The sequence below is a fragment of the Epargyreus clarus genome, unplaced genomic scaffold (genome assembly GCF_041222505.1).
Source record: "Epargyreus clarus isolate Ecla_fem2 unplaced genomic scaffold, WU_Ecla_fem_2.2 ptg000007l, whole genome shotgun sequence".
NCBI classification, from domain to species: Eukaryota; Metazoa; Arthropoda; class Insecta; order Lepidoptera; family Hesperiidae; genus Epargyreus; species Epargyreus clarus.
Window position 1 is genome coordinate 7,401,854 of NW_027332215.1, and position 72,089 is coordinate 7,473,942.

Sequence of the window (72,089 nt, forward strand, 5' to 3'; positions counted from 1 at the left end):
TTGAAGGGTGTCGTAAGAAAAACATACTTAGTCGAGGCGTTCTAAATTAGTCGTCGGAGGTAGCAATTAATCTGTGGCCATCTTTAGATAGAATTCCTATCCTCAAAAAAAAAAAACAAAAATCAAAATCGTCCAAAGTCTCAAATCTGTGGCTGAATTTGATTTTTTTTGTAATTAATTTTCCTTATCTATTACTAACATTTTTTGGGTTTTATTTAAAATATTTCTTATATTTTTGCTCGTCAGTTTCTAGTTAGTGATTATCTTTTATTGGCAATATAGATTTTCAATCTCGGAATCTACATTATTCTCGAATACTGAAATAAGTTATAGGCGGGTTTGCGGACGGGTTTTAAACTTATTCCATACGTTTAATTCTATAAGGTGGAAAATGTGGTAATTTTCGCAGTCGAACCCAATATGCGTAAATAGTTCATACTTTCAAATTATTGACTAATTGTAGCTCTTAAAACATGCATACCCCCGGGATGCTCATTCTTAAAAGTCTTTACATTAGTACAGGCGATGTTATCGACATGAATGTGTTTTTCATGATATTTATAACATGTAAGTACTTCATTGTCGCGCTAGCGAGTAATTGGTAATAAAATGGATGTTGTAATTGCAAAACAGTTTGTGAAATTTTATGATTGTAAAAATTGGTTTTATAATTTATCTCAAAACATCCATGTTTGAATTTATTACTCGTAAGTAGTTGTAAGTCTCTTTGTATTTAAGTATATTTCGAAATTTAAAAATGACCGACAAATAACCTTGTGGTAGTGTGTGTAGCGGTCTTAAGACTTTTTAACTTTTATGAAAATATCAGATTTTTCGGAACCATATGCAATTTAAAATTGTATGTACAGTCAACGACAAAAGTAGACGATCAAAATCGGACATTCAATACTAATGATCGTAGTTTGCGCCAAAATAGTGTGGCATTGAAGTGTTTCTAAAGTAATTGCGTCAGAACTAAGAAATGACAGATTGTTTCAAAACGTGATGAATGTTAGATGATAGATGACATCCACCACCATTACACAATATACAAATAAATAAATACGAGTGCTTACCGTGACATCTACTCTCCTCCATAGATATAGAATTTGTAAGATACACAATGTCAGATTGAAATCGTGACCAAAATTGATATGCGTATGTGTGTAATAATAATAAAACTGTTATTTATTGTAATCTGGTAATTTTACACCTGACTATGAAATATATGTATTTAAAGCAAGAAAAATTAAAATATAATTGTAAAAAATTTGTATGGTGCAATAAAATCAATATTTTGAGCAAATATTACACTGATACTGACGCTAATAATAATGATAAGTATAGAATTTTGGGTATATGAATGATCGATATTAAGCGGCAGTACTATTAGCTAGTATTTGCTACACTTAACAATCTCGTACTTTAGAAACACTTCACCGCCACATTATTTTGACGCAAATTACGATCATTACTATTGAGTGTCCGATTTTGATCATCTACTTTTGCCGTTGACCGTACTTATATTATTATGCTTGTAACCATGTACTTTTAAACTTGTATTTTTAATGTTTGGAATACTGTATTATTCAATAGACTTATTTTTTGTATAACTAAACTACAGAAAAAAATAAAAATAATATGTACCTATTTTTATTTTCTCCATAACTATTGTAACTTGCTAATAAGTTAAAATTGTAGTATTTTTCCAAAACTTAAAATGTATTTTGCAACTATCATATTCTATTTAGTTTAAGAATTCTTATTGTGTAGAATAAATGTATTAAATAATTTATTAATAATATGTATTATATACTTTCAAAACCTGTGTCTAAAATTAAAGGCTCACCTAATTGGCGACTATCGCAAGAGAAATAGACATAGATACTATCTCACTGTCTATGTCCTGAAAAGTTACTTAAGCCGCCAACACTTGGGCGTGTTGTACGAGTGACGGAGGGACACAAGTTATTCCAAAAAAATCCCAACAGTCGTTGTCTCCCGTCTGTACAGTATAAGCTACCAATTACTAGCCTGGAAACTTAATACTCGCTCAAGCAATAGTAGTCAATGGGTGGTCGGACTTAGTTAGCATGACTAAATTAGATTGCACTGGTATTCAAATTTGACACTTTCATACCTACAAGTGTCGTAAGAAAATATAATAACATTGATTGTATCGAGAAACTATCCAGTCATTTGGAAAAAATATTCATGATAACGATTTTTCTGTAAATATTATCGATACCAGTATGGCACAACTAAGAAATTACATAATAAATATTTAAAAAATGAGTTGTATTAAAATTTTTCGGGTCTAAAAACAATCAAATTTTGGAAGCAATTAGTTTTATGCTCTAGTTTTATACATTTAAGCTCTTTGTACTCTTTTTCAACATGTTATATACGGTTAAAATTTTATAGTTTAGAATTTCGGCTTTTTGTAAAATTTTAAAGTGTACTACGAGTATTTGTATGTGTGAAATAAATGTCTATCAATATTCAAAAGCTGTTTTTACTTACATCTATTACATATTATTAAAAAACCTCACAAACCACCTTGATACAACTATAATTACGATACCTTTATGTAGTGAGTCTGATCTTTGAGAGCAGATGAGAAAACCAACTAATGACTACATGGTTACATTTCATTTGATGTTCTTTATAAAATAAAACCTAATTAAAATTCTAAGTTTTTTAAAATAATTTAAATTCCTGATTAAAAAGTCTGATACATATTTAACCTGTACCTGTATAATAAAAACTGAAGAGTCAATATACATAATTCTGGATTCTGCAAACATGAATTATGGTTAGTTAGAATACCTGTGTTACAAAGACTAATGAAGAATCCTTGCTTTATGATTATATTGCTGTTGTAAGATGAACAGAGAACACTATTTTGACTCCGGTAATCAACACCTCTGTAAAATTGAAGTCAAAATTCCGATATACTTATAAAATTAAATTAAATTAAAAGAAAATAAAGATTATTAAAAGAAATAAAGGAAATTGCAGCTTACTTAATGACAATTACTCCTATTTTAAACAGCTGTAAGAATTCGGAGATGCATTGCCTGTGTGAACTAACTTGGGAAATTTACATTTTTTGGTGATATTTCGCTGTTCATTATTACTGTTCCTTAACTTAATTTCAAACATTTATTTACTTTATATTTTATATTGGGCCAATACAATCACGACGTTTTGATTTGCTTACAATAACCCATTACCAGCGACTTGACATTTGTTAGGATTTAATCAGTAAATCCTCATATTTCCACAAGTTTCTTGTTTTGACTTCCGAATGTTTTCTTTGTGGCAAAAGCAATTGTTATACCATATTTGTTGTTAATACTATATTAGAACCATACTGAGAACTTGATGATCGGCAGCTACCAACTATATAGGGACATCCAACTACATTTGCGTGTCATCTGGAGAGCTCTACCTAACTTTGAAGTTTTATAAATTTTACATTTTTACAGACACGCAACAAACATCTATCAACCGTACAAAATTTAGTTTATAATGAATGACAATAACATAAAATAAAAAAGTATTTTCTATCCAGAAATTGTGCTTGATTTTACAACATACCTACTAATAATAAAGCCATTTCTATAAGTATATATTTATAAGCTATATTTACATTTTAGGAGGCCTCTGTTATCAAATTTTACATTTATTTCTCTTCACGTGTCCTCATTTTAAATATGTTAAAGAACCGACGTTTATATAACATGAAGCTCCACACAATATTTTGGTATAAACTCTAGCAAAAAACTTTACTTATTGCGGTTTATATATCCTAGGTTTAGTGCAACTTTAAGCTTATCTAGTCTTTATTATTCTTTGCTATACCAGTAATCAAAAGTAGTCGCTTTTATCAAACAACATAGTGAAAAGCATATTTACTTCGCATACAAATAAAAATATTTCTTTCTACAATAGAATCGACGATAGAACTCAGATTTTTGAGTTAAAATCAAGAGTAGGCCCGGTGAAATCTTATATGGTTGCACATTAGGTTCAAGAAAATATTCCACATGTATTTGAAAACAATCACATAGCACGTTGCGAATAGTAAATAGTGTCTTTTACTGCGGTGGCTTATAATTTGCCTGACTTGACGAAAACTGTAGTTAATGAAGATATAAAGATGACAATTATCTTTGTAAAACATATCCATTTGAATCAACTGGACGCTGTACTCTAGACCTGGATAAATGCCCCACTCGAGATGGCTACTTCTGTTTACATAATAGCAATTCATCACTAATGCCATACTAAGATTTTACATTGACTATTTATTATATTATACGTCGTTAAAATATACGCCCGATTTTATTTCTTATCAAGAGAAAGACTTCTTCTTTTAACTTTGGATTTTTACTGAAAAAGCTGAGTTCTGTTATTGATTATTTTATCGAAAGAAATTCTTTTTCTGTGCATTGTTTGTACATTTTCTAGGAGCCGAAGTAGAACCATATTACATTGTATATACTCTCGATTTTACACAGAAATCTGAGTTCTCTCGTGGATTCAATGGACAAAAGGAATAATTTTGTGACAACATTTTTGTCAGTACATTGTATGATGATAATGACTACATTGGGGAGTGAGTATTGCGAAGAATAATAAAACCGGGATAAAATTAAAGTGGTACTAAGCTCAGTATATTAAAATCGCAAAGAATCAACTTCTCTGCTAGATAATATTACATCGAAATAATTGTATGTCTCGAGCGCTAGGTCAAAAAATGGCCGGTTCTTCAACATATTTTTAATAAGGATCTTCAACTCATGTCATGGCTTAAGAGCTCTGATTTGTTTATATGATATTTTCCCTATCACATGCAATCTACATAAAGATATAACAGGTAACAGCAGCCACACAAAGTGTAACTACGACGAAGTTACAATATCGAGCAAAAATACCAAACCTTGGACACAAAAATAAATTTCAATATAAAGTATGTGTTATTGATTATAAGCTCTATATTGTTTTTATCGTTTTATCGTCTTTTTTATTAATTTTATTACAAAAAATCTCCTTAAACGTGATTGTTTTTATTATTCTAGGTGTCTGTTAAAATGGGAAATTTATAAAACTTTAAGGCTCGGTAGAGCCCTGAAGATGACATGCAATTGTATTTTTTACTTTATCCGGAATCTGTGTAATATTACGCAACTTTTGACACTTCTACTCATAGTCTAGCTCAAAAATTTCTTTTTTCATACAAGGACGGGACACCCTAACGTACATACCTGATGACGAATCACTTTACCTTGTGCTTGTTAAGAAACAAAGCCTCTTGATCGAGGGGCCCAAGGTCCAAATTCCAGGCACGCATCTCTGATTTATCAAAGTTATGTGGGTATTAGAAATTAATTATCACTTGCTTAAATGGCGAAGGAAAACATCGTGAGGACAATATCTTCAGTTGCAGTCACAAACACAGTCTCCGATAATCAACACCTCTGTATATTGAAGTTAAAATTTCGATATACTTATAGAATTAAAGAAATAAAGGAAATTGCAGCTTACTTAACCTTTAACTAGTGACGTGACAAATTTATAACACTATAAGGGACATGACGTCTCACAGGCTACTACTTTCAAAGTTTAATTAAAAATAACAATGCATTTGGATGATTTAAAATTGGGTTGTTATTTAATAATTGGAATATAATAAAACAAATGTAAACGAATTCAATCAGTTTTTGTTATCATTAATAAAAATAAACTACAAATCACAATTACTGGTATCTTTCAGCCTTAATTGACATGAGATCCTTTTGTTGGCATTTTAATACACCTTCCATAAATAATATGAAAAATTTAACACTTTTTACTTAAAATCTAATCAATAAAAAAACAATAAAACATAAAAGCTACATCTGAAAACCAAAAATATAAATTCTGACATCTACTCAATTTGGCATAAATCATTGACAATTTTTGCACAAGGGGCGAGAACATTGCAAACATACGGGATTATAACATCCGACACACGTGTACGCTGTCATTCTGGGTAGTTTAGCTGGACAAATACTGCATGCCTTCGCTTGCCTTGGCCAGGTTCAGGAGTTTGGACATCTTCTTCAACCATATCCTCACCCATAATTCGGTCTATCACTAGTCATAACTCTCTGGTAATTGATTGCACACAACACGTCTTTGCATATGGGGTAAGACTAGCGACCGGGCTAATAACTTTATGAAATCTCCTCTGTCGCTAATCTTGGACTGATGCATATCATAAAGTATATAAGCATTCATGCCGCTCAAGTCAACAACACGGTAGAATACTACCATTGGCCATCTTCTCGATCTGGATCACCACACTGTGTCTATCCTCTTCTAAAATATTCACCTCTAGATGTTTATCTTGATCACTTTCACGAAGCAGTAAAAGTTCACGATCGGAAACCAAGAACTCGTCAATATCACCTTCATTGTCAGATTGGTCGGAAGCCAGCATAAGGGTATTGAATTCCTCCTCAAAAGATGGACTGTCTACTCGTAATATTTTTCTTTTTAACGAACTCGGGGGTTGGAGTCGACATTTCCTCGCGTTTTCTACCATTTTCCACTAAAACTGAAAAAGTAGTTCGAAAAAAATAGTGTATGACAACTAGGGACATGTAGCCTCACAGGCTACACCCAATTTTCAAATTAATATTACTTACGTGTTAAACAACCGATGACACAACTACATTCTTCCGCGGTGGTTTTAGCACTAAAACAAAAGCTACTGAGACGCAGAGATGCGTTGAGCGGGGGGAAGTAGTCAATTCCAGGAATTTGCAAAACGCGCGACGCCTGGGAGACTACACGTCACTAGTTAAAGGTTAATGACAATTACTCCTATTTTAAACAGCTGTAAGAATTCGGAGATGCATTGCCTGTGTGAACTAACTTGGGACTCCTCGTCTCTTTTAGTTGTGCCATTGACCTAGTTGTGTCATTGGGTCAATGCCCTGAACAGCTTACAAGAGGAGCAACGCCACGTACTACATACCTGATGACGAATCACTTTACCTTGTGCTTGTTAAGAAACAAAGCCGCTTGATCGAGGGGCCCAAGGTCCAAATTCCAGGCACGCATCTCTGATTTATCAAAATTATGTGCGTATTAGAAATTAATTATCACTTGCTTAAATGACGAAGGAAAACATCGTGAGGACAATATCTTCAGTTGCAGTCACAAACACAGTCTCCGATAATCAACACTTCTGTATATTGAAGTTAAACTTCCGATATACTTATAAAATTAAAGAAATAACAATAGCAATAACAATAACAATACCCTCTTGATCGAGGGGTCCAAGGTTCTAATCCTAGGCACGCAAATCTGATTTATCAGAGTTAAGCGTATCAGAAATTAATTATAACTTGCTTAAATGACGAAGGAAAAAATTGTGACGACAACATCTTCAGATGCAGGCACAAACATAGTTATAACTTCAAATATACAAAATATTTATACTATACTACTACTATTACTTTACAACCAAAGCATTTGAGTAGCGAGTTCAAGATAGTGACCACACGCTTCAAAGAACACCAAAAAGATAATGATTCTTTCACATCAGTTCCTATCAGTGTTATAACTATATCTTAAAAATAAATGGAAATCCGTAATAAACCCCAGATAGGATAAGATTAGGATTAGATATATAGGATTTCTACCTGAGGTCAAACACAGATGCGCCGCTACCCCCGGGGACTAAGCTAGAACGCCTCGAAAAAGTATGCTCCCTTAACACACCCTTCAAACCAGAACACAGCAGCGCTTAACACCACTGTTACTGGGCAGAAATAGGTGCGGCGGTGGTGCCGACGGAGTCGAAAGGATTCTACCACCTTCTATTTCTTCATGAAAAGGGCATAAGATTTAAGTTTCTCATATAATGTTGGACTCAATATAAGAATAAAGCCTAAATTAAGTCAACACAATCACCACTTTGCTCACTCCAACACAGTCGAGCTCCTCTAGAGTCACAACGCGAACGCCACCAAAGGCGCCGGCAGAATGTTCATCATTGAACACATGCGACCAACGCTTATAAAGTGTTCATACACCAGTACCTCAATTGTAATAAACTTGAAAGAACTCTCATGTCACTCATCACTCATCGATTATCAATTCAAATACTTAGGTTATATTAGGTTTAGGTTTATCACGTTCAATGCCAATAACACTCGCAAGGCGAGTCGTTGGCACTGAACGTGTTAAAGAACTTATTCTCAAATAAGACTAATACGACACTTGTAAGAAAACATGTAAGCCACACTTGTAAAAGACCTTAAATTAATTTAAAGTATCATCAATTCACACAGTTAGACACATAGTATATCAGATACCCATTTAACCTAATATTTAAATGATTGTATTATTTCATAATATATTCAGCTACTTTGCTATTGAAAGCGTTGAAAGGGTGTACATTTTAACGTTGACTGGTATCTTATTATATAGATGTGCTCCTTCAAAAGTAACTGGCTTTTTTCAATATTTTGTTCTTGCTTTTGGGACAAGGGTCCTTACCGCTTTCTTACCGAAAACCAGTTTTAACCGTTTATTGGTCGGCTCATACAAAGTGGCCAGTAAACTGGACAGTCACATTTAGGTCGTTATTTTATATATTTTTATGCGAATGTTGAGTTGAATGTTCACTGATTCGCACAATACAATAAGATTATAAATCACAATAAACCTAATTACTACTTAACAAACTTTACAATAAATTATATCGTCTAGCTTAATAATAGCAGTGAAACATTGAATGTTAGTATGTCAATTTCAGTTTTTAAATATAGCCATTAAGTATAAGATTCGATACTCCATGTTGCGTAGTATGAATGTATGCCAGTATTCTCCCCTCCGATTAATATTATATATTAGTATACGTGTTTGTGATTCTATAATAATAAAATACTTGAGATTTTTGGACTTCTTTATCCAATTGAACATTTATACAAATATTTATTAAGAGATAAGAAAAATATTATAATATAGAGAAAAATGTGCTTGAATCTTTGATAGTATTGCCACTGTAACTTTCAGGCGCGAGGTCAGTTTGGTTTGAATGGCGTGATCAACCTCCGCTTCTTGAAAAGTTGATATTTCCCTGATAGATCCGGGTATATCCATGAGGGGACAAATGTTGTTAACAGTGCGTCTTAGAATGCCCTTGCTAGTTTGTATGTCCGCTACTCTGCAAGCGCCATCCGACCCAGGATAAGCAATGGTGATTCTTCCAAGTGGCCACTTCAGTGGGGGCATGTCTCAACTTTAATCAGAAGCAGTTGATTAGGTTTAATGTTGGGCCACTTCTTGTGCCACTTAGTTCTCTGCTGTAAATGACACATAGGCTCCATCTACACCAGTGTTGTTGAGCTTGAGCTTTCAATTCGCGGGTATCTGTGAAGTCTGTCTGCTTTAACTTCTTGTCAATCAAGGGAAGGTAGTGAAATCAATAGTCTTCCTATGAGAAAATGTCCGGGGGTTAATGGACAAAGGTTGTTTGCATCAAAAGACAGCCTCGTTAGCAGCCTCGAGTTTAAAATGACCTCTATTTGACAAAACATTTACGCACAACTCATTTACTTCATGAACGCACAAACGCACTTAACTTATGTGGAGGAGGATTTAACCAACCGAGTACAAAATTAAAGTCGCACCAAAGAGTTTTCTTATTAATAGGACAACGTAATGATTCTGTTACATTCTTATATAACCGGGCCGCTAACACCGCTCCACACAATTCAAGTCTTGGTATAATTGTCGTTTTATAATGTGCTTGAACTTGGCACACAAAAGATTTATCGTGACATGCCCTACGGCCTATCGCATAACCTAAGCGCACGTACAGTCAGCTTCAACAGATGAAGATTTCAATAGCTATAAATACACCCAAGTGTTCATAAGTTGAATTTTCCATCATATAATGTCAATCTAGATACTCTATGTTCATTTTAACTTTCATGATAATTGGGTGGGCACAAGGTAAGTTATCGTAAAATATGGAAAAACAGAGGTAGTGACGATGAATTCCACCCCGTAAGTCAAAGTTCTAATCATCAGATCCTCATCATGTTAAGGTATCCTAATCATGTAAAAGTACCGCAATGAAACACCATTTCAAATGAAAACACAAATTTTAAGTTGGTTAAGAAATACTCAAGTTATTCAAGTTTATAAGACATCAGGCTTTTTCTTAAATTCTAAGTAGTAAGTGTGCTATCTTTCTGAAATCTTTATTACTAGTCATATTTTTGAGCAATGTGCACTTATAGATCAGTAGGTTACTTTTTTTTCATCGCGAATAGTCAAAGTTGGGGAAAAAATTTTAAATATTAAAATAGCACAACTTTGTCATGGTTCAGGATACTATTTTACAGAAAAAAAATTTTCACTGCTAATATCACTCAGTCAACGAAAGGTGTTGAAGAGGGAATTATTTAAAATTTATAAAACAATCAATAGTTCAAAAACGGTGACACTTTTACCACAAAATAAAAACTTTATTTTATGCTTTTACTAAGGTATTTTCTCTAGAGGCCAGCTTCTAACCTACATACATTCCCAAGTTTGTCGTGGTACTTACGGGACACTGTTTATTAAGGTTAGTAAACAGACGCATATAATGAAAATTTTGACCTTGAAGTCCTTAACCTTGATGATGCAAAGATACTGCCAGCCCTAACCACAGCAATTTGACGTTTTTATTTTAAATCGACTTCTGTTTAAATATTTGAATTGTTTTGCTAGTTCTGTAATTGTTCTGAATGATGATTTAATAGACGTAGGTATACGAGAGCTAATACGTATTTTTCGCGCTAATAGCGGCGCAATTGTTATAGGACGGTCGACTGTAGCTAAACAGTGAGGTGCTTTACTTTGGTAAAGCAGTGAGGCGACAAAAGGATGAGACGAAGTGAAGCGAGGGGAGGAGTGATGATTCGGCGGAGCTATCATTATTGCATAGATTAGTAAAGATTACTCGCTCCTAACAAGAAAATGTACCCAGTTTTGAGAATTGAAATAGTTGCGTAAAAAAAGTTTTGCCACGTCTCCGTGCTAAAATGTCCCTAAAATATTTGAAATAATTATTTATTTACTATGTAAATTGTACATTGTAATTGTAAATTACGCAGTATTAGTTATTTATTCGTAAATTTTCTCTAAAAATGTTTTTATTTGTCAAGAATTCAAAAAAAGAACTTACTAAAATAAGCCGTTTGTGGGAGTGAGTAATCTTTACTAATCTATGTCTGTAGCCTAAAAACTCCATTCACTCTGAGAGGGACATGGGCCCAGCAATGAGTTGACAACGAATTACACGTACCAACTTGTGTTTAATGATATGTTCACTTAACGACGAGAACGTAACTTTGTTTTTTTACTTAGATAAACTACACTCATTATAAGCGCATCTTTTCACTAAGACATCATAAGGCTGAAGAGATGTAATAGCAATATTTGTCTACAATCTCGCCCCGCCCACAGCACTATAAAATTTGATAAAGTTGGAGCATTCGTGTCTGGTAGGTACAATTAAGCAACTTATCTCTCATTGATATAAAATACAACATTGTAATTCATACGTCATTCAACAATATTGTATTAACCTCAAAAATTGAATTTCAATAATGATTCAAATATAAATAATAAATATTTACGGTTTCGAGGCTACTGTAGGATATAACAAAAAAATAGAACGATGCAGTACAATGATTCGACGCTTTGTATAGTTTCGTACGAAAAAACAAAAACTGAACTCTTATAGAACTACTTGTGTTTGTTCGTCCAAGCCAATTATCTCCAAAACTACAACAAAAAAATAAATTAAAAATGTTACTCTCATACGTTTCCTTGGCCCAAAGACATAAGCAAAACGTAAACATCTGAACTTTGTAATGCGGGAGGGGGTTTTCTTTAGGGGTACACAATACAGGGTTACTGAAAATTCGATACATTCCCTTGGAGGGGTACAAGTAGAGCTCATTTGCAATAGGTTTTGTCATTAAGTACCCTAGCCGATAGTGATTTGTTTTTGAGATATTCAAGTTTTTGTGTTTTTATTTCTAAATACCGATTTCAGGCAAAAAATAAAATGCTCCCAAGTGAATGTCCTATTTTGATCCTATTTTTGTGCATAATCTTATACCTAACATCACGATGTTTACCTTCGCCATTTAAGCAAGTGTTAATTAATTTCTTATACGCTCATAACTTTGAAAAATTAGAGGTGCGTGCCTGGTATTTGAACTTCGAACCCCTCGATCGAGGAGTCGAGTTTCTTAACCACTAGGCCATCACTGGTATCACTAGGCTATCACTGCTATAAGTAAATATTTAACAAAACAACATAAACCCATTGAGATTGGGCTCGTCTGATTCGTTTGAGCAGGGACTCTATCCTAGATGATGTCGAGGGTCTGATATTGGAGCTGGATAGTGGTCAGGAAAATTTTGTATATAGGTAACGAATCAATCCTTTGTTAATATATTATATTTAAATACTAAAAAGTTAAGAATAAATTTATATTAAAACCGTTTTAAAAACAAACTTTTATTTGTACTAAAATGTAAATAATATTTTTTGCATTTAATAATACTACACATACAACAACAACTAGTACAATAACTTAAGCGCTACACAAATACAAGTGCTTAGTACTGCTGCCCGTGTATACATTTCATTGCACGTGACGTCGTTTACATATTATTGTAATTCATAATGGATACATATTTTTGCATGCGATTATGTATACAAATATCTGAAAATAATTTGTGTCCATATTTAAAAAAAAAGGATACATTATTTGTGAGAAACTCTGGTGATTATATAGAAAGAATTGTTAAGTGGCTATTTGTTTTTAAAATTTTCAGAGTGAACAATCATTTGAAAATCTGCCCGTGTATACTTTTCATTGCACGTAACTGTACAAACAAATGCTTGTTTTTGAAACGTTTTTTAATATATTTTTTTACTACCCAACAGCGGGCAATGTAGGTTCTCTATATCTCATTCTTTAGCACGCCCTGAAATCCCAAACTCCTTGACTGACTTTAATATATGAGGTATTGTTAGATTCGCTAAATTACTTTAAAAGAATTTAATATTTTATCCTATTCAAGACACCAAACATCATCAGCATGTTTTTAATAATCTGATTCTAATTTTATACATACGCAGAGTGACGGGAGCTATTGCTTTTCTTTATTGATATGAAAAAAATGATAGATGGATTGATTGTACGTTAGGGTGTACCGTATTTTTTTTCGATTGTCCTAACAGCAGACCCCTCGAAAGTTGCGTAATTGAGCGTATATTACTTAACTAATAATAATAAAAATATATCTTTAGGGCTCTACCGAACTTCAAAGTTTTGAAAAAAAATTTAACAAAAAAATACAACCGACTTCTATGTCACTACAAAGTAAAAAATAATTGAAATAAATGTTGGTTTAGTACATATTTCTGAAGTCGGCGCTCAATATATTTCGTTGGATAACGATGTAAACAGCGTGTCTAATAGTAGCTCAATATATTTCGATATATATTGATTGGAACCGCCCGTTAGATATAAAGATATGTTCCAACCTAACCTAACTAAATAGTCAATGATGAACTGGCTTTGCAATTGCATTAGAACCTACACCAAATATTTTCAAACACAACTCAATTATTCCCATCGGTTGAGGAGTTACATATTTTGTCTCCGAGGCATATTATCAGACCCTTAAATAGTCAATGATGAACTGGCTTTGTAATTTCATTAGAACCTACACCAAATGTCTTCAAACATAACTCAATTATTCCCATCGGCTGAGGAGTTACATATTTTGACTCCGAGCCACATTATCAGACCCTTAAATAGTCAATGATAAACTGGTTTTGCAATTTCATTAGAACCTACACCAAATATCTTCAAACAAAACTCCATTATACCCATCGGTTGAGGAGTTACATATTTTGTCTCCAGAACCCACTCTCATCCTCATCATATTTAAATGGGACCAACTTGTAGCAATTGTACACACACGAAATTAAAGGCATTAAAATAGGTTCATAAACGGCGAAGTTATGGCTGTTATATTTACATGGGTGGAGGAGTTCCCCTCATTTTCTCCAGAACCCATTGATGGATGGATATTTAAATGGGACCAACTTCCAGCTCGTCTCTATACAATAAAAAAAGAATTATTAAAATCGGTCCACTAACGGAGGAGTAATTCGTGTACATACATAAAAAAAAGCCGGCCGAATTGATAACCACCTTTCTTTTTGAAGTCGGTTAAAAATAGACATTTTTGGTGATATTTCGCTGTTCATTATTATAGTTCCTTAACTTAATTTCAAATATTTATTTACTTTATTTTCTATATTGGAGCAATACAAACACGACGTTTTGATTTGCTTACAATAACCCATTACCAGCGACTTCGCATTTGTTAGGATTCAATCAGCAAATCTCCATATTTTGACAAATTTCTTGTAGTAATAATAAGTAATTCTTATACCATATTTGCTGTTTATGCTATGTTATGACCATATAAAGAACTTGATGGTCAGTAGCTTTTTTATATTATAGGAGTAGCAGACGAGCATGCAGTCCACCTGATGGTAAGTGGATACAGCCGCCCATGGACATCTGCAATCAACCCCAGATAGGATTAGATATTCCTACCTGAGGTCAGCCACATATGCGTTGCTACCCCTGAGGACTAAGCTGTAACGCCTCGGAAAAGTCTGTCTCCCTTACCGCATCTTTCAAACCGGAACACAACAGCGCCTAACACTGCTGTTATTAGGTAGAAATAGGTGTGGCGGTGGTGCCGCCGGAGTCGTAACACAAAGGGTTCTACCACTGCATATTACAACTAAAACTAAAACTAAAGCTACAAACTAAATAGAGACGTCAAACTACATTAGCGTGCCATCTTGAGGGATCTCTACCTTAGTTTGAAGTTTTATAAATTTTACATTTTAACAGATAAATAACAAACTTTTATCAACAGTATAAAATTTACTTTATAATCAAATAACAATAACTTAAAATATAAAAGTATTTTCTATCCAGATTGTGCTCGATTTTACAACATATGCAATAGTAATAAAGCCATCTCTAGTAGTAGCTACATTTACACTTTGGAAACTCTGTTACCAGTTTAAAATTTATTTCTCTTCACACGTCTTCGTTTCAAATATGTTGAAGAACCAACGGTTCTATAACCTGAAGGCCTACACAATGTTTTAGTATAAACTCTATCAAAGAACTTTATTTATTGCTGTTTTAATATCGTAGGTTCATTGCTACTTTAAGCTTATCTAGTTTTTTATTATTCTTTGCCATACCAGTATTCCAAAGTAGTCGCTATCATCAAACAAAATCTGAGTTCTCTCGTGGGTTCAATGGGCGAAAGGAATAATTTTGTGAAAACATTTTTGACAGTACATTGTATGATGATAGTTGCTACATTAGGGAGTTAGTATTGCGAATAATAATAAGAACTGGATAAAATTAAAGTGGTACTAAGCGCAAGATCTTGAAATCGCAAAGAATCAACTTCCGTGCTAAAGATTACAACGAAATAATTGTATGTCTCGAGCGCCAGGTCAAGAAATGGCAGATTCTTCAACATATTTTTAATATGGATCTTCAGCGCATGTCATGGCATAAGAGCTCTGATATTGATTACTTTCCTTGTCACACGTAATCTGTAGAAAGATGTAACAGTAGTAGTGTAATAAAGTAGGAGGTATATAACAGAAGCCTCATAAAGTGTAACTATTGCGATGTTACAATTTCGAGCAACAATGTCAAATTTTGGACACAAAAACCTCAGGGTAATGACTATAGCACAAAAACAAACACGCTTTTATTAGCTTGGGTTGAATGTATGTATGTATGTAACTAAATAACAGAATCTTTGAACTTGATTTCTATCCACTTTGAACGTTCAGTTTAATTCAAAATTTTGAAGAATTATCAAAATCCAATGAAAATACACGATTTTAATAATTTTGTACCATTGTCCTTATCGACATCCTCAGCATGAAAAACAAAGGAGGTAGAAAAAGTGTGACTTTTCGAAATCTGATAAATGGAGCACCCTACGCATTTTCACAATTATATTATTTACTGTTCCTTGATTGAAAATTATTTTCTACTTTTTAGTTTATTTTGTCATAAAAGCGTGTTTTTAGTTTTTTTAACTATATTTATTATTATTCTAGGTGTCTGTTAAAATGGACAATTTATAAAACTTCAAGGCTCGGTAGAGCCCTTAAGATGACATGAAAATGCTTTTTTTACTTTATCCGTAATCTGTGTAATATTACGCAACTTTCGATAACTCTGCTCATAGTGTAGCTCAAAAAAAATTTTTTTCATACTAGGACGGGACACCCCAATGTACATCCTTTCATTTGGCCCAAGTACATACAAATTCCGGGCATTGGACCCACGTGAACATACCAAATAGAGCTGCCTATGATAAAAGCATGTCTTTTCTAAATGAACTCCTGCTACTTAGCAGCAATGTTGTTAACCTAGCGCTTAATTAATAGAATTAGCAAAACTAATTTTCAACGGTAACTGTAGTATCTTGAACTGAACCGTTAAGTCCGTTGGGTTTAGTGGTAATCGAGGTAGGATAACACTTTCCCTTTGTCCTGTTAAAATAGTGGTACCGATTACATTACTCTTATTGTGTATTTCGAATAAGTATAACTGGTAAATCTATCGAATCGAAAATATCGCTTGCAGAAATCTTCTTAACGACAAATGAAACTCTCGCCTACTCAATTTCCATTTATTTCAAGAAATGTTGCATCTTAAAATATGTAAGGCAGAATTGGTGACATCTAACGTTGTTGTCATGTCTTCGTGGATCTCTCTTTCTTTGGATGTCGATGTCATTTTAAAAAAATATATTTTATGACCACACGCTCTTCAATTCTCTCTATTTTTTAAAAACGTTGCACTTAAATCACTATGTATAATTTAAAAACTTTCAAAACTACAGGAACAAATGTTTATATGGTGATAACCAAGAAGTGCGCGAACAACAAGGTTAGTTTGAGAAAGAAAATTGTATATTATTATATCAGGCCGCGAACTTTTCAATCCACCCTCGTAATACAAAAACGCTGTTTTTACCCCCCTAAATGTGTTGCCTGTGATGAACCGTAACCTTCGATCCCGAAAAGCTACACCTCTATTATGTTACTAGATTATAAATCTAGAATGTGACATGTGAAACTGAAAGTTGTGTGGAGTCTACCAATTCTCACTTGGTCGGTGTGGTGGACCATAACCTAATTCCCTCTCACTCTGAAAGTAGACCATGCCCAACAGAGGGACAGTAATATGATAATGTAAAAATTATCGGGCTCACCGAATGATACACCGGGTGCTGGCCAAAGCAATGCTTGAACTCAGCACGATACTTAACGTAATCATCTTTAGGTTTGTTGGATTCATGTTGATAAGTACTGACCATTAGTTTTTGTAAACGAAAAAAAATATTCCTCCGCGGAAAGCAACCCTTCTAATGCTGAGAATATGTGTAAATATAATTTGAGATTGCTCTTTGATATGCATTTCAAATTTGATGTAATTAAATAATTTTCGATAAAATATTATTTCTTGAAGCATTGATTGTAACATATTTATGATATAAAGAAAAAAATAAAAATAAAAAATAAAAGTAAAAAAGGTATAAAATTACAAAAACAAATGTGTAAGAAAAAAAAGAAGATAATATAAATATAAAAATTACGAAGAACAAATTCAGAACATTTTTCATGTAAAATATGTAAAAGAAATGCAGATCCTAATGCATGCTCTCGGGTGGGATCGAACCACCGCCTCTCAGCTTAGCAGCGAGCGCGCTAACCATTGCGCCACGAGAGCTCTGCTATGAGAGGGCGAAAAAGCCCTACAGTAACACTCCGCTAACTGTCTTTTATAAAATATTGATGTGTGTTGCCTGTAGTCACAAATTTTTATGATGAGAATTTTTAGAAGTTGTAGAACTATTATGATTCGACGATACCGGTATTATTAGTATTTAGCCTATATTGATATTATGAGGATCTGCCTTAAACAGATCAAAATAAATGTCGATACGAAAATTCAGATTATATGGACATTTTGCAAATACGGCCATTGTGCTACCGACTACTAGTTCTATTATATCCTAAATACTATATAAAGGATAGTTTGTGAAGATGGATGTCCCTTATAACTTGATCAAAATAACCTACAATTTACAAAGATATTATGCTACAATTACAAAGATATTATGGCTGTAATATCATGATAAATTTCAAGTCGTTAAAATTCTTGCCCTCAGAAAGATACCTTGACGTAGGTACTGTTCTGTGGCCGTTGATGGATCTTTTTTGCACTTTTTTATCCACTCTAATCCATGATACAGGATTTTATTCAAAGGGGATCTTTTAGAACTAATGGATGTCGGAAAATCCATTATAAATAAAAACATACGAAGAAACATAACTTTTTAGTAATTAATTCGTATTGGTAATTACTAAAAAAATATGTGAAATAATCTTAGGAAATATGTTTTTATTAATCTATTTCATTTTAGTCATATAATTCTAATATATCGAGATTTGTAATAAAATCAGTGGACATTATAATGTTATTACTGTGACACTAGCCAACGTGGCGATTGCTATTTGAATCTGTTTGACAGGTTATGGAGAAAATGTCAACATTGTAAACTGATTATACGCCAACAAAAAACTGGTGCGGTTATTTGAGTCTTTAAGTATTGTTATATTATAAAGTAAAATGGGTGACGCTGACGGCAAGTGTGTTGCAACGGCCGGGGTGTACGGAAAGGAAAGGACGCCTACGTTGAATTCCAAAAAGTAATTGTTATCATATTAATTCTATAATATATGTAGTTACAATTTTGTATGTGATTTCCCAAAGTTTGTCTACTATTAACAAGCGGGCCCTCCAAGATGTACGCTGAAGCAAATTAGGTGCAAGCAGAAGCTACAATGTTTTTGGCAGAGGAATTGAATAAAATCGGGACGCCTCAAAAATAATAAGATTAAGAATAAAAACAATAATGCTTTTTTAATGTGTTCATATTTTGAGAATAAACATATATTACGCTTAAAAAATTGTTGATTTTTTTGGGTGTCATCACTCAAGACTAAGGGGTACCCGTCAGCACCTAATCTTCTTTATATATATTTCTTATTTATGGGTGTCATCACCCAAGACTAAAGGGTACCCGTCAGCACCTAATCTTTATATAATAATATACAGGGTGAATTTTTAAAACGGGCCTTCAGGGCGAAATCCGAAACTATAACGATTAGCGCAAAATGCTGAAAGGAGTTACGAGGCCGATTTTGATAAAAACTAAAACTGAATCATAAGTTTTTTAAAATATTTTTTTCCTTAGCCGGGAATCCAACGAGTTCATTTTGAAAAAAAATGACACCTCTATATTATTCCACTATCTGATAGTGACGCTGACAAGGATCAAATTCTGGGAAGTAATGTTATGTGACAAATTAAAGGAAAAGGAAAATTTTGAAGAAAATACGTATTTTTCATCATCCATACATTGGCAGACTAATCCTTAAGGATTAGTCTGCCAATGTATGGATGATATACATAACAAATGATTTATGTATAATTCTTTAGAAACAGACATAAGTCATACCATTGAAGAATTTGTTGGTTAATCAACTAATTATTCGACGTTATGATTATGACATACGGCTGAGTATGAGAGAGTAATAGTTTGGCAAATAAGTTACCGCCGCTTTTAGGATTTATTTTTTAATGAAAATAGATAACTGATTAAATAGTAAATTCTTATTGTTTGTTGTTTACAACTTCGTTTCAACGTTAAATATGATTTTCTATATCTCTTGTTTTAGTAATCACTCGGATTTGACTCTAAAAAGTAATTCTCGCAAATTGTCAACTTTACATCTGTATTAAACGAAACTCCGCCCATAGCAAGTAAATCTATTTTAATGGTCCTAAATATAACCTTAGCTAAGTCGAACATAAAAATATAAATTATTGGGAAACAAAACGTCCATTTCTAATGATTAGAAACATTGAGCCAAAAAAAATGTTAATACACGAAATGTTTAAATTGATGAATGGCGGGAACTTAACTGCCAAATTAATATGAAAAAATATGTATTATCATAAAATTGAGGTTTTTCCTTTAGTTTTTCATTTATCATTACTTTCCAGAATTTGATCATTATAAGCAACACTATCATTCTATCTATTTTTGTTTATTAACCGAATTGCTTGTGTTAAATTGCCACATGAATTTAAACCTTACTATAACCAGTGTTAAAACAATCTAGTATTACCATTATTTAATAGTAATCATAGTATTTGTCCAGCACATCTTTAATAAAAAATACCTAGATAGAATTACATAGTAACGCTTGAGAGTTGCAAGAATAAGTTTATTTCTTTTATGTAATTTTATAATACAGTGACCTCCCAGACGACAGCTTCTAGATTTAATCAACCACGGAAGATGATGGCATTGATATATCAATTTTCCCAATAAATACCATTAGATAGCACGCATTATCACGCTGCTACGCTGGCGTCTAAACATATGAGTGTCAGTTAAGACCCTCGTAGAAGGATAGCTGAATGGATCAGATCTAAGTTCAATTTTGTTGTAGAGTCATTACATCAAACGTATACTTGATAACTGTAATTAATATTTAAATAGGTATATTAAAATATTAATTTTAATTAATTTTATAATAGTAGGATTCAAATGTTCATTTATTTTGCCTAATATGCTCGTGATTTTACAAAGCTCTAAACATCTACATGTCAACATTATCATTGAAGAGACCATGCAGTGAAGTACAATTAGAAATTAAACGAACTTACCTAAGTGAAGTTCCATTTCAATTGTACGAACTGCATGGTCTCGAAATGATAATGTAACCCACCCACCCATACTTATTTACGATAAGTATTACCCATTATTACATCATGTATGTTGTAAAATAATCGAGCTAATGAACTTACATCTTAACTCCAGGATCTCTAAACTTAATGACATTTACGGGTAGGGGCGTTATAAGTATGTTGTATATTGTTTTAAATTATTTAAATTCGAGGTTTTTAGCTCTGAATATACGTGACACAAGGCTGGCGGATGGCGGTATATACATCCCTTACCTTGTCCCTTAGTACAAAAATATTACGAAAACGTCTGTTCACCTGAAATAAATCAAAATACTTATTAATGAAGTATTGCAAATAAATTTGAAAGATGTGTGTTATTCTATGTCAAACTTTCATTTTACAACGACGAATCTATGAAAAAGATAATTCGATTTTAAATATGTCCCGCCAAATAAAATCATACCCTCACCGTATAATGAATATTCGATTTCTGAACGTATCGAACGATATTTTATATCACGGCGTGCGTAAATGGACGTTTTACGCACGCTTCGCGTGCGCAAAACTCCCATTTCCGACCCCGTAATATAAAATTTTATACAACACGCGGACGAAAAATGTTTCGTCCTCGTATTGTAATGTACTATTTATACGTAAACCTATGAAATTAGTACCTGGCAACACTTTTAAATGTTTTAAAATGACTATTTCTTCTCAACTATAGGTGAATTAGTGCAATAAAATATTACGTTAAAAATAGTTAAGAATTACATTTGTATGCGTTTTTGGGAGTAATATGCATATTCGAAATGTAAACAATAAATTGAGGTTATGCACTGGAGTTCTTGTAGCTTTAGTTAAAATTCGTCATTCCCTCCTGCTCATTCCCTCAACACATTTACTAATAATACTTGATAATACACCCCAAAAAGCATCAGATATGCAGCAAAGTAGAGAAGATGATTAAATGGGGCATGGCGAAGTATCCTGGAGAAGTTTTATCTGATTTGAAGATGGTTTAATGGTTAAGCGCATGAAGCAAGGTTCAAAGTTTTGGAGATGGCCGAATATTAAAGATGAGCAATTATATGGACCTGGGAAGACGTGACACAAAAAATAAAGACGCCAAAGCTAGTTAAGAACAGAAATTATGTTATATTAGGAGATATATATATTATGAGAGATATATATTATGTTATAACAGAGATAGATGAGAGTGATGTGAAAATTAAGACTTAATTAGATCTCAAAGAATAAAAAAAGAATGCAAGAAAAGATTAAAATTAATAATTATTATTTAAGTCTTACTTAAATATAATGAAGAAGTCTAATGTTATGAAGAACATTAGATACAAACATTAAAAATAAATACTTATAACTTTAGAGATAGAAAAAACCTTTTATTACCTCTTTAATAATAGACCGTATGGAGGTGTTGCGCTGCTCTGGAGACGTAATGTCAAAATGTGTCAGTAATTCAGTGCGATAACCCACGCATTTGCGGTATAAATGTGGTGTTACAAGGTAAATCGTTCATAGTATTGAGTGTATATATGCCAACGGATGCAGTGTCTAACTTAACTTGGAACACATAGATACAGAACCACCGCGTGGAGCTTCTTTACAGATGTTGAATGTTGAGACCAACAGAGAAATGGGGATTCAATTTAAACCTAAAGAAGTGGCAGGTCATTATGGTCTCAGCATTGAACATCTACAGTTTGCGGGACCACATATGCCGAGAGTCCTGGCCTCACTGTATAACGTTTGTATGAGTCATAGTTTTATGAGTTTTATGCCGCGTGAAATGATGCGTACGATAGTTGTGCCTATTGCAAAAAATAAAACCGGAGACCTATCGGATAAGGCTATCGTCCAATCTCACTAGCCACTGTAATTTCGAAGGTATTTGACAGCATGCTTAACACACGTCTACATAAATATATTAGACTGCATGATAACCAATTCGGTTTTCGAAGTGGATTATCAACAGAGAGTCTTAAACATGCTGTCACATACTATTCCAGGCGAATGACGCCGGTATATGCCTGCTTTCTGGACTTATCGAGGTCATTTGACCTGGTTTCTTATAATAATGCGTTCAGAGTGGTGATGAGACTGCCCCGGTTCTGTAGCGCGTCAGGGATGTTCGCGGCAGCGCGAGTCGATTGTTTTTATACCACCATGCGCAGAAGACGTGGGTCCCTGGTGCGCCGGTTGGAGGGCAGTACCAACTGCATCCTAAACATGATTGCGCATAGGCTAGACTGCAGCTAACATATGTGGGGCATTGCTGTGTTGTTTCTAGTGGAATGGCACGGCAATGAAGCACATTATATTTTTGTATAAGATTAGATTAGGTACTAACATAGGAAATAAGCATACTGTATTACTAACAAATATGAGTCAACAGTCGCTCGAAATAAAAAGTTATTATTATTATTATAGTACATTTGTTAATTTTTTCAGTTAATTATTTAGACTATAAGTACAAAGCTTTTTAGTTGCTTTTCTTCAGAATATGATATATCTTTTTTAATTTCATAAGAATTGCATAATTTTGTTTATTGTTCTTTGTTTTTTTTTTTTATTTTAAAACAATAATAATTCATTCCTCACCCAGCTAATCATTCCCTCATTTTTTTTTTTTTTTAATATTTATTTTAAGAGAATATAGACAAAAATATGGCAGACCAAGAAATCTAAATAGGTCTATTTAAGCTACTTTATTGATTTCAGCAAAGAAAAAAAGAAAATTCCATTAAAAAAATAAATTTTTAATAATGTCTCAAATTTTGAAATTTCGTAAGATGTTTAATCTTTTGTCAACTGTAGGTGGGTAGAAGCAAATACCCACCAGTATTGTCTCGCCAATGTCGCTTCGTGCGACCAGTCGTCGTCTTGCGCTCGGCGGGAGCCTACACACGTTCTGTACGTGCCCTCTCGCTGCTCCTTACCACGTGGATTACCCTTGTGCCGCGTGTGCATTGTGAAGTGCAGAGACTACTCCTCGGGAAGATCAGGCCGCGCTTGCTTCGTCGAGCACCGTGACAGCGCCGTGCGCGTCCCCCCTGACACGATTCGAGTCCGCAGATAGACTTGGAAGGCAAGGTTGGTGGTTTTTTACTCATCTGCTGGGACGAGGATTGGGTCATACCTCTCACACTATACAGTCCACTTATATCCTCCCGTGGGATTGCGTGGCCGTGCCCGCATACCTACACACCTCGCGGTCTGGCCTTCGAGCTGGACCGCACAATACTTTTTGGCCTTCGAGCCGGAAGTAGAATCTTACACAACCCGTGCGGTCTGACCTTCGAGCTGGATCGCACATAAGAAATACCCAAATAAACAAATTGTTATCCCTTGGAAGAGTCCCCAAAACGCTGGCAACATTACCTAGCTGAATAGCATTCATTGCCCGAGATAGGCACCAACCATTGATATATTTACTCGTAATTAAAGCAGATGAACATCTGACATCGACATAATTTTAAATGTCCAGTGATTCTTACAATATGATAAATCACAATATAATTAGAATCGCCGCCCGCAGTCCCCCTTTTAGGCGCCTTTTAAGACAGGCAGGGGATACCGTAGCCCTATTCTAGTCCGGGGACTACAAGAACAAACCAAAGCTGCACCTAGCAACATCTAACACCGGGACTCTGAGGAATTTTTATATAACAATACTATTGGCCTAGATCATACTATCAATATTATCGATAGTGTCGACATTATCGATACTATCGATAGGCTATCAATACTATTTATATGACGTCAACTATCGATAGTCTATCGATATTTTAGCAATAGTCGACTATCGATAGGCAAGTCTAATCAGAAGTGGGATAGTATCCACGTTCTGATCCACCACCCTTGTATGTTTGTTCTTGATAATTAAATAAGTAAGCAAGAAAACTGGCAGACCACATGTATCGGTAAAATAACAACGGAAGTCGTGAGTATTGTGGCTGTACTCCAGAACATATTGCGTGAACCATGTGCATCACCACCGTGGCGACCGTGATGCGGCTTAAATCTGTTCACTGCTTGTGGAATGCTCGGGCATGTAGTGGAGCCTGAGCTGAAGGTTACTGATGGCAAGGTCAATCAATTCGATAAGATCAAACCGATATTTTCTTATTACTCTTAATTTCAGAGTTAATTACATATTTAGTGTTGGAGTTTTAGAACATTTTATTTTTATGTGACAGACAAACAAAATATTAACTTTCTTGTAGGTACCGACCTTTTTACTAGTGGCATTTGGTAAATCAATGGTACCAAAGATTTTAAAATTATCTTTTAAACATTTTTAAGTCCTTTAACCATTTGGTTTTGTAAATAATAACAATCTGTGTAGTTATTAAAAAAATGTTTAGAGAAACTAGTGGATGTCTAGAAATCGTTCAAAACATTTGTACTCAAATTATTTAATCGTTAAAAATATTATTTTAGTTTTGGATTTTGTTAATACCCTTCGTAGTTCGTTCGTAGATATTCTTGGCGTTTATTTTAATTTAGTTACTGTACGCGGAATTCTCATGATTTAATTTTAGTTTCTTTTGTCTATATGTACCTATGTAGTTAAGTTTACAAGATTGAAGACTTTGAAGGCTAATGATGGAAAACTGTACCTTGACTTAACATGTACGTAAATCGGGGTTAGGTTTAGCCGAGCGATGATGATGAGACTTTTATTAAATTCACTGCACGTTCATGTTATGTAAACTGTGTTGTAAATAATTATTCTCAGTGTACAGGTGATATACTGACACGTGGAGCCCAGTGCTGACTTGTGCGTGTCGTCGTATGCTGTTGGTAGTTGTGCGCTATGAGCGCTGCCGTTCTCTGTGGGCGCCGCTGCTCTCTGTAGGTGCTGCGCTCTGCGGGCGCTGCCGCTCTCTGCGGGTGCTGTGCTCTTCGAGCGCTGCTGCTCTCTACGGGCGCCACTGTGTTGTGAGGGCCCCACTGCGCTCTGCGGGCGTTGCCCCTCTTTGCGGGTGCTGCGGTCTGCGGGCGCTGTTGCTCTCTACGGGCGCCACTGTGCTGTGCGTGCGCCACTGCGCCTTGGGGGCGCCACTGCGTTCTGCGGGCGCTGCCGCTCTCTGCGGGTGCTGCACTCTGCGGGCGCCGCCGTGCTCTGCGGGCGATGCCGTGCGGTGCGAGCACTGCTAGTGCTAACGAGTGCTGCATGGTCTACCGTGCGATACTGGCATTAAGGGTACTTCAAATGGAATTTAAATTGGTCCTTGGTAAGGAAATGGACGATTTGAATTTGAACCTGGGTGAGTTTAATTAAATTACAATTTTATTATTGTTACACTTTTGTTACAATGTGCAAATAAGTTTGTTCTATCAGTATTTTGCGTACTCGTTACAATGTTTGCTATTAGCTCAATATATACGGGTTATGTAATGACTTGGTAGGATGGAGCGTGTAAGGCCTAACACGACTTCGAGATGACCAAGATCATTCATGTAATACCTGGAGGTCATGCGGAGTGTAATACCGGGTTGTGGATTGGTATAGAAGACTCTTCGAAAGATTGTTATGCTTTCGAGGTAACTATACCCCACGTAATGGCTGGGTACTGTCACTTCAATCACAGGACGGGTTTGGTTCTTGGAAGACACAGTGTAAGACCCGCCGTGGCCTCTGTTGACCAAAATCATGTAATACCTGGGTACTGTGCGTACAGGATGGGTTTTGGTACTTGGAACACACAGTGTAAGACCCGCCGTGGCCTCTGTTGACCAAGACCATGTAATGTCTGGATACTGTCCGGGACGGGTTGTGGTACTTGGAAGGATACAGTGTAAGACCCGCTGCGGCCTCTGTTGACTAAGTCCGTGTAATGCCTGGGTACAGACTGTTAGGGCTATAATAGTGACGACAGCGTAACGATATTGGCTAAGCTTGTAATAAGACATTTTTAGTATTTAGCACATTTACCGCGGTTCTATTGAACATGCAAGTTGGAAATAATAAGAAAAATAATGGTAAACGTATTAGTTAGTGTACTCAACTACACAAATTAATATGTGTAGGACTTTGTTCGTAAGTAAAGTTCACTCTGCGGGTGCACATGAGACATACCCTAGCGAATGCTGTGTTTTGCTTTGTGTGCTCGGACGCTGTCATGGAGTCGCTCAGACGTGTGGTCCTGGAGCTGTGTACAACTGTACACGCAGAGAAGCCACAGACACCTGTGATGAGTCACGGTGTGTGTGACGTTTGTGTGGCAAACATTGTGTTTTCACATATGCAAAGATATGTCTCATTCGTAGTCCCCTATCGAGTCATGAGGGTGCACTCCTTCGACGGAAACTGCCCCGGGTGATTGGTACTCGTATCTGTTTGTTTTACATCCGCTGTGTTTAGACAATCTCTTTTCAAAATTTCATATTGAATTACTTATTGCTGATGCTTGAGTGCACGCTTACATCTGTAATGAGGGTTCCGAATTGTTGTTTTTAATTACTTTCTGAAAAACAAAGATCTGAGGACATTACACACAAATAAGTATGAAACCTTAAATGTGTCTGCTCAATTACAGAAGGTGAACAATCTAATCCTCTGAATGCAGCTGGTCAAGACATGCCGCTGTTGGGCGATGAAGCGGTTGAGAACGCCTCGCCATCAGAAACAGCCGTATTACCGAATCAAAGTCCCTCAAATCAGTACATAGCGCGCACCTATAAAGGCGAGAGCGCTCTGAGCCTCGTTTTTATTTTAGCCTCGTTTTTATTTTTTACGTGGCGTACTTTGGATCGGTAAGATTAGATTAAGAAGGTTGAATAGTCAGTTTTCTTTATATGGTTCTTTCATCTCAGAGTTTGACATTGAAGAGGACGCTACATCACCTTGTCTAGGCGTGGCAACAGCTCCGTCAGCTACTTCAGCCAGGACCGTCAACGCACCTGTACCTCTACTACACGCGTACGAGGCAGTTCCTGGATCTACGAGGCGTCTACAGGTGCATGAGAAGTGTGTCGAGGACGCCACACCGTCAGGAGAGGCCGTGTTAGGGACATCAATAGAAGAAAAGAAAATTAAATGTAAAATGAGGGTATTAAGTAAAAAGGGGCGTATAAAAAGGCACTGTAGATCGCCTTCTGGGCAGTTGTTTTTGAATATTGTAAAGAACGTTACTCTGCCACTTTTGTTGTCGGATCTATAATTTGTAAGTGTTGTGATTTGAATGCATATATTACACGATTTGTTATTTCATAGTTAGTCGCAATAAAAACCTCGAACAGTGCACACGCAGTTTTTCGTTATACTCCAAAAACAAATGTGAACCTAATTCCGAAGACAATAAAGCCCATCATAGTGGTCGTGATCGAGCCGCATTCCCAGCGACGAGCAAAAAACGCAAGACAATAGAGCAGACAAGAAAGGGTCTCGAGCCTAATGAAAAAATTGTTTACGCCAAGTCAAATATTTTGCATCGTATTACACGAGTTATCGAAGTTACCTATTTCTGCAAGTTGTTTACGATTATTTTTTGTTCAATCTGGAGTGGAAATTTTTTACATCGTATTATTAACTACATCATTGCAACGAACTATCTGGAATTATGGCTACTAATACAATGGAACTACTTAGTTTATTAGAAGATACGGCAAATTTACTGAAGAAGACACAAATTAACTTGAAAAAATGCCCGAAGAGTAGATTAACGAAAGGATACTTACGTGCTCGTATGGAATGCATTGAAGACTATTGGAAGACATTTATTTCTACGCATCAAGCCCTCGTTAAAATTACGCCTCAAATGCAGCGCAGTGAAATTTCTTATTTTGTAAACGACGAGTTCAGCATATTGGAATATTTGTACCTGTGTATTAAGGCTGACATACAAGATGCAATAATACAAATGGAGTCGCCACATACTTCATCGCAAAACAGCAGTAATGACTCGGTGGGATGTGTATCACAACAAGTTAGGCTTCCTAGAATCCAACTACCTATCTTCAGGGGATCTTACGATGAGTGGTCCACCTTTCAAGATTTATTCATCAGCTTAGTACACAACAATCCGTCACTTTCTGATGTACAAAAACTTCATTATTTGAAAACAAGTATAGTGGGCGAAGCCGAAGGACTTCTCAGACATGTTCAAATAACAGATTCCAACTATGCACAAGCGTGGGATACGTTGAAACAGCGCTTCGGTAATAAGCGAGTTATTGTGAATTCTCTTCTGAAAAGATTATTTTCACAAAAGAAGATACCTGTTCAGTCCGCCGTTCAAATAAAAATGTTACTGGACACTACAACCGAGTGCATTAGTACATTAAAGAATTTACAAGTCAACACCGAGTCTTGGGATCCTATTATTATATTTCTGGTCATTCAGAAATTGGACCAAGACTCACACAAGGAATGGGAGAACTTTGCATACAATAAGAATAACTCGGACGAATTATTTGTGGAATGACTTAAAGAGTTTTTTAGAGTCAAAATTTAGAACGCTCGAGTTAGTTACTCCGATAACCAGTGCAGCAACATCTGAGAAGACTAGAGCGAAGCAACCACGAGAACGAACATTCCATATTTCATCTCCTTCAGTAAAAACATGCGTGTTATGTAACGAAAATCATACATTGTGCCATTGTAAACAATTCAACAAGATGTCAATAATCGAAAGAAACAATTATGTTAAAGACAAAAACATGTGTTATAACTGTCTGTCTGTCTGTTGATAGGCCATTCGGTTAAATTATGTCGATTGCCAATGTCCTGTCGCATTTGTCACAAGCGTCATCATAGTCTTCTACACCAAACCAAGACGGAGGAGCCAGTGGTCCATAACAATGTCGTACAAATACAGCCACCGAATCCTAACAATACAAATGTAAAAGAATGTGAATTCCAAGTCAATACAATGATGGCGTCTCATACTCAAGCAAAGCGGACGCATGCTCTATTAGCCACTGCAATGGTGAAGGTACGAAGTGAACAAGGACACACCATATACTTGCGAGCGCTGATAGATCAAGGCTCCCAGGCATCTTTCATCAGTGAACGTGCAACTCAATTACTTAGATTGAAAAAGAAACAAGTTCGAGGTACCATTACAGGAGTCGGTTCTACACAAACTCAAATCAATAGCGTCGTTCGACTTCAATTACTTTCAACATACTACAAGGAATTTAGTTTATCTACAGATGCATATGTAATAACAAAACGAGTGACAACTAAATTACCTACTAAATCTATCAACATTGTCGACTGGCCACATTTACAAAATTTACAACTAGCCAACACTGCGTATTACAAATCAGCACCCATTGATCTGCTACTGGGAGTAAAAGAATTCTCAGCTATACTACAACCAGGCATCATAAAGGGGCCTCCAGACACTCCATGTGCACAAAATAAAGCATTGGGATGGATTTTATTTCGTGAAATTAAAGACAAAAATCCGAACACACAAAATTTAATAGTTATGCACCATCAGATTGATTTGAACAATATGTTAAAAATGATGTGGGAATTAGACAGCGACAAAGAAAGAAAATTTACTCAAGAAGAAAGGATCTGTGAAGACATATATGAAAAGACGCACAAGCGAAACGAAGACGGTAGATATATTGTGAACTTACCATTTAAAACAGAAAAGCAGCATTCACCAGATGGTAACAGCAAAGAAATAGCCTTACAAAGATTTTTGCAATTAGAGAGAAGATTTAAAAAAATACCTAAACTAAAAGAAGACTATACTAAAGTTATAGAAGAATACATAAATTTAAATCACGCTGAAGAAATTCCTGAAAACGAATATGAAAATAGAGCATTTTATTTAAGTCATCATGCAGTAATTCGAGCCAATAATGAAAACACTCCAACCCGCGTAGTATTTGATGCATCCTGTAAAGATAAAAATGGAATATCATTAAATGATGAATTGCTAGTTGGACCAACCCTTCAAGAAGATCTTCGAAGTATAATTATGCGATGGAGAATGCACGCCATTTGCTTCGTGTCGGACCTAAAAAAAATGTACAGAATGGTATTAGTAGCGAAAAAGCACACTGATTTCCAACGCATCTTGTTGAGAGGAGATCCATCTGAAGATATAAAGGAATATCGTCTACTTACCGTTACCTTCGGAACCGCACCAGCACCTTACCTCGCTGTAAAAACATTAATGCAATTGGCAGAAGATGAAGGAGTTGATTATCCACTTGCATCTAAAATTCTTAAAGAAGATTTTTATGTTGATGACCTGCTTACAGGATTTGACAATGTACAAGAAGCCATAGAAATAAGCAAGCAATTGAAAGAAATACTTAAGCGAGGCGGCTTTGAATTACAAAAGTGGTCATCAAATAGCATAGAATTTATGAAAACAATTGAACCGGAAAATAGATCAACACGAGTAGAATTAAATTTAAATATATATGGAACTATAAAAGCATTAGGCATTCTTTGGAATTTAGAAAACGATCAATTCAACTACAATTTAAACTTACGTCAAATATCTGAAAAAATTACTAAACGTATTATTTTATCCGACGTACAAAAATTATTTGATCCTTTAGGATGGATTGCACCTTGCATAATAAAAGTGAAGATTTTAATTCAGAAGTTAGAAGTTAATGGTTAGAAAAAATAGACTGGGATGATGAACTTCCTACACACCTAAAAAAAGAATGGATAGAAATTAGACAAGACTATGAAAACGTAAAATACATATGAGTTAACAGATGGATAAATACTACTACTACAAATAAAAATACAATAGAATTACATGGATTTTGTGACGCCTCAGAAAGGGCTTATGCAGCCGTTGCGTATTGCAGAATAATGAACAATGACTGTGATGTAACAACTGCACTTCTTGCTGCACGTACACGCGTCGCTCCAGTAAAAACAGTCTCACTACCCCGACTGGAACTGTGTGGTGCCGTTCTACTTTCAAAATTATTAAAACACGTAGCACAGGCTATGAGAATTAGTCCCACAAATTTATTCGCATGGACCGATTCCACCATAGTGTTATCATGGCTTTCCGGAGACCCGATGCGATGGAAGCAATTTGTCGCCAATAGAGTCGTTGAAATTTTGGATAACGTGAACAAAGAGCAATGGTATCATGTCATGTCTGAAAACAATCCAGCGGACATCGCTTCACGTGGAATACTTACATCTGAATTAAAAACCTGTGAAATTTGGTGGAAAGGGCCAAGATGGTTAAAGAATGAAAAAATAGATTATAAAATGCCACATGGGATTACTAAAAATACTTAGAAATGAGGAACACACAAGTAAATGTAAAAGTAAAGGAAGAAAATATAATTAGATTTGAAGATTATAACAATTTAAACGAACTTCTAACAGTCATAGCCTACTTTATCAGGTTTCTACGTATCAAGATAAATCCTATTAACACTGAAGATCACCCAATAAGCACAACAGAATTTAACGAAGCTTTGAACAAATGTATCAAGATAGCACAGAGAGAGTATGAAGATGAAATACATGACCTAAAAATAAACAAAAATATCTCAAAAACTAGTAACTTAAAAACGTTGAACCCTTACCTTGATGAAAATGATATCCTCAGGGTGGGCGGTAGATTACGCAACTCAAACCTGCCTGAAAATAGTAAACATCCGATAATACTTGGAAATAAAAATGAACTTACTCACTTGATAATCGCCGACGCACACAAGAAGACACTGCACGGTGGTACACAGCTCGTCCTGACTTATCTGCGATCTAAATATTGGATCATACGAGCAAAGAACACTGTTCAAGCATATATTCATAGATGCACAATATGCACTAGACAAAAGGCTCTAATTAAAAACCAACTGATGGGAGACTTACCAAGGGCTCGTACAACACCTGCACGTCCATTTCAGCACTGTGGAGTCGATTTTGCTGGTCCTTTGAAAATTCTAATGTCGAGAGGACGTGGAGCTACACAGAATAAAGCATATATTGCCATATTCATTTGTATGTCCATTAAGGCTATTCACTTGGAGTTAGTTGGAGACCTCACGTCAGCCTCATTTATTGGAGCATTTCGACGATTCGTGGCACGCAGGGGCAAATGCACTCATATTTGGAGTGACCAAGGTCGGATTTTGTCCGTGCAAACAAAGACTTAGCAGATGCATTTGCAGAAGCAAAACTACAACTTCCAGGTCATCTACAGGAACTCCTTTCATCAGAAGGGACTCAATGGCACTTTATTCCGCCGTATAGTCCTAATTTCAATGGTCTATGGGAGGCAGCCGTGAAATCAACAAAACATCATTTACGTCGAATACTTACCTGCAACTTAACTTTCGAAGAGATGTCGACCACACTTTGTGATATAGAAGCCTGTTTAAACTCAAGACCTTTGACACCAGTTGATACTAGTGACCCTGATGCTTTGGAACCACTTACACCTGGTCATTTCTTAATAGGGGAAGCGCCAGTTAATATACCTACACCTGAATTTAAAGACGTTAATATAAATCGATTGAACCGTTGGCAATTGACGCAAAAATTAGTAAAAGATTTTTGGCATAGATGGCAAACCGAATATTTAACAAGATTGCAGACAAGATCTAAATGGCTACAACGCAGGGCAGAATATAACATAGGAGATGTTGTTCTACTAAAAGATGAGCAACTTCCACCTGAAAAATGGTCATTAGGCAGAATAACTGCAAAGCATCCTGGACAAGACGGTTGTACGCGTGTTTACAGTGTAAAATGTCATGGTGAAATTGTGAAACGCTCAGTAGGCAAACTATGTGATTTTCCTATTAATTATGATGAATAATTTTTAAAGTAACTAAAACTTTAGCATATGATGTGAAATCTGTTTTGTAAAGTACAGTCGTCCTTTGGTGGGCGGCATGTTGTGATTTGAATGCATATATTACACGATTTGTTATTTCATAGTTAGTCGCAATAAAAACCTCGAACAGTGCACACGCAGTTTTTCGTTATACTCCAAAAACAAATGTGAACCTAATTCCGAAGACAATAAAGCCCATCAGTAAGCTTCATTGTTTTTCTTGTAAACTTTGTAAAGTATAATTGTGAAGTAAAATGTTTTCGGTTTAAAAACGTTTGTTTTTAATTAATAAATTCCTGACGAGTTATCCTATACAAGTCAATGAACAAAAAAATTCAAAGTTAAAGATGACAGAATTCTTCAAAGTTAAAACTCCCAATAAACTGCTAAGTGTTTGCAAACAAAGCTAATTTATAAGAAATCGGGAATGGGTTCCCCTTCTGAGCACTTTTAGAGAAATTATTCTAAGTCTAAATTATTTTTTTTTAAATTACATAAGTCTTTTTGAAGCAAATTTAATAAATTTCAACATTAATAAATTTCAAAGAACTTACAGTTTGTCTTCTTCACTTACTAACACTTGTGCACAATCACTTTCCACCACTTAACACTTGTCACTTGCGCCGCGATGCACTTATTTACGCCCTCCGTGATTGCTCCCTCTGTGTGCCTATGTGCCTTAGTCACTTGTTTCCTCCGCTTCTAGCACGGCCACGATCCACAAGCACCACAACCGACTTTCTGCCGATTTGTCGGCAGCACAGGGTCCATCTGAGCGATATCAGTCTTGAAGTCGCAATCGGCATCCGAGTCGATAAGGGCCAATATACAGATGGCTCCCTCCTCCTCCTTGTAAGGAATACGTTTATTTCAGTGAGAGCTCATGCTTGACGAAATAAATGGAGACCCTTATATATAGTTCCGCCAAACAATCTAACAGCGTGATTCAGTAAGTTTACATAATTCGTACAACGCCATCTATTGACGGAGCGCCAATTTAAATACAATGTTAGCCAGTTGCTTTATTACTATGAACAATAATGTAAATAATATCAAACAAAGCCGTAAGATGGATACACACAAGCTTGTGTTTATCATCAAAGCGGTCACACAATAATTTCCATGCCACTTCATAATGACCACTAGATATTTCTAAAGACTCTAGCAAGCAGCAATACCCGTGAGTGCACTTCAAATTCAAATATTGATACTAGTTTATGCTTGCTATCAAATCATTATTATGAATCATAGAAGTATAAGTATCATGAAACTATAACCATTTTGGTATGGCACCATCAATATTAGTGATTTGAATTTTGTATTACTCGTATTATGGGCGTAAACTTTGAATGTCACTCACTTACATTACTTATTATAAATTTCAATAATTGCTTGAGACTCTGCTATACGTTTAAAAAATCCTCTACCCCTGCCCTGTCTGTTTGTAATTTCTATGCTAGTTTGGATCAGATTTTATATTTGAGTAACTTTATTCACATCAGTATAATTTTTTTTTTGTTTTTTTACTATTTTATTTAATTCGAATATGATACAATTATTATGAAATATACTTAAACTGAATTTAAAACAAATAGAAATAAAAATATTTACAGTAATCAAAAAATTACTAAAACTATAATAAATACTATAAATGAGCCAGTTGGATTGAATCAAATGTTTCGAATATTCCTTCTAAGTATTTAACTTTAAGTTCTTTAAGATCTATAGAAACATTTTCCTCTTTGCTCATCATTGCAACGAAGGCAGAAAATGTAAATTTGTCTTTTCTATTACCACGATACCATGTACCACGATAAAATGTGAAGTTATAAGTTCACTTATGCCGAGCAAACTTACCATAAAGCATGAGTTTAAGTTGGTAATTTGCAATATTTTTTTACTCAAGCACGGTACACAAATAATTTTTCGGGAAAATGTAAAAGTAAGGGCAAACCTCCCTTGCGAAACGAGTAGAATTTCACACTGTGCTTCCTTTCTTCTTTTCCCAAATCGTGTTCCAATTTAAACTTCTCCGCCGCTCGCCGCTTGTCGGAGTCGAACCACTGAGAGCTTTACACCTTTAACCTTTATATGTTGTTTTCGCTATATATTTAAGTTTTCTGGACTTTAAAATTGTGCTAATTTGCCTTAGAGTAACGATAAGCGCGCTTCTTTCGCCGTAATGTAAGACGAAAATTTGTATTTACTCGTCTAGTGGTCATTTTAATTTTACTTAAGAAATAAAATCAAAGGAAGCATAGGTGACATACCAGTGTAAACTGCAAAATACTATTATTAAATGCAAATTACCAATATATCGATCTCCTACGTAAAAAAATATGTATTCCGATCTCTGCTACGGGCATAGTATGTTTGATTTTAGAAATTTTGATTTATTCAAACCATTTTTGCATGAATGCTTGACGAATTTTGTTGTTGATTTTTTATTTTATTTCTGATATTGTTATCCCAAATTTTCAGTTCTCTTAATATACTTTTATATTCCCTTGAACTATTAAATAATGAGGAGATCCGTTAAAACTACGTGTAATAACACGCATACGAATACAAAATTATTCATTTATTTAAAAAATGTTGTTTTTAAACTGGGAAAAACTTATATTACGCCTCTATCAACAGAGCTGCTCCATGTTATAATAATATTTCATCGTTATGCGATTTACATAAACATGCAAAAGGACAATGCCCATGAAAGTATGGACCGCCGTCCAGAGTTGCATCAAATTGAAACTTGTTGTGGACGATGTATAATTAACCAAATACTACCACCAATAATTATTTTTTAGATCAGCACTCGGGTTCTGAAGTTATTTACCGAAATGTTACATAACCTCAAAATCGAAAATATCCGACGATAGATTGATGGTCGGTTTTAACTGATAGTAGGTACATATAATGTAGTTCGATTAACATATTCCATTTACTTTTAAAGGTAGTAGGTAAAAAAAAAACCTAAAATAATCCTAAAAACCTAAAATAATGAATTCCGAGTATAAAATTCCGCCATTTTAATTTTTAAGAACAACAAACAACATTTCGTCTTATTTTATCTTAAATGGAATCCCCTGTCCAAAGAAACTATTCTGATCGACAAATTATGTAAAGAAATCAATAAATCATTTTAATATTACTTTCATTTTGACGCATGAGAAAAATCAGTACCAAGAATGGGCATTCACCTTTCAGCTCATTGGGATACCAGGAAGTGGGTTAAAATTCCGTGGCGAGCAAGAATAAAACACCCAACTACATATAATAAAACTGAACTGGCAGTAATGTATGTTACTGCTACAATTTTGACAAATGCAACGATACCTCATTTAAATCGTAATACTAAATTTTGTAAAGCCTTTTGGGCTGTAGAACGTGCCAAAGATATACAAAAAGAAGGTTAAGAAAGACAGTATCCATCTGCAATCGGGTGAATATTAAAACCACTTGATGTTCACTGTACGGAACCCTCAGTGGACGAGTTCTACTTACACTTAGCCAATTATTTCTTTCAAAACAATGTTGAATTGTTTTTTTTTGTCAGCACTAAATTTATGAAGGACTCGAAAAATTTGACTCGCAAAATAATCAAAAGCCTCCTTCCTTCCAAGGCCTCCTCACCTCTAACTCTGGCCCTGGGAATATGAGCCGTTCCCATTGAGTCCTCAATGGGTAGCAACGTGTTTGTAAGTATTCAGATAGGACGCCAATCCTATCACTGGCTACTTACAAGTGAATAATATACTAGTTGTTGTCTCATATTTAAAGATAAATACATATCTAAATGTACTTTAATTAAAATTTCCGTACATGTATTCAATTACTTATTATGCGTGTCTTCTATATTTTGTAAATATTTTCAATGTGGTTAACTATAGAAATGTTATTATTGTAATATAGGAAACCTCGATCCATAGATTTATATGTGGCAATATATGGATCCGGTGTCGTTTTGGTTGAAAGGTGGGGTTGGGTGAGCATACCCAGGTATCCTAGGAAACCGGCCCCTCTTTGGAACCCTGAATCAATACACAGGAAATTGTAATGGCCGCTGTGGCTGTAGGGTAACCAATAAATTACACTAACGAAATACCTCATTCAGTATTTATGCGTATATATTAGACATTTTAATACTTTAAAGTTAAAACATAAATTAGTTTAAATTAACTTATATATTATTTTGGACTACTTGGAAACGCTGAGACAGTTTTTCTTAATTTACTAATATTAATATATATCTCTCAAGATTCCGATATTATTAGGTATATGGAAATAGCTATAGTTTCTTAATAAATTATATTTAACTTAAATTTTAAAACATCATTTATTTTCTTAATAATATCAAGTTACTTACTAGGTTATTTATTTTAATTTATATATATATATATATATATATATATATATATATATATATATATATATATATATATATATATACACATTTTATTTTAATGTTGCAAACAGTATCAAAATAAAATGTGTATAATCCCGAAATAAGACATTTTGGCGACAGAAAATATATATTTTAACAAGTAGTCAGGAATACATAATTCCATATTTTACTATTATAGAAACTCTTATAGAAACGTTATAAGTGTGGACGTACGAGACAGTTCCCCAAATCATTAAACATAGGCATACCCTATGCCTCGTGTAAGCATGAAGCGTAAGCATGAAGCGCGCTGCACTCGGCTTTTTCTACCAACCTGCTGTGTACTCTATTACGATTCTCTAAGGTTTACTTTTGATATCAGAAATGCACCCCTGTGGCCGGCGTCCCGCGATGGTGTGAGGCTCAGCCCACCTCCCCCGCGTCCATATATAGTACCCGGGGACGCCGCGCCGCTCGTCAGTGCTTCGGCTTGTACGTAAGCAATGGAACTCTACGAAGTAAAAGAGGTATATTTACAATTCTATTTGTGATTATTTACAGTTTATGTTTGTATAATTATATTTTGATGTGACTTATTGTTGAATCTTTCACGTGAAAGTGTTTTAGTGTATATTGTGAAAAGGGATTGTAACAAGGAGATCTGTTATAGCGGTAAGCAGAGCCCATATTATTATTGCTTGTTATGTGAATATATTGCTTACGTATTTAAGTTTATTTTTAATAAGTTTGTCATTATATTTGTTTGGAATTATTATTGTAATTATAATTGTTTACTTTGGTTAGCTTTTATAATATTGCTGAAATGCCGTTTTGTATCGTTTATGTATAAAAGTGCTAAGAAACTAAATAATATTTCAGGTGAAGATAACAAAAATTTTGTTTTTTCAGAGAAAAAAATAGTTAACGGGTACATTATAAATATTTTTTATAGATAACTTGCGGCTTAAAAAATGTTGTGGAAGACGTCGCAAAAATACATCACGGAGAATTATAACTTCTTTATTTACTCAATTGACCATTTTTATCTCTTGTACATTCATTTACACTACTATGTGAAGGATTGAATACTGACAATAGTCTATTGAAATGTTACAATTGTTGGTCCTGAGCGTGCAAAAGCGACAGGACGCAATTTTACTTTTTGGATTTCATAATTTCAAAAAAGGGGTACAAATTGTTTTTAAACTTTATAAGACGAACGTTCCACGGAAATAAAATGTTCTTACAATTTTTGCGCCGCCACCAAGAAAGAGATCATGCAAATGCAATGAAACTGTAAAACAGAAGGGAACAGAAGAATGAACAGTAAAAAAAATAAAAGCAAACATAACAATTGATTTATGCTAAATGTGAATAAAGTTAAGCGTCGAAGCCGAAGTTCGCAGATTGCAAGAAATACAATTGAGAAATAGTTATATATTTAATATAACATTTGTAATATTTTTGATATAAAATTGAATAAAGAATCTAATTTTTTACATTTTTTATTAATCCTATGCCTTATTTGTACCTTATTTTTAATGTGCAGTAACAATAATTTATTTATTATAGTACCTTAAGTAATATTAATTCAGGATTTCTTTTCATGAACCCAGGGGTGCAGGCTAGTTCCTTCGCGACTCAGCAAGATGTCTCTTATGGAGATTAAGGTGGCCTTAATGGAGGTAACATACTTCTTTACTCAGAAAATCATTATTTTTACTCTAGGTGACAGAAAAACTTAAAAAAAACATTCAGTTTCAGTACGTCCATAAACAGAGGTCCGCTTTACGCGAGTTGCGCAGACGCCGTCGTGAGGCGAATCATCAATTATGTGCTAATCCATCGTACGATGAGGATGAAGATGATTTTGATTTTGATTCGTCTGACGATTCTGATGATGAATCAATTGAGGGCACTGATGGGGCATCAGATGGTGTAAGCAACAACACTCTAGCTCCGGACTTCAAGGGTAAGATTTTTTTAGATAACCCATATACATTGCATGAACATTTCTGTCATCAATTATATATATTATGTAATTTACAGAAAAGATGGTGTTGGGTGCCGATGGACCCAATGTTTCCACTGTCTCTTCAAAGGAATCACGTCCTGCTGGTGATGTAAGTGTTGACAATTATTTGTATCTACATATTCATATTTTTTGAAAAGTTTTCTAACAAGGCATCTCAAAGTAGACTCCATTATAATCAATAGATAATAATATCCAGTTTAATCTATAAGTAATTTAATCAATAATTTATCCTTTACTTTTTAGGTACGGAAGAAGAACAGGCTCCGTCCGGTATATTACATGAGATTTAGCGTTTCTGGGGGAAACGAAGAGAACGACCCAGGAATTGATTCAAGTTACAATTCTGAATTTGACGACAATGAGTCAAATGAAGGTTCTGAGAAGAACCAGGATGGAAAACGTAAAATTGGTGGGTAGTATTTCAAGATACAATATAATAGATTTAATAAAGATAACATTATAATACTGGGTATTAATATTATAATATCACCTACATTACAGATGATGCCAAGGAACAGCCTGGACCTTCAGGGGCTAGCGGTGTGAGTATAATTTGAACTAAGAATTTGCTGTGCTATCTTATTAAAATCAGAATTATACTTTATTCAGCGTCTTATCCTTTGTGTCAATTAAAGCGAAGGTGAAATTCCGGTTTTAATAAAAAGAGAATTTTATTATGGACCTTTGTTCTTCACTTTTTATCCGTATGATATATGTTTTGCATTGCATTATTTTCATTTTGTTTTTGTATGACATCTTCATATATTTTCAGTAGGGGTCTGGTCGTAAATTAGCTATATAAAAAATTTTTTTTCAGGAGCCTAAGCGTCAACGCTTGATGGTAGCTGAAGATGCCTAAACTGCTGAAAATCATAATCCAAATAATAATCAGCAGGCTTACAATCATGCAGCTAACAAATGAGTTATTAACACGCTAGCTTACGCTGAACTCAACACTCAAGCATATTGATATTCATTTAAACTACTAAATTCAATACATTTCATATATACTCGATCTTTCATATTACTATGTATTTAAATTTAACTCATCTATTTGGAAATAAATATGTATTCATAAAATGTTTCTTTATTTACATATTAAATTCCATTAGCCTATTCTTATACAACACTATATTTGGAAAAGTTTCAGTCAAAATATAAGTTTCAAAATTTAAATAGAAAAATTACAAAATCGATAAAAATATAAAGTTTTGAATAAAACATAAACAACATTGCTTAGTGATCAATGTTGCATTCCATTCCATTTGAACTGCAATTTGTAACATTTAAAAGAGAGCATACATATTTGATCATACATCTCCAAGCAGAGAGCATATATTATTTTTACTAAAGCAGAACACTGAAATTCTCTTTGCCCTACTTTTACAACTCTATCACGAGCCGTTGCTGCTTTCACTGCCCTGTTAATGTTACACTGTTACAATCTGGCACAATAGGCATTACTGTTAAGACCTGAGTATTGAAATACAACAGTCTTATTTTAGACGGATATTGTACATTCGACTTAATTAGGTACCTACATATTATAAATGTTCCAGTCGTCGGAGGCGATGCGTATGCGCATGGAAACATCATGGTTATCACTGTTGAGATTGGTAAAGAGTAAGTTAGAGTTAAGTTACATAAGCACTGCTTTCATGTCTGCTAGCTACAAGGTAAATCGCGAAGCGCTGTGCGAAGCTCGTGACCGCTTAACAAGCTCTTGATGAGGCGACTGACTGTAAATTGTAAATTAGATTGCCATTTTGTCACAACTTCTACCCTGCTGAACTTACATAGCTCTGCGCCAAGCTGTACTTTAGCCTGATTAGACGATGAACAAAGGACCAGTCTTTTAATGTATTGTTAAAGATGATAGAGCTTTTCTGAATTCTATCTTAAATTCCTTAAACTGGGCGGCGTTCAAAGCTTACAGCTTCGTACAACGAACAGTTATTACAGTACAACGAAATGACATTCAGAGGTTCTGAACTATTTTTAATAATATCGAAGTAGCAAACAAGCATGCAGACTTAATGATGATAAGTGGTCACTACCTCCCATGAACATCTGATGCATAAAATACAAGATGCATTGCTGCTGCTGAAGACAAAGATCTTCATACAAATGTCTCTAATGATACGCATGCTACAAGACAAGATAAAATAGTTAAAAAGTTTAAAATAGTTTTATTGAAACCTTATGTATGTAGGTTCATTATTGAAGTATGTTGATCCTACGGCTGATCCTCTATTGAATAATATTACCTGAACTCAGTTAGCTTTAATCGTTAAACGATTAAACATTTAAAGGAAAGAAAACCTTTGCATTACATGTAAATTAATGCAGCATACACTCGCATCATAATACAATATAATCTCATAATAAAGAAACAATAAACTAAATAATAATTAAAAATATTATTATTGATTTGTCATCGATTTCAATCAGTATTGTATTATTATAGTCTGTGGGAATTATCATAACTATTCACGCATGACACTTCGACACTTTTGACAGTTACCATATTATGACTTGACAAACACTTTTCATTGAATATATATAATTAGTTTTTAAAACCAGTTTATCTCAGCTCTCAGACTGTCGAAATCTATAGAATTTCCAGTGAGGGACTAATAACATGGAACCTTTAAATTCATATCTATTTTATCTTGTTACATTCGGGCCCAGAAATATATAGAATCGTTTCAGTCTCCTTTGGAAACATGCCGTGATAAGTAATAACGCATAATATTAAAGAAAACGTTAATGTTAAAAATCGTATAACTCTTTGACAGGATTGTGTTTAGATGACAGGATTTTCAGTACAATACCTTCATGTTTTATATTTTATTGTAAGTAGCCACTGATGCCCATGAACATGTGTAATCAATCCCTAATAAGATTAATTTTGGGATTACGAGGTTGGCCACAATTGCGTTACTACCACTGAAGGCTAAGTTCGAATGTCTCTGATATGCATGTTTAATTTGCCACATCCTATTGTTAGCAATATATTCAAATTATTTAATTATAGTATTATTCTAATTAATTATTTTGTGTTATATTCATGATGTGTTATTCTTATAATAATAAGTGCCCATTTATATAGTCACTGGCTGTATGGGTTATACGATTGTGTGCAATTTCGAGGGCGAAATAAAAGTTCTTTGCCCATTAAGAAGGCGGACTCGACACAAAATAAGCAGATACTTACTTGATAAGAAAAATAAATACTTTTCTCGGTACTTCAATCCTCAGATCACTTTTTAGGGTTCCGTACCTCGAAAGGAAAACACGGAAGCCTTGTTGTCCGTCTCTCCGTCCGTCTGTCAAGACCCATTTTCTCAGGAATGCGTATTAAGCTGAATTTTATATCAAATACTCAAATCTACTGTCCCTTGAAGCAATAAAAAAATCTAACTTCTAGGCCAACGCAATCAAAAGATACAGTCGTTTATGCCGCAAATTTTCAAAACTCGCAAGGAAATCAAAACCTACATGGTACTTCCCGTAAACTCAGAATCTTAAAATTTGGTACGAAGTAACGTCTTATAACACAGATAAAGGAAAATTAGCGGAAACCATAAAGTTTTAGTAATAAAAATACTTTGAATAATTTAAAATTACTACCCCTTTCCTCATGAACGCGTAGAGGCATTAAATTGAAATTCATATCAAATACTCAGGTCTATAATACCTGTAACAAACCAAATTTCTATGTCAACGCAATCAAAAGAAACAGCAATTTAAACCGCATATTTCCAAACTCGCAACTACTCGCAAGGCAATCAAATCCTTAAGATGTTTATAGCACGTTTAAAGGAAAAATTCCGTAAACCTTAAAATTATAGTTACATCACGTACAAAATTGTGGTACGGAACCCTCCGCGTCCGAGTTTGAGTCGCGCTTGGCCAATTATTTTCTTGATTATTTGTACATAAATGTGACAGAATATGAGCTAAGCAGTGATAGCCTAGTGGTTCCTTGGTCTCTAGATCGAAAGGTCCGACCCACATAATAATAAGGGTATTTTTCTGTTCCTGTTGTACCTTTTTATTTTGTGTCCATTCGAATCGAATCCCAAGCACTTCAGATTTTTCAAAATTTACTTCAACACGGAAGGACAACATCATGAATAAGCCTACATACCTAAGACATATTAAAAAAATCTCAAAGATATGTAAAGTCTACCAATACGCAGTTCACAAGCGCCGTCGACTGTGGCCTAATCCTTCTCACTCTGAAAGGAGACCCGTGCACAAAAGTGGGACAGTAATGGATTGACGACGCGGAGCTAACTTAAGACTATAAAGTTGTAGTTCTAAGTAAGATAAGTTAAAAATTATGGTAATTTGAATATAACCCTCAAAAATTTATAGTTCCGGCAATAGGTAAATGAAAATGGTTTCCTTCCAAGTTAAATTCTTACGTCGAAGTAAAATAAAAAGTAATTGGTAATTTTTTCATAGAATTACTGCACTCTACACCATTAAAGGTGCCGACCCCAATGTCCAAATACTACTAAACATTATTACAGAAACAAAAGATTTTATAAGTAGGGGTTATTTATTAGGTTGCCACCCGGCGTCGGACTATAGTCAATATTATATATTATAGCGAGGCCAATATTATATATGATGGCTATAATATTATATAATATCATTATTAGGATGTCGATTGTAAGGGTTAAATAATTCGTATATTATAATATATACGAATTGATTTAAATATTTTATAAGTAAATACTTCATGTTAATAAAAGTAGTTCGAAGTGCTGGTGAGTTACAACGTATTTTGGAAAATATAAAAATAAAAGACTGACATTGTTTAGGGAATTTGTTGACAGAGAATATAAATGGTGAAAAATATAATGAAATTGTTTTCAATGTTTTATTTTACTTACATATAATTATTTAAAAGTAATTGATCTACAATATATTATGCTGGTCAAGTAAATTGTTTATTGGGACATTTTGTTTAGAAAGAGTGAAGAAGGTGAAAAATGAATGGCAGTGAAAAATAAAGGCCGAGTCTATTAATACAGGTACTGTACGAACAATTTATAATTATTAATACGGTTACCGTACGAATAATTTATAATTATTAATACGGGTACTGGACAAACAATTTATTATTATCCGATTCGAACCGGTAGATTTTGAGAAATCTCAAAAAAACTACAAATTTTTTTTTTTTTGAAATGTTTTTTTTTAATAACTTTTAAACGGCTCTACCGATCGATTTTAGAAACTAAGCTCTTAACATCAAAAAATGACGTCGATCGCCATCAGCCTGTTCGAAATCGATTAATTCTTTCTTGAGTTATCTTTGTCAAAAGAAAACCGAAGAAAGTATTTTTTCTGAATTACTTCGAAATTCCTCGATCGATCAATTTATACTTGAAGATTTTTAATGAGGTTTAAAAAACTACGTCGAAAACCGCGTGGAAATCGGTTCATTCATTCAAGAGTTATTTCTCTTTATTACATTAAATGATATAAAATCATTAAATTATTTGAAAACTTATTTAAATTTAAATTACTTATTTTTAGTCAAGTTTAATTCTATAAAACTTTTAATTATTCTTACATTTTCATAAAATTAAAATTAATTTAATTATACTAGAATATACTAATTTTTTTCACATTTTTTACACATCCAATAAATTTGACGTGGACAACGCTTTAATCCCGTACATTTCAAATGATACCATTCACAACAATAATCACATCCTATACTTGTTTTCACTTTTTCTTTATCATCTACTGTCGTATTTAAATTTTCTTTACACGAAGGACATTCCCATTCGTTTAATTTTCTTTTGTCTCGTAAACTTGTTCCACTATTTTCCAAGCATCAGCCGTAAAATATTTTTTCATTAAATTAATTTTCACTTGCTTATCTAAAACTGCAGATGATACATTATCAGGAATTGTTTCCACTTCATCTTCTTGAATTACGTGATTATTTTTTAATACTTTACTCACAGTTTCATTATTTACAAATCAATTTAGCATGATTGACAATTTATCATATATTGTTTTCTTGACAAACGGTTGGATTGATTTTTTCTTCTTTGGTAAACCAATCGCTGTTTGCGTTGCTCCTTTCGGTCGTCCTCGTTGTCTCATAGCCGGTTGGATAATTATATTCTCCAATATTTTAATTTTTTTATTAACATTAACGCTATTTGATACATTTGATGATGATGTAGAAGGCCCAGGAGATGGTGATTTTTTCCTTTTTTTAATAGAATTAATATTATCTTCATTTATATTACTTACATTTGGAAATAGATGTAAGTTTTGATTGTCGATGACAACAGAATGAGAACAAGATTTTGAGTCAGGTAAGGATGACGATGATGATATTTCTAGCCTTTTTTTAAATAATTTTGATTCATATGATTTTTTTTATAGATTTTATCTTCGGTGTTACTATCACTGCTCTTATCAGTATCATCAACGCAACCGACGTCACTAAGGTTCATGTCATCGTCAATACTGTCATTGCTGCGGTTACTTCCATCAACACAACTGACATCGTTATTGCTGCAATTATTGTCGTATGAGCAACTGGCATCACCGCGACTTACATTTTTTTTACGGAAGTGAATTTCGTTAACATCGTCATCGTCATCGCTGGAGTTAATGCCGTCTCCGATATTATTACTGTCTACTAATTTGTTATTATTATTATTATTAACTCGAACAATCATTATCTCTTCACCATTTCGATACGCATCGAGTACATCACTCAAATTTTTCATCCGTTATAAGTACAAATCGTTACTTTTTTCTGCAACTAAGCCTGGAAGATCTTTTATTAAAAGTGAAGCCTTCTTAAACTTTTCGTGCTGAGAAAGAATTTTTCTTTGATATTGATGGGATGAAATAATACATTCTGGTATCTCAGCTTGAACATCTTTTTTTTTAAAAACTCGTTGAGTTTTGAAGTAATATTTTTTGGTCCAACGCTCCAAGCAAATGTTTTCTTCGTAAAGATCAATATTTTTCAGTTTTCTAACAGCAAATATATGCCTGAAAACACCAATAAAATGATAAGAATTTGTGTAATTTTTTTTTGACAATCGTTTTGAAAACATATTCTAAGCTTAAAAATGTAAAAAAATAATTCAATAATAATTAATAATTATTTTTATTTAATTTTTTGTAGAGCTTTTTGTCAACGTTTTTTACATTTTTTTTTTATGGCATTTTGGATGCGATATTTATAAATAGTATTAGTATAAGTGTTATATGCATAGTTGATACCTGCAAGGTAAAGTCATGCTTCTAAATTTTGTACAATCACATGAATCAACAGATGTTTCGATTCGACTTAGACCATCATAACTGATAATTATTTCTTGTGATTCTGGCGTATCAATATCAACATTGACGAATTTCTTTAAATCGTATTCTTCTTGCACGAATTTAAATGCATAAGGTGTTAGAAAGTCATGATATTGTTTTAATGGGGAACTTTCTTCAAACGTTATCAGTTCCTTTTTCTGGTATGCATAAGCTGCTTTGTGGTCTCGTTCGGAGTTCCGACAGCAGAAAAACGTAATCAATTTTTCGACAAACTCTTCCAAGGAGTTATTATAGTTGCATGCCTGTCTAATTTTGCTATTAAGTGACTCTAGTCTGTTATTTGTATTATTTAGAAAATTTCCATGCATGAAGGTATTATTTAGTGACCATTCATTTCTAATAGAATGTCAGTTCTCATTAAAGTAATCAACGACAGATTGTGGCATTTCTTTCAACTCTTCATATAATAAATCATATTCTTCTTCTGTTTCAGAAAAAAACCATTTTCTGAAGAATTGATTTTGCTGCATCTCTTTGATCGCGTGTGATATTTCTTTTATCGGTTGTAATTTCTCGATTGAATATTCTGAGAGTGTGAAAGGCACAAATAATAAGGTTTGCTGATGGCAGAGCTTCTCTAATGACATCTCTTTCATTGATGTCTTTATCCGTCATTACACATTTTATTTGGTCCCATTTAGGGTGAGCTGTTTTGAAGGAATTCATCATCCAGTTAATTGATTCCCTATCTTCAGAGACCAAAATGCAAACGCCAGCGACTTCAGAACAACCGTTTGGATCCTCAACCACCATTAAATAGACTGGAGCGCGAATATTTAAAAGTTTGAAGGTAGCATCGATTCCCATAAACTCAGGATATGAATCCATCGCTGACATCATGGACTCTGTCGCAAAAAACAGCCCAGCAAACGTATTTTCTTTTTCATACAATAACCATTGTGCTTTAAATTTATTTTCTAGCTTCTGAAGGGTGCGAATTATCAAATTTTGTTATTTTTTTTTTTAATTTGCAGTTATCAAGGTCTTTTAGCAATATTATTTTATCAGTTTGACTTTCCATCATATTTTTAACCTTCACTCGGTTAGCTTCGAGATCTAATAACTCCGCAATTTTTTCTTTTTGCTCTTTAGTTAATCTTCTGCTCCGTGGATAGTGTCGAAAAAGATTTTCACTTCTATCGTGATTGTGATTCATGTTAATTGATTTGATGACAAGATAGTGGCCAGTTTTATCCACTACGACGCTGAAAAATGCTGGACATTTTTTCTGAAACGAGAACGCTTTTCTTGCTCCTTTCGACGTAGATATAAAATTTTTCCCTCCATGAATACAAAAGTATTTGATGCTGTAATACATAAGGGACGCTTCAACATGCCTTTTGATTCCTTTTGTGCGACATCGTTCAATTGTCATAGCATCTCGATGATAAAAAAACGCGTATTCTTTTTCTTCAAAATCTGTTACTTTCTTCTCTAACTTTTCAAAAGAATCAAATTTGTCACCTTCCTTCAATAAATTTTCATCCATGACTTTGTCATTCTCATCAGCAGCTTCATCTGAATTATCAACTTCATTCTCGTCTTCTCCGTTTTCGTCTTCCTCTTCGCCTTCATCGTTTTCATATTCTTCTTCGGAATCTGAAGAATCGGAATCTGAAGAATATGTCATCAGTATTAAAATTAAAAAACAATTCTATGTTAAGAAATAAATATATATTTTTTATTAATTTAATAATTACCCACTTTGTAAAATATTTTATACAAGCTAAATAAACTCAAATTGAATTATTTTATTATAAATACTTTATGATAGAATGACGGAAATATAAACAAATGAAACTTTTTTAGAAAAATAATTATTTTTATTTAAAAATAAAAAAAAAGAATTAATAGCTTACCTTTTCCATTGAAATTGATTTCATTGATTTATTTCAACATAATTTACATAAAAATAAAAATAAAAATTGAGTATTTAAATTATAATTACCTCCTTTTGTTCACCAATCACAATATGCATTACACCAATCAAATCATAATTCCATACGGTGCGTTCCACTAAGAACACACAACAATCATACTCACGTTTATTTATAATAAATTTATTATTAAAAAAAATTCGTAGCAATAAATTTAAAAATAAAAAAATAATAATATCTTCTTAAAAAACAAGCTAATCATCCAATTCATTCTAAATTAAAAAAAAAAATTGAATAAATGTACGAATAAATATAATTTATTAGTCCAGTACCTGTACAAATAGTCACATTGAAAAATAAAAGTATATTTAATCAAAATGTGAATAATAAATTATGTGAGTAACTACAGAGGTTTAAAAATACCGTAAGTTCTACAAATAGGATCCTTGCGACCTTTGTGAACAAACAATTTCGTTTAATTAATTATTAAGTAAATATACAATTTATTTCTATATTGTAAGTGAACAAAATTTAACTAAAAGTAAGTAAAAATAAATTATAATAAATAATAAATTACATTTATAATAAAATAAAACTATTTCTTGGTCCAATTTACAACGTTTATTATTCCCGCGTAAAATACAATTCTCGCGCCAAGCGCGTACAATCATGTAACGCATACAACCAGTGACTGTATAATTGGGCACTGTATAATTATTATTATAAAATTAACACAAAATAATTAATTAAAATAATACTATAATTAATTAACTTGAATATATTTCTAACACTTATAAAATTAATATGTCGTCCAAAACTCCTACTTGTGGCATAGTGCCTAGAACGCTGGCAGCGTTATCTAGCTGCATTATATAGCGAGGCTCGTTTTTGGGCAAAAATGCTGCCAGCCCTCTGGTCACCCGAAGATAACCCTGTGGGGTACCTCTTTCATGAAATGTTTCATGTCAGCTTACCACGGGGCCAACATCTCAGTTGCAAGCGCTGCAAATTCATATTCTTCTATAATTGGAGAGTATTTGCGGCGCTTGAGAAATTGAACGTGGTCGGCTGTAGCCCCAACACTACTGCAGATGTCATGTAATTAGCTTGGGGCTACAGTGTCCACACATGTTACATCCCACACCCGTCGTCCTTGCACAAACCACTTGGTTCTAGTGAGGCCGGTACAGAGACGGTGCCAAAAGCCCTGCGGATTAAGTCATTTAAAGTGCCGTGTCTATGTAATAATGTACTTCTACTAATCGTTTTTGGCATACAAAGGCTGTCCCGTAAATACCACGACATACTTGAACAGAAAATAGGATAGGGGCTGGTTCGCAGTGAAAAAACGTACTGAGCTATAATTGCACATTCCAGAAAAAAATCGTTTAGTTAATAAAGATTTCAGAAACGTTCAGTTACACTTATTATTTAAAATAGAACAGAAAAGAACAACAACACACGATCATTGCGCAATATTCGTAATGATCGTGTGGCCTAATAGTTAAGGCTACGGACTTTGATCCGAAGATTGCAGGTTCGAGTTCTGCCACGTTGGATAATGTAGCAGCAATTGGCTTTTTTAACATAATTGTTTGAAATATTTTTGTTATTTAATTCAGTGTATATTTTCACTATTTAAAACTTAATTATGTTCTCAAAGTTCAATTACAATTAAGTATATTAGGCTGGATTTCTGTGCTGTAATACAAGTCTTTATTTAGGGTTTTGATTTTGTGATGGGTTCATGGGTCCATGTCTAGTGACTTCCTTGCCCAGGCGAAACAGTAATGTTTTTTTTAGAAATGTTACTCTTAGCTTTGTGGCAAGATGCTGATTCACGTGTAAAAAAATACTTTTCACCCCGAGGGAACCTTTCTTTGAGCTGAAGCAGTAACCAATTTTCTGGTGCCCGCTTTAATTAATCACGCCTCATGGTCCTTTTTACAATTGACAATGTACACCATGATACTAACAGGGTGTTCCTCTCCACAAAGCAGTCTGGTGGAATATTTACCCAGGGCTTGGGAGGAATGAACTTTGGTCGTCAAAATCTGGAACTTCGACTTGTCAGAGACGCGTACTATAAAGTAATACAAATATTACAAAAAACATGTTACTAACAAACCAGTCTGCTTATAATATTGTACTTATTGGACTCCAGTTATTGATGTTATCTGGCTCATTGAAGTAGCTCTTCATGTTCTTCATCATGGCTTCGGAGAGTTGTGGTTTTTAGTAGGCTGTCGACCTTTCAGGTTCTCCTGAGCTAACTAACTCCGGCCTGTATTTTCGAAAATCTGTAATTAGTAATTACTATAGTCAAACGATCAACTTTTATTACGACTTTGAGGCAGATATAAAATTGATTAATTATCATGCAAAAGAAATAACACTTAAGTACATTTTTATTATTAAAAAAAATCACCTAATCACTATTTTAAACAAAGTTTCGTCGTTAACCAATAGAAAAATAATCTCACTTATGTACCTCACTAATGATGATGATATTTATGCCGTTTCACGTTTATTGAAGTGAAAACTTCTTTAGCGGGGTTGTGCACTTTTGTAGTGGGTAAATAATGTTAAACTCGCGTCAGGACACGTGGCCTGATCGAAAATTCGTAAGAAGGCAGAGCAAACTGTAAAAGTCAAGATGTTATCCGATGTCAGCGTAGAAAAAAATATGTCAATGCGTGTTAATTTCATCTTTTTTATTATATTTGATTATTCAGGTTAGGTTTCGAAAGGAGATGTTTCAAAATGTATGGGCTCCCGGCCACCTTTTGTACACTATACTAAAAACTAAGATAACATGCAAAGAACAATTCGTAGGGGTTCATTTTCTTCAAATCATGTTCGTTTAATTGTTAAAAAACAATAATTTACACTTAAACTTGCAACACAATAGTGGAAAAACATCATGGCGGTAGTGATTACCGTAATAATGTCATCTGTCATTCTATTTTAACTGACTATATACATTTTATACTTTTTAATATATTTTTTCGCGAATGGGCGTAGATATATAAATATTGTATTGTATGTATTGAGAAACAATACCTATATTTGATAAACATTAATTGTATTTACTTTCATAAATCTTGACTTTAAACAAACATACCAAAATATGCACTTCTATACCAATTTATTTTAGTTAAAACATTTAAACGTGTAAATAAAACAACTTTAAGTACACATTTACATAATATTTTATTTATTCTTCATTTAGATACATTATTTATTCAATATCTTCCCTTATCAATATTTTCATCCAAACCTGTAGCAGGTTCTGTAATATCCTGTGACGATCTCAGCCCAAACATCAAACAATGGTCATAATGTGAACGCACCTACGAGTACGGTTCGTTGCCCAGCGATGCAGTTGCAATAGTAACTAATTATTTTGTCATCCCAAGAATGTTTGTCTTGCTATTGTAGTTATCTAAAAAAGAGAAATAACGATTATTTCACGATTAATACAACTAACTGATGTATGTTTTACCTGATGATATTGAATCCTTGTCAACACAATCCACAGCGATCGCACGAAAATCACAAAAGTCCATAACATATGCTGGGTAAACAAGTAAGGTAGAATCAGTCCAAAATCGTAAGCAGCACAGAGCAGAAACATATTCAGAATTGAAATGGAATCTTCTCATCAGTACATATTTATTCAACGTTTACATTGGATTCCACTAGTATATAATATGTATATATCCACTTTTACAGATATCAAATTGACAACTTCTTCTTTTTTAATTTGACATGTCACTTACATCTATAAAACCAGATACTATTTAAAAGGTGGTTTTGTTATAATTAATTAAATTCAGAAATAATGACGGGATACCCAAAAAGAAGGCATGGTTGTAAAGTACTAAGGTAACAATAACTTTACGACAAAAACAGCGAAATACAGAATTACCGACATCCAAAGAGACATCGACAGTTTTGAAAACTTGACATTGTCAGTATTCCGCCATATTTAATATTTCAATGAGGAATGCTTATTTTAAATATTTTTAAACAGGAATACTTTAGGTTATCAAAATATATGTGTATTTTTCTTCAATTATACAAATTATTCGTGTTTTTTAGATATAGTGTACATGAGATGGCCGAAAATGAAACATCTCCTTTGCACTTATTTACATTCCCGGAGTACAACCCGTTGATTTTTTTGTAATGCTTCGCTCTGGCTCGAGATTCAGAGTGTGTACCTACATTTTTACGCGACTACCAAAGAAGGAAAGTGCAAGCCATTTGCTCGTTGGTGCAGTCGATCAACCCCTTCAAAAGATGCTTACAGAAATATTGAGCCTCAGAACCTAAATATGTTTCCAACATATTAAAAAGTCAATACAAACGAAACATTCGTCTGGTGTTTGCACTTTTAATTCTAATTTAAAGTAACTAGCATTAATGTAATCTGTGGTAGATTAATATTACCAATCAAGGCTGAATAAATATCAACAATTACTTCACTTGGAGTTGCATTGTTTTGACGTATATATACCAATTATCAAGCCATTTATATTTAGCCAGTTATTATTATTAGTTGTTCCACAAATACCACGTCAAACATAAGGGGAATGTAAGAGGAGCTGATCTCTCCCAGAAAAAGTAAAACCCCACCTTTGTAAAAATTTCGAAATAACAATTGATTTATAATAAAATAATTGGCCAAGTACGAGAGTCAAACTCGCACAGAGGGCTCCGTTTTAATAATACTTCATTTAATTTTTATTTTTAGTAGGTATTATAGTAAGGTTCCTTAGAAAAGGGGAAAGCGCTGGAACAATGGTTTCTTGTACATATGTCCACCCCCATTTATTTTCCATTATATTTATTTTTTGTATTTGTTGTTATAGCGGCCATCGTTATAGTGTATACCTATTACGGTTCGAGAGATAGAGCCCCGTGTCAGACATATTGCGGAGGCTTAGTAATAGGGTTCAGTTTTTACCCTTTGAGTACGGAATCCAGAAATATAGCCTAATCAATTTTTTTCATTAATTGCATGTACAAATAGGATTATGTATGGTATATTTCTTCTGTAAAATACTATCAGATCAGTTTGTTAGAAGATATTAAGAAACTGTAAAAAACAATTAAAGTTATTCTAAGATTTGAAGGGTAGAATCCTTTGTGGATCGACTCCGGCGGCACCACCGCCACACCTATTTCTGCCTCATGACAGCACTGTTAAACAACAGTAAGGGAGATATACTTTTCCGAGACGTTCCAGCTTTGTCCTCAGGAGTAGCGGCGCATCTGTGGCCGACCTCAGGTAGTATCTCATCCTATCTGGTGTTGATTACAGATATGGCAATGCCATGGCATTGCCATATCTGTAATCCCATGGGTGGCAATAGCCACTTACCATCAGGTAGACTACATCTTTTATAATTTAGTAGTAGCTCGTCTGCTACTCCTATATTATTAAAAAATATATATATATATATATTTTCCTCAATATCAACAACTACCCGCGGTGAAAATAAAATGTAATACATTTATCAGCACATTGCCCAATAAACTTTTCTACCCAATAGAGATTAAATAAAGGTGCCGCTTATTATTTAGAAATTACGAAAAAAGTTAAGACTTTTTGCATATAGGGACTAAGACAAAATAAATGTGATTATCGGGTTTTAATATAAACTAGCTGACCCGGCGGACTTCGTATCGCTATATTTTATTTAACTAGTCGCGACTGAGGAAATATAACCCTTACGGTAAAATAAAATCAGCTCGATTTTCAATAATTTCACTTTAATTCAAATTACTTATTATTTAATGACCAAAAATGAGACAAAATCTTCTGTTTATAATACGACCATATCTTGTATATAAAATTCTCGTGTCACAATTTTAGTTACCGTACTCCTCCGGAACGGCTTTACCGATTTTCACCAAATTTTATATGCATATTCAGTAGGTCTGAAACGAAATGAGGGCTAGTAGAAGAGTCAAATTGAATTTTCCCATTGCCAATGTCTGATAATGTATTGAAATCTCTCCCGCCGTCATTTTGTGTCGTCACTCGCATATTCGTTGTTAACTGTTAACACGTGTCTCCATAAAGGAGATGTTTCAAAATGTATGGGCTCCCGGCCACCTTTTGTACACTATACTAGAAACTAAGAAAACATGCAAAGAACAATTCGTAGGGGTTCATTTTCTTCAAATCATGTTCGTTTCATTGTTTAAAAACAATAATTTACACTTAAACTTGCAACACAACAGTGGAAAAACATCATGGCGGTAGTGATTACCGTAATAATGTCATCTGTCATTCTATTTTAACTTACTATATACATTATATATTTTTTACGCGAATGGGCGTAGATATATAAATATTGTATTGTATATTTACTTTCATAAATCTTGATATAAAACAAAAATACCAAAATATGTACTTCTATACCAATTTATTTTAGTTAAAACATTTAAGTGTGTAAATAAAACAACTTTAAGTACACATTTAGATAATATTTTATTTATTCTTCACTTAGATACATTATTTATTCATTCTCAATATCTCCCCTTATGAATATTTTCATCCAATCATGTAGCAGGTTCTGTAATATCCTGTGACGAGCTCAGCCCAAACATCAAACAATGGGCATAATGTGAGCGCAGCTACCTACGAGCACGGTTCGTTGCCCAGCGATGCAGTTGCAATAATAACTGATTATTTTGTCATCCCAAGAATGTCCTTGTCTTGCTATTGTAATTATCTAAAAAAAGAGAAATGTAAAAAGATTAGCTTCTCTAGTTTCAAATTATTAACGATTATTTCACGATTAATACAACTAACTGATGTATATTTTACCTGATGATATTGAATCCTTGTCAACACAATCCACAGCGATCGCACGAAAATCACAAGAGTCCATAAAACATAAGCTGGGTAAACAAGTAAAGTAGAATCAGTCCAAAATCGTAAGCAGCACAGAGCGGAAACATATTCAGGATTGAAATGGAATCTTCTCATAAGTACATATTTATTCAATGTTTACATTGGATTCCACTATTATATTAAATGTATATATCCACTTTTACACATGTCGAAATTGACAACTTCTTCTTTTTTAATTTGACATGTCTACCTTTGTCTTTGAGTTGTACATCTATAAAACCAGATACTATTTAATAGGTGGTTTTGTTATAATTATTATAAATAATTAATTAAATTCAGAAATAATGACTGGATACCCAAAACAAAAGCCAGGTTGTAAAGTACTAAGGTAACAATAACTTTACGACAAAAACAGCGAAATACAGAATTACCGACATCCAAAGAGTATAGTAACCTATGTGTGGGGTACACATAGGTTACCTGACCGCATCGACAGTTTTGAAAACTTGACATTGACAGTATTCCGCCATATTTAATATTTCAATGAGGAATGCTTATTTTAAATATTTTTAAACAGAAATACTTTAGGTTATCAAAATATATGTGTATTTTTCTTCAATTATACAAATTATTCGTGTTTTTTAGATATAGTGTACATGAGATGGCCGAAAATGAAACATCTCCTTTATGATTTCAAGCACGCATTTAATTTATCAGCAGCTGTTGATCTCGGTATGACTGGCAACGTTTGACAAAAATCTCTAGCCAGTAGAATCATTGCGCCTCCGAAGAGATTCTGATTGCTACACAAATCTCTTAATGTTCGATCGAGTGCCTCGCATGCTCAATTGTGTGTCATCGTACACTCATCCAAAATTATTAAGTTGCAGTTTTGAAGAACTTTCGCCATTACTGATGTGTTGGTTATATTACATGTCGGTTCATCTATTAACTGTAAATTTGATGACAGTTTAAGCACAGAGTGAGCGGTTCGTCCACCTTCTAACAAATTAGCAGCGATCCCAGATGATACTTGTGCCAGTGCTATTTTACCTTGTGAACGAACTGTATCTAAAATTAATGACATTAATAATGTTTCACCAGTTCCGCCTGGTGCATAAAGGAAATAAAATCCTCCATTGCCGACATTAACTGGTTTTAATTATTATATCGTAAACTATTTTTTGCTGCTGATTTAAAAGCGGACTTTACTTTGTACAAATTGACTCAAAGCGATCCTATCGTATTGCCGTTGTCATTCTAATTCTCGATAAAATGCATCGTGCATGGGACGATTAGCAGGCATTCTTGATTTGTGCAACATTTTGCCGGCCAACATCATGCATAAATGTTCTAAAGATATCAATACCTCATTATGTATTTCTGCACAAATTTCAAGTTCAGGATTAGCCATTGTTAAATGTCTTTGATGCAAAATGTCCTCAGCCATATTATCTTTGTATTTGTTCCACAAATTATTTAGATTCGATGGAAAGCATATGAAGTAGGATTGAAAAATTTGATGTTAAGTAGATGAAATAACAGCATCAGCGAGTGTGTGATCCCAATGAACATCATCTTCCAGTAAATGTAAACGTTGACAAGATTCTCGATACAATTCACCATTGATCATTCGGAGAAATTCGAATGAAGTTGGTCCACGAACATTGACTAATAAAAAACGCAAGTAAAACATTCGTCATTGCTTGGGTGAACCTTGTAAATGCGCCCCAATGCATCCATTGAATATACATTCTCGTATCCTGGTACAGTCTGTCCTTGTTTCCGACGTTGATTTTTTTTGGATAATGCATTCCATGTAAAATATGTATTTTGGAATATCCGATTAAAGCAAAGTTCTTGCAAATGGATCGTTTGCACATGTCTCAAAGAAGCTTGTCAGCGTTGTCGCTGGTGGCCGTTCCGCTCTTTGCATTGCGTTTTCTGTCGTAAAATAAACTCGTTGTTCATTTTCTAGATGAACAGCTAAATTGACTACGGTGGAATGACGTTCAGGTATAGAAAATTAAAAAAGTCTCCAAACTGACTTATTGCTACTTACATATCTTCCCATCTGATACTTTAAAACTTCATTATTATTACTTGAAGTTGCTATACCAAATACAGCCATGTCGTTTTCTTTTGTGAAGTACTTACAAACATATCTAATCGACTTCACCGAATTACAGTACTCAACATTACAGTGTGCTTTAAATGTTTTCGAAAGTAACGGGGAATATGAAACAATCCAGCTGTTGTTAAGTATGACATCCTTATTTTTGACTTGCAACATTATTGCTCTTCCGTTATCTTCTACAGAGCGACGACGATACATAACGGTAACAATCATTACCTGTAATTGTATCAGCCAACAAAGCCTAAATAAAGCTTCGAGCATTTGTTGTCGATGGTGCGCACGGAGATTCGCGATTGTGTTCATCGCACGGTCCGTTAATCTTCTATTTCTTTACTATTTCATACAGTTCTGGATATGCCTGATCTGGATCAAGGATTTCTGCGCAAAAGATAGAATCAATTTCGTCCGGTCTTATTTTTTCAACCATTCACAGGAGAATATGCGCATGAGGTAGTCCTCTCTTCTGCCACTTTACAGAATACATCCAACATCGTACTCCACCGAAGACCTTATATTTTACAACAAAGTTCATCAAATTCAAGTTGAGTTTCTGCTTAAACACTCGTGCTGTTATGTCGTGGCGATCGCTGGATAATCGACCGGCTGATAACAAATTAGTGATTTCGATCCATTTTGGGTTGCATGTAAAAGTAATAAATAAATCTGGTCGACTGTATTGGCGCACGTAGGTCATAGCATCTTGCGCGTATTCATGCATATGTCTCCTATAAAAGTGGCTGGTAAAATAGTAAGTCGGCCGACATTATTTCCATTTCCATCTGTATTTATGGCATCACGCAAATGAATATATACTTCTGAACGTAATTTATTCTGGTTTAATGCAATATAGGTCAGACGTTCCGTTTCAATTTTGACACACATATCAACGGCAAACTGATGAAACAATGTATATGCATAAAAAATCATCGAGCTCACCTTTTTTGTTTCTTAACGTGTAAGTTTATTTTAACTTTATTTTAATATCAAAATGAAAAACAGTTTATAAATAACATAAAAGTAAAGCGGCATTTCTGTCATTAGTTGCATTTGATACATACCAGTTGTTGGAATCATCGTGACCAAAAGATGATGCCCATCCTCTCAAAATATTAAAGGGTATTATAATGCATCATCCTAGCTGAACGATTGATAGCACAGCGTCGATTTACTTAATCTTCAGAATTTCCCAGCAAATAAATTTGAAGATATTTAAATTATCGACTGTGGACAATATTGCTCCCGTGCGGTGGTGAACTTGTTCTTGAATCAGTAATAAAACAATTTTAATATATGTATGTTTATGTTGCATTGTGTATTAGATTGGGCAATTGATCAATTGTCAATATGTAATTGTCCTAACAATTAAAATTTGCCCAACACTGGTGTATAGTGTGTGGTGTGAGTTATTTGTATTGTATTAAATCGAAAATAGTATCAATACTATGGATAGCATTGATATTATTACATTATCGATACTTTAAAATCCACCGATAGTATCGTTCCTCAATTAAAGCGATTCTATTAAGTAGTGCTAATGCTAAATCATTCTCACTCAGTGTGCTACACTGTCATAGTTACTATAAATATTGATAGCTGATTGGTGGTGATGATGGGTAAGTTATCTGTGACTGTTTTTTATTTGATTTAGTTTCCTTTATATATTATGGGTCGATTTTTCAATGCTATGCTATATTTTAATTAACCGAGACACAAACATATTATTTTAACATAATTTTATACGAGATGACTGAGGATTGAAAAATCAGCACTAAGACTGTAATTTGAAAGTTTTGCAATTGGCGCAAATTGAAGACAATCTTTGGCTACTTTAATTATTGTTCTAGCTGAGAAGAGATCTCTTGTCATATTCGATACTGTGTGAAACACAGTCCCAATTACCTTATGATATGGAACAGCATAGTCAACACTGGAATTATGATCAAAAAGATCACTTTGTAGACGAAGATACCAAGGAATCTAAAAATGATGCACCTAAAAATCGAAATGTGGAGAATGTTATCACCCAAACGCCAGAATATAACAAAGTTATAGATAATAATATAATCAAATCTAGTTAGAGTTTTGGTGTGTTTGAAGCGCAAAACCTATAAATTTAAATATAAAATACAAAGACGAAACAGTAGATTCCGTAAGCTCAACTAAATTTCTAGGCATTGAAATAGACCAAAATTGTAACTGGAAGCATCATATTGAAAATGTTTGCTTTAAAATCAACAGATTTGTTTACGTAATTCGACGACTTAGCAAAACATCTGACGCCAAAATCTCGCTCATGGCTTACCATGGTTATGTTGCGTCCCATTTAAGGTATGGTCTAATTATATGGGGTAATTCGACACATGTTAATAGCGCGTTTTTGGCACAAAAAAATGTGTCCGGGCCATCGTTGGTGCACCACCTTGGGAATCATGCCGTCCATTATTTAAAAAATTCCGTATCTTGCCGCTAGCCAGCATGTATATCTATGAAGTAGCTAATTTCGTAAAAAAACATAATGATAAATTTATATTAAGTAACAGGTGTCGCGGGCCCAATAAACTTTTACAAATACAAAGTGTAATGAAGACTGGTCTCTTCAAAAGAAATTGTTATTATATGTGTGTTCGTATTTTTAATAACTTACCAGATTCTCTAAAGGACATGCCACTTACCAAATTCAAAACAATTGTGGCAGAGTGATTTTTAATCTGTGGTGCGGAGAGGCGCGGTGCGGTGCGGCGCCAATATTTGGCGTGCTTTTGAATTTGACGTTTTGTTGTTTTCTTATATTCTCTTTCAGTGTAAAACAAAAGGAAGTAATAAAAATCTTTGTCTGGATTAATAATTGTTTATATTATATTCAGAAGTGGTATAAAGTGCTCACAATGAAGAGAGTAAAGATATAAAAAGGATATTATGCCAGATGAGAGAAAATAAATTATTCCAACTGATGTCGGAACAGTCGTAATTTGTAAGCAATATTATCGATGATGGTGATGATGAGGATGATCGTAGATGATGATGGCAATATATGAGAAGGCATCAACATGATTAGTTTACATAAATGACGATACTGAAGATCTTAAATAATTAACCCTAATACATTCGATCGGCTGGTGTGAAATAGAAGGCCCAGTAGGTGAAGTCGTATCTGAGTAAACGCAATTTATAACCTGCTTCAAGTGGGACTCTGTAAGTCATTTTTCTAATAAAATGAGCAGCAAGAGGAGCAGCATTAATTAACCAGATAAGTATGACGTGTGTTAACAGCTGTTAATACACTTGGGGTAAGGCTTTGATATGCTGGTGAGAAGTTTTATTTTACATTGAATAAGGGAGCTGACTGCTTGCATACGATAATTATTATTAATTAGTAGCTTACGAATTTTGAAGTAGAATGCAGCAGGCGTTACATTGGAGGTTCTTCTGAGGTTACAGATGTCCGGCCTACGGTGACTAACTTCTATAAGCTAACTTGTCAGTCTTATCTAGATTTGTTATGACAAAAATAGTTGTGTTACTACATGTGTGTACTATGTGTGTTGTGTACTGATGTATGCCTTGAATTGTTTACTTACACAAGTTTAATAGTCTTTTTTATAAGATGTTAGTTGCAGTATTTAAAATAAAACTTGTTGTTAACAATTAATGATGCTTGTTGTAATGTTATAAAGCCCAGGTCGCTCAACTAATATTATGAGGATGGGCAACTGTGAAAGTCTTTTATACTGTAGTTGTGTTTATTTCTCTACAGGAGCTTCATACACGGACGTGTGACTTGTAACAGTTATAACATATCAAGATGACCATGATGTGGAGTATAGTCAGACGCTTAAGACTTGTGTTATACCGTTGGCAACAAAGACTGGGTTGTAGAAGAGGAAATGGAAGTAGCGATGGTGCTGTTGGTAGCACTCTTTGAGCGGTTCCTGAACAACACCACATTATGCATGTTTAACGCAAGTTAAGTTTTCTAGAATTTTGTATGGATCTGGTAAATAATCTTCTTTATGATGTATGAGCGTGGAGCAGCAGCATATTCTCTATTAATTTAGAAATTTGAGAGAGACATGATACATTACTGAGACATCTCCAACAAAATATTATAATTCAATCTGAGGTTAAAGGTTAAAGAGACAGTCATAGGTACTTAATATGACTACTTACATTTTGAGTTTTAAGAAATTATTATTTTACACAAATAACTTCATTAATATTATAGAGTGCGAAGTCAGAGACATAAGTAGTGGTAGCCTATTGGTTTGAGATTCGGGTTCTCAATCTGTTATGAGGTGTGAGGTTCAATCCCAGATACAGACCTTTGACTTTTTAAACTTATGGGCGTTTTAGAGTTTATTTGCCTTCTATTAACAGTTAAGGAGTAAATTAAATTGATACTACATATAAAGGACCCTTGAGATCATTAGTTTTAGACATTTACAAGTGTACTTTATGGTCGCTCACTGAGAATAAATCATAGTGTTAAAGTTATAGTGGTTAAGCATTATGGTGTGCCTAATGCAGGGTAAGCGTGAACGATTGAGGAGTACTGGTTAAGAATTCATGTTAAGAGTAGCGCTTATTCAACATTAGTAATATAAACTTTTCTGATTAAGCGTGGTGAGATACAGTTGCAGGAGAGCTAGATTACTAGAGAGGAGAGCTAGATTACTACAGTCATAATGGTTTAATAGGGAAAATATTGTTGGTGGACCAATTTGTTTCTGTGCTATTCGATGTGACTTTTCACCTAAGTTACCTAAGGAGTAATCCACGAAAAGGAAATGTCCTGTTGTGTGTTCTTAATATTCCTAAGTATGAATGTAGGCTATGAACATAGAAAGTTCTACAGTGGATACCTCCTATAAGTATGCTCACAATTAATTTAGAGAAATGTCTAAACGAAATATTTATAAACAATTTGATGATTATATCGAGTACATGAATGCAGCGAGTAGTGGTACTTCAAATAATAAACTCTGTTATTTAGCTTATAGCTCTTTCGTTCCATGATTGCTGGTTAAGTGTTAGTGGTTGAGTTAGGCTGGTTAAATATAGCGAGAGAATATTGACGAGATATAGAAATAAAGCTAGGTGCTCATTAAGTGACTAACGTTAGATAATAGTAACTAGCGATCGAGTCATAATAGCTTAACATTTTATTGTCTGTGTCGTTTATAAACAATATTATTGTCTTGTTAATTTTTGGGTTGAATTGAGGTAATAGATATCAGAGATGAATAACTTCAGTTATCTTTGTTGGTATGATCCTCGTTTCCGTAAATGCGGTGGTGAGATGAGCTGAGTGAGATGAGTATTGTTAGTGCGAAAATGTGATGAGACGCTGAAGTAGTGTTAGTTGTCATATAAAGAAAATATCCTTGTTGCTGCAAACCCTATGTTACTTATCAGAGTTGTAAACATAAGATGAGCCATTATAGCCGACATCGTATGAAATATTTTAATTTATTTAGGGTGATGATGAACCATATTTAATCTTTTAGATTTTGATGGATTCGGTTTAAGTTTTAAAAAGTATTTTGTTAATTCATTGAAGAAAGCAAATTTAATTTAGTTTTCTTGTGGTGGGAATTCTAATACACATAGTCTAAAATAGCATTTTTGTAGTCAGGATACCCTTATAGTAGCCAGATAAGGAACACACTTGCTCTCTGAGATTTCTTATTACAGATATCTTTGGCAAATAAAGATTGGGGTGTCGCCTGCTAGATGAAGTGATGCGCTGGGAGTCGAGTAGAGAATGGATGTGAACAACCTTAACTCAAGCAGGTAGCGCCCTGAGGAGAGTCCTGAGTGGTTGAAAAGTGAATTAATACGGACTAAAGAAAGACGGAGAATAAGATGCTTCACTCGAGTACGAATGAGAGGTCAGAACGCGTCGGAGAAGAGGATACTGACATGCTTAAAAAGTTTTTGTGGCCAAGGACAGTGGAGCCTAGATTGAGTGGTACCTATGCACACTGGGTAGAGAAATAATTTGCGTGGTCAAAGGCTATTTGAAAATATGTAATTCATCGGAAGTAGATCTATCATATGGAAATGGATGGAACTATTACCACAGCAAAGAGATGAGAAGTAGTAACAGAGGTAAGGTGAGGTGAGGTGAGGCGTTAATTGCGGCGCAATTGTGGTCGGATGGCCGACTGTGGCAGAGTGATTTTTAATCTGTGGTGCGGAGAGGCGCGGTGCGGTGCGGCGCCAATATTTGGCGTGCTTTTGAATTTGACGTTTTGTTGTTTTCTTATATTCTCTTTCAGTGTAAAACAAAAGGAAGTAATAAAAATCTTTGTCTGGATTAATAATTGTTTATATTATACAATGTTATTTGAATTTTTAATCCTACATTGTTTTTACTCTGTTGAAGAGTTTTTTTCACTTCGATAATTTAATAATAATTATGTAATATTTTTCATTAATTGTAAGTGTTGTAATGTTATCACGCCATATAATTGATGTAAGCATTGAGCAGCAATTATCATATTGTGTAATTTTAATTGATGTATTTTAATTTATGTTTAGTTTATTTGACATTACTTTTATATTGTTGCATGCCGATATTGGCCAAATGTGCAGAACTTTGTCAAAATATACCATCTAATGTACCATATTTGATGCAATGAATGAATAAATAAATAAATAAATAAATAAAATAAATAAATAAAAGTTGTTAAACATACCATTAATCAAAAGGAGACAGATTATGTGTGAAATTATACGCTTGTTCGAACATCGAAGTCAATAAACAAAATAAAAAGAAAGTAATAAAAATACCAGTGAAATGAATAAATCTGCGATTTATTTTGAAGACAAACATAATATTATTAATCTGTGAAGATATTTAATTAATATAAGGATAATCAAAATATGTGCAGCTGTTGCGGCATCGACTTAACGCATTAAAAAAATGTAATTAAAATAGAAAAAAATATTTACAAAATGTAATTAAAATAGAAAAACAATCAACGAATGAAAAATAATTATAAAATCAACATATTATATTAATTATCTTGTTCATGGCAATTTAGAAAACATCAACAAAGAAAAAAAACCTGATTCCTGCCCAAATATGTAGTTTGAAGTTATTTGTTATTGATGTAGCGAGATTTAAATTTGTATTTTAATTAAATTATAGAAAAAAATATTAAAATTAAACAAAAAAACTATGAGTTTTGATTTATAAATAATAGATGTTCACTGCTCAGACGACTGCGACGATCGGTCATAATTAGACCAGCTTTGGAAAATATTATTTCCGCTGGTATACGTGGCAGGTATACAAAGATATTTTAAGGCTATTTCTTTTGGACTATTCTCACTGTGATTCCAGTATTCGATAGGCAACTCTGTTTTTGGAATGATGGATTTTTCGACGTACTGCCTGATATCCACAATCGCATCAGCAGTTGAACTTGATCTATGTGATGGAGCATTTAAAAAGTAAATCAACTTATCAAGTTTTGACTTTTTTGCTGGTGTGTTGTCCTCTTTGTCCTCTCTCGCATTTGAATTATTTATTGATGAATTTTCTGGACAAGCGAAGGCAGAAGATTTTCTTGCTAAATAAGTGGAGTACTCTCTTTGGACACTAGCTATAGCCCTTTCACAACCATATTCCGTCTTTAATCCCAATTTTTTAAAATGAGGATTCGACATTGTTGCTATCATTCAAGGAGTTCTAATCTCGTACGGTTTTAATCGCCTATTAACAGACTCTTTCATAAGTTGTATGAAATTATTCGAAAAATCAGACAGGTTTTCTTTTTCAAGTTTGGCAATTTCTAACGATAAACCTTTTTTATTTAGCGGAATGATAAGAGACATGGTAGAATACGTTTCTCTGGATATGGCAGTCGTACAAGCCTCAAGAGGATCAAGAATTTTTTTTATTTGTTCGAACAATGTATATTCTTCAGCACTCAAATTTGGAGAAGCTCTCGAATTTTGATGTATTACTAGTGTTACTTCTTCTCTCACATTCCTTAATCTTTCCAGCATGTAAAACAAAGTGTTCCACCTAGTTTCTACTTATTGCAACAACTTCAATTCCGGTTTATTTAGGCTTTTTGAGCGGCTTTTAGTTGGTCTGATGCCAGTGTGCTATGTTTAAAATACCTTACAATATGTTTGCATTTATCTTTTAATTCTTTGAACGCAGGCTGATTACACGTAATATACGTGTATATACTAGGTTCAACGTATGAGCGAAGCAGGATAAATGACGCAATTTGATAATTTCAGCGACTTTTAACATGACAGCTGCATTATCTGTTACAATCACCGTTATTTTTTCTTTTAGAGTCCATTGATCTAAAACAGCAGCAATGACCTGAAATAAAATTTGCCGATTATTTAATTATTTCTTGTAACCTGTCGAAACATGAAAAGACGAAGGTCCGTAAAACACCGGCACAAACGAAATATAATAATTCAGCATTAATCGGAAAAGAAATCGCACTACATAATTTCCAAAGAAAAATATTTAATAACTTGTTAAATTTCGACGACTGGCCTATCTGACCAATCCTAGAGATTCTAGGACATAGATAATATTACACCGATGATAAGTTATCAGCATCGTGGTGACCATCAACTGCTACTGCTGCCAATAAAGCTGAACGAAACTGATTGCCCAGTATAAAATGACAAGTTATGGCGCATATACCCTGATTGCTTGAAGAAGTCCACATGTCGATAGTGATGGCAACATTTTGAACTTTAGTCAAAAGTTCCATAAGTTCAACTTTCATTCTATTGTACATTCGGGGCAATAGTTTATTACTAAGTACATTTCTCGAAGGCATTTCATAACAAGAATCTAATGCCCTTACGAATTCTTTTAATCCTTTTGCGCTCTGATAGACGAAGCGGTTCCATGTCTATTGCTACCTTATAAACAAATAAATTGTCAAGCATTTTTTTTCGTCGAATTTTCACCGTACCGACCTGATCTATTTTGGTCTTGAATACTGTGGCTGCAATCAACTGTCATTTAATTTAATTCAAATTCGATGTATTGTTGCTGTATTTATACTCTCGATTACAAATTTTACATATTACTTGCCTATCACCTTCCTTTCGAAAATGTATCCACATCGCAGATTTTCTTTTCTCCATTGTAACTTCACCATCGTATTAAAAACAACTTCTATGAATTACCTACAATGACACTCACAAACATAACTTTTAGAAAGCACCTACAATGTTAACTTGCTCGCAATTCACAAATAAAAAGAAAACAATAACGGAAAATTTAAATTTGACAGAACTAAGTGTTAACCCGTGTAAATTTTTGATTAAATTCAGATACTCTTTATAATTAACACGTTTTCGATACTAATATTTTTATGTGATATTTCCTTGCTATGTAATTGATTATTGGAAGGCAATACTATCGCAGTTGATTAAACTATCGATAGTGTGAATTATTGATACTATCAATACTATCGATAGTATTACTCCTAAACGTATATCGGTCTCCAATAGCATCGATACGATCGATAGTATTGATAGTATTGAAGCTAATAGTGTCGATATTATCGTTACTATTTTTGTATCAAACAATATTATTGCCCTACATCGTACTATCAATAGTATCGATAGTATCGTATAGTTGATATTATCGATACTATCGATAGTATATCGATATTTTAGCAATAGTCGACTATCGATAGGCAACTCTAATCTGAACGCCAACCGTTCGTATGTAATTGTTACGGTTGATCTTATATGTTGTTGCCTTGCCCCCTTGAATTCGATGCTGTGGGTTCTTCCGATGTCGTGTTATTTCTCGCTTGAGAAATTCTTATTCTGTTTGACTCCAAATGCTGACTGCGCTCTTCTTCAGTCTCCCTGTTTCGAAGATTGTAAGTACGCGTATGCCGACCGATATTTGATACTGGTGGCATTATAAAACTACGATTAACTTCCAAACTTTTATCAAAACACAGAAAAACTCTGCACGGTCTGTATATACTACTATACTTCACTCAAATCAAATCTATACTTCACTCAATTCAAATCGTTTTTAGGGTTCCGTACCCAAAGGGTAAAAACGGAACCCTATTATTAAGACTTCGCTGTCTGTCCGTCTGTCCGTCTGTCCGTCTGTCACAGGGTTATATCTCCGGAACCGTAATAGATAGACACATGAAATTTTTACAGAGGATGTATAACGGTGGCAGCTATAACAACAAATACTAAACATAAAATAAAGTTGAATATTAAAGGGGGTCTCCATACAACAAACCGGTATTTTTCGGCATTTTTCGATCTAACTCTTAAACCGTACTAAGAAGACGGTTGAAATTTTTACAATTCGTTTAATATTATAACTGGTATTATAATAAACACAAAGAAGAACCGTAAAACATATTTTAATATAGTTATTTTAATTTTATTGTACGTTGTTGACGTATCGCCCAACGCCATCTATTGTTGCATCATATAACTAAGTATTGTTGAAAATAATAAAATGAATAAAAATAAGTTAAAAATAATGAATGGTGGTACGGAAGCCTCCATGTGCGAGTTCGACTTGTACTTGGCGAATTATTTCTTTTTTGGGGATTTATGTGAAAATTACTATTATTATTTTCCAACCTTTCTAAATGTGGAATAATAGAAGTCTTATTTTTTATAAATTTTCTTTTACCTTGTCCTGAAAATAAGGAACACATAAAAAAGAATCATCCAATTTGGTGCAGTCTTTCTGAAGTTATGAGCTTACATACATTTCTGCAATTCATTTTTATTTATACAGGGTATCCCGTCAATACCACGATAAACTTAGGAAGAACGTAGGTTAGGGTCTGACCTCTCTGAGAAAAAAAATACCTTAATAAAGTGTCACCGTGTGTCACAGTGTGTTTGAAATATCGAATGTCTTGTTTTTTTAGTAATTCGGCCCTCTTTGCCTTCTTTCGTTAACTGGATGTACAAATAACGTGATATATTGATTTTTTTCCTGTTAAATACTGTCAGATAGCTTAACATATTAAAATCTAAAATGGTTGAAAGATATTAAGGAACCCTGGAAAAAATAGGGCTACTTTGAGATTTATTTTTTTTAAATTGTCTAGTTAATAGAGATTTCAAAAAGGTACAATACTTACTATGTATTTGTATTAGTAAAAAAAAGTTAGAGCTGTTTTTTTAGAATAAGGAGGCTGAAACATACTTAAATGAAAATTGCAAATTATAGTGATCTATGACAAAATTATTCACTTATTGATAAAATATGCTCAAATTGGCGACCTTCTTCTACTCTTATACACACCCTGCACCTCTTAAGAAAAAATGCTTTTAGACTATTTAACCTTAATTGAGCTATGTCAGCGGCAGATTCATAAATTTGTTCCCGTGAATATTGTTGACTAACAACCGATTGATTACATTCAAAACATACTTTATGCTCAGGTAGTAACTAAAGCCTAGAATGTTTCGAATGTTAAAAACTGTTTTTTATTGGTGAAATGAAAATTTTAACTTTAGTGTTAGTTTCATTCGTGCCTGTAAAGTTGCCTTTTGTGTTAAAAGTAGAAGACATTTCAGTTGTCTCGTGAAGATCGAATCGGTATTTTATAAATTTATGAAAGAAATCTGAAGTTATTTTCTTGTCATGCTTATTATTACTTTGGAATTCTTCTCTTTCACGATAAGTCTCATTAACATGCATATTGGTAATAATGTAAAGTAGAATTGTATACCAGTATTTCGTTGGATCTTCTGAGGCGTCTAAAGAACGTAAAGTTTTGTGAGTGTAGTGTGAGGCGTTTTAAATTGAATGCCGACTTCTTAATGGAAGTTTTAAATTGAATAACGCGGACACATGGACACAGTGATTTCGTGGGGAACGAAAGTTGAGTCCCCTTCCCCTTAACACAAGCTTCATTCGACTGGAAATTTTCTATGGCATTACAGGCATGCTCTTAGCATTAAGGCAAGCAAGGCGTCTGTGCCACGACCCCTGCGACACCTTCGACGCAGCTACATTCGATAACCCGTTTGGTTGCGCACCCGCAGTCGCAGCTGCCGAGCCCGAGGGGATTAAGGCACTTTCTAATGCTACACTACATACAAACCCCTTGACTTTCAGTCGATAAAAATTGTTTAAGCGTGTGACAGTAGCTACAAACGTGCCCTCCTCTATGACTCCACTTAGTTTTGAGTCAAATCTACCTGGAACTCTTTTCCAGTAAATGTACTAGTACATAGAAATCACCATTGACTGTATTTGTTTTTTAATGTCAAGGTAGCTTTTAGTACATAGAAAACACCATTGACTGTATTTGATTTTTTAATGTCAAGGTAGCTTTGACGTTTCCTCGTCCAAACGGACAAAGTTCCTTGCCAAGTGACTCCTGGCATCACCTTAACCTCCTGAGGACGAGGACCATAAATTTCAGATTTTTCAGATAATTGGTTATTGAACTCTAGTATGATCTAGAATCATGGGAAAAATAAAGAAAAAAATCGTTAGTTAAAGATGTTTTAGTTAATTGACGTGTCATATTTGGAACATTAGTTTTTAAGTATGTTAGATACTTACAATAAAATGGATCATTAAAAAGGCTATATTTAAAAAAGTAAATGTTTAATAAGAAAACAAAGTCAAATTTCACCTTCATAAGATACTGAAACAATGGTAACCAAACAAAAACATATTTTTTTCAATGATAACAAAAAAGTAATGTACGATTTATAAAGTTACAATAGGAGAATTAATCATTTAATACAAAATGAAGTAAAATATCGCCTTTATAAGGTACTAAAACAATCATAACAAAACAAAAACAATTCTTTCAGTAATAACCAAAAAGTAATCTAAATATTAAAACGTAAAAAAGGAACATTAATTATTTTGTGCAATATCCTATGTTATATGATTTATGTTTACACACATAAAAGTTTAATGAATTAAAATATAATTTGATTTTCCATGAAACGAAGCAAAGCTATTTCTCGATTTTGTTAAACAAAGAAATATATTGCATTTGCTACAAGTAACGTCCGTTCTTAAATCACAGGTATTATTTCGACATCTTTGGCGCTTATCCTCTATTTTTGGCATATGCTCAGCTCTATTGAGTACTTCTATTAATTTGTTTGATAGTTAGAATACCTTCATGCTCGTCAAGTATAGCTTCTTCTGGGGTCAATACATTTTACTCAATTTATTTGGTCCCATCTGTAATTTGTATTCTAGTAACTGAGGAATTTTATGGGAGTGGACGTTTTTTTTCCGTTGAACTTCTCGGAAAATGAACCAAGAGTTAACGACACTTAGGTGATACATATGGAATATAAAACGTATTGTCCATTTTCAAGTGCGAGCTCTTAAAGGACATACGGCCAGCATTCGGTCCGCAAGGTCCACTCCGCCCATGTTTCTGTTGTACTCTTTTATGTAACTTCTGTTATTTACACCTGTATATAACGCTTCTGTCGTTTGCCCCACCTGTTACATAAATCTTTTTTCTATTTATGAAACACGTGGAAACTACTGTTACTGGTTTATTAGTAGAAGATCCGAAGCTAAGTCGAACTGGACCGAGCTGATAAGAGAATGAAACTCATTTTATAACGAAATTAGTAC

At 34.0% G+C, this 72,089-nt stretch overlaps 1 protein-coding gene and 1 pseudogene across 2 annotated transcripts; one reads left to right on the plus strand and one right to left on the minus strand.

The window, feature by feature from the left end:
• The first annotated feature begins 38,629 nt into the window (after positions 1-38,629).
• LOC140743102 (uncharacterized) lies at positions 38,630-41,289 on the plus strand. Of its 2 annotated transcripts, none has more exons than XM_073074163.1 (7): positions 38,630-38,701; positions 39,791-39,859; positions 39,933-40,146; positions 40,224-40,297; positions 40,453-40,618; positions 40,711-40,751; positions 41,027-41,289. In XM_073074163.1, exons 1-7 carry the CDS (start codon positions 38,678-38,680, stop codon positions 41,066-41,068), a joined length of 630 nt encoding a protein of 209 aa, XP_072930264.1. In that variant the 5' UTR covers positions 38,630-38,677; the 3' UTR covers positions 41,069-41,289. The 2 variants fall into 2 exon arrangements, with proteins under 2 accessions (XP_072930264.1, XP_072930265.1); XM_073074164.1 differs by lacking the exon at positions 38,630-38,701 and adding an exon at positions 38,774-38,846.
• Positions 41,290-47,468: 6,179 nt separating this feature from the next.
• LOC140743489 (uncharacterized) lies at positions 47,469-49,219 on the minus strand (annotated as a pseudogene).
• Positions 49,220-72,089: the final 22,870 nt, after the last annotated feature.

Coding starts and splice junctions, on each gene's coding strand:
- LOC140743102 (XM_073074163.1), top strand. CDS start 38,678: ATGGAACTCTACGAAGTAAAAGAG. Junction 40,147..40,223: donor TCTAGCTCCGGACTTCAAGG/GTAAGATTTTTT, acceptor TGTAATTTACAG/AAAAGATGGTGTTGGGTGCC. Junction 40,298..40,452: donor AATCACGTCCTGCTGGTGAT/GTAAGTGTTGAC, acceptor TTTACTTTTTAG/GTACGGAAGAAGAACAGGCT.